Source organism: Carex rostrata, chromosome 12 (assembly GCF_964058835.1).
Source record: "Carex rostrata chromosome 12, lpCarRost1.2, whole genome shotgun sequence".
Classification (NCBI taxonomy): domain Eukaryota; kingdom Viridiplantae; phylum Streptophyta; class Magnoliopsida; order Poales; family Cyperaceae; genus Carex; species Carex rostrata.
Window position 1 is genome coordinate 1617421 of NC_135929.1, and position 71507 is coordinate 1688927.

Below are 71507 nucleotides of genomic sequence, written 5' to 3' on the forward strand. Positions count from 1 at the left end.
GTCATGCATGTTCAACGTATCAATTTTTTAAGTACAAAAGTAAAAACAAATAGTGGCTATTTGTATTCTTCCACTTGACCTCACTCACGACCTTGCTCGAGCCCTTCTTCTTCATTACTTGGAACCCACATAAAAGTGGAACGGGTGAGAGATCGAACCTTCTCTCAGTGCGGAATTTAGTTCCAACCCGGAGATTTGTAAAATCATCATTTTACTAAACTATTTTAATCATTCAACAACAATAAAAATATATATCCTACTATGCAATTCTATCATGCATGCAACCTTTATAAATTTAAAGAACTTCCTACTAATCCAACATGCATATTTGACAATCATAATGCAACTATACTATCCTCATCCAATCATATTCACAAATGCACCATTCATCATAACATAAGACCATTTCCACTTTCATTTAATAACGAATAACTCATTGACCATCACTTTGCTTGTGAAGCGTTAGTTCAACGACCATCACTTTGCTTGTGATGCGTTAATTCACTGACCACCACTTTGCTTGTTATGCGTTAATTCACTGACCACCCATCAACTGTGGATGCGTTATCTTGCACTTTTAACATGCTAGTAGTTATCACTGACCATCACTTTGTTTGTGATGCGTTAATTCACTGACCATCCATCAACCGTGGATGCATTATCTTATCTTAATTCACTGACCACCACTTTGTTTGTGATGTGTTAATTCACTGACCATCACTTTACTTGTGATGCGTTAATTCACTAACCACCACTTTGTTTGTGATGCGTTAATTCACTGATCATTCATCAACCGTAGATACGTTATCTTATCATTAATTCACTGACCATCCATCACCCATGAATGCGTTGTCTCATAATTAATCACTCAACATCAATTCACATTTACTTCATGATATGCAACAATCCCAAGGTATCTACTGTGTTCAATTAACCATATGCAAATCTTTGGTCGACAAGACAATATCATACCCATTTATGATTTCCAATGATGCCTAACTCAAAATATTTACGGAAGGTTCGATTCACAACATGCAATCAATTCACACGTATGCATCATGAAATAAAATATCAAGGAAATAAGTATTTTACAAAAAGTCCAGGAAACCCGCACCTATTAGCTTAGCGATTCCTTTATCGTTTCTCACATCTCTTAATTCTTCAAAAGTCGAACCTAAGTTTTAAACATACTTCTATTTAATAATGCCCAAGTTCATGTGTTCTAATTTCCTAAAGTACTTATTTTATTTGAATAGAATGTAATTTATTTGTTCTAAATCTTTGAGTTACCTTGAGTTTACGGATTCTCTATAATGTGAAACGAAAGAAGAATTTCAGATTTTCAATGAGGATTTTTGGATCAGCAGCTAGCAGTACGCGCAACTGTCACTGTTTTGGACGGTTCTCAGCGATGGAGACTTCGATCGGGGTGAATCCAGCGCTCACAGATCCGTATCTGCGAGCACTACAACTTTCATCTTGCAGGAGCCTTGAGATTCCTGACATACAGAGTGCAGTTCCCTGTGGAACTCGGCTGACTGGTTCAGCTCGGTTTTCTGGTTTGAGTACAGCAAACACTGTTTTGGCCAGATCTCAGTGTTGGAAACTTGGATCAAGGTGAATCCAGCGCTCAATCGTCTGTATCTTCGAGCACTACAATTCTCGTGTGGAAGTATAATTCATATTCGGAACGTACAGGTGACAGTTCTATGCGGAAGCCGACTGGTCGGTTTGGATCCAGCAGGGGATTCAGACCTTTGAGTTTTCGGGTCTAGGAGAGGGTAGGGCTCGGATTTGAGGCGGAGGCTGCTGTGATGGCTTGGGGGGTAGAGAAGAAGGGGTCTCGGTTTGGGGAAGGGGGCTGCGGTGGTGGCCGAGGAGGTGGCAGCCTAGAAGTTGAGAAAGGTGCGGGTGATTGCGGCGGCCTAGCGGCCGAAAGAGAGAAGAGGGAGTGGCGGCTAGGGCAAGGGAAAAGAGAGGGGGGGGGGGGGGTGGCGGCTATGGAGGGGGGCTTTATATAGAGTAGGGTTAGGTTTAGAAGAGGATTTGTGATTTTTGGACTTGGGTTTAGTGGGCCAACATATTGTAAATTCGGATTTGGGTTCATGACAGAATTTTGTTTTAATGTTTGTCTTCAAAGATTGAAAGAACTGAAATTATAGGTTCTGAATTTTGAAAAAGTTAAAACATAATAGTTGTAGGTTTTTCTCTTACGATTATAATGCAACTGGTTTCACCTTAATCAGAATTAATAAAATAGTCGACAGGGGACTGCAGTTCCAGAACAACATTGTTTACTAACTTTGGAAATCTATGGAGAATTTTACGTTCAGAATTTGGGGTAAGTTTCTAAAATAATGTTGTAGATCTTGAGGTTAGATTTTCAAGTATTAAATTTCATTTAGATCCGAATAAGTATGAATGATAAATAATTAAAATAATAACAGCTGTCTGTCTGAAATTTAGAAGTCTCCTAAATTTTATTCTATTGTGCTTATGAAATTTTAATTTGGCTATATAATTTTATTACCTAAATTACGTGGCGTCACAGACGGACAGGGTATTGTCAAGCGATTATTTAAGAATAATCGGTCATAATCAGAAATAATCGATTGATTAGTCAGAAAAATCTATAATGGTTTGATCACCGCCAACGGCTAATCGGCCAATTAATCAGAATAAACAAGTGTTTTTTACAACACTGCATTATAGTATGACATAGGATGTGATATGTATGTCGTGTAATGTATTTTTCTTCGATAAAAAATAACACAACATGTCACCTCATGAAAACTGGATCGCATAAATGTTAACTACATTATTTCTTTATTTAAATTTGTTTGGCAATTTTTTAAATTTTTTTACTTTTTTCTCATAAATTAAATTAGAAATCGAGAAAATATAATTAAAATGGTGTGATCACTGATCACTCATGTCGTCGTGATTACATCCGTTAATTTAACCACATTATGTCATATTATGTAAAAAAATAATTTTAGAATACAAGTTGACCAAATCATTACATGTTAATTAGTCGCGTTACGTTTTATTATTATTATTATTTTTTTTTAACGACACAATAGAAAAGTGGTTATTTATATAAGAAAGAAACTCAAAAGTTCCTCGTGCACAGAGGAGCATCTTAAAGTTTTGGATTTTAGTCTTTTCCAAATACCAACCACAGATGTGGGATATTGCCATGACGCATTAACATAAATCGTTTTCATCATATAATATTTAGTTTTGTCTGTTTGAAGCTGGGCTTAATCTAGCACCCCCAACTGAGTATATATATTATATTGTAATTCATATCAACTAAGGTAACAGAATATTTTTGTTTAGATCTGGACCATCCGATCAAAATCCTCACGGATATTAAAGAGACTCTGTACATTCCACTTCGACCAGATTGATCCGAATTTTGATTGGAAGATATGGATCAAAACAAAAATATTTTGTTACCTCAGAGAGAGTTCTCATTTTAATCGGAGCGTGATAGTTAGTAGATCTGGCCGTCGAAGCGTGGCATCAGTCGATAAAGCGGATTCGATCGAGGAGCGAAATGGAGATTAAGATATTAGAATGATTATGAGTATACGTAAGTAGGATTAGAAGAGTAAATATAGTAAAATATTAGATCTAGGAATTTAATTAGAGGGTAATTTAAGAGTGATTAGAGTAATTTTGAGTAATTTAGAAGATTTCGTGAGAATAAAATAAATGAGTAGATTTAAAATTTAGAATCACTTGACTCGTTGTAAATACATTTTTTATTAATTATATTATTAAAAAAAACACTAATCTTTAAAAAAAAAACTAAATTGAAGATTGAGGACGTAATAAGATGGAAACATCTCTTTTATGTCTACTGAGACGATTCTTTAATTTTCTTCAAAACCACAGAATTATCAGAGCTATGTTACTCCATTAGTCCATACTTCTATACAGGTGCCGTATTCATATCGGATGTAGATACGCATTTAATATGGTTCCGATACGTGTTTGATATATTAGTTGGTGTGTCGAATGAGCTGGTGTATTCTTAACCAACCACTATACGATCGGGATCGAATCCGAAAACGGGTTGCGCTCATGAGCCCGCAAACACCCCACAAATTAGGTTTTTTTTTTCGGCCATCTGCGTGATTCGAATCCTGAAAGTTTGATTGAGTATCAAAATCCTTAACCACTGTCCTAGAGAATCACATGTGATATGTTCTAACAACTCTGGTATTTAATCCATACTTAGATTCAATCTTTATTTTTTTGTGTAAATTTGATTAAAATTGTGGTTATCTAAACACAATATATAATAAATAAATAAATAATATATGTAATAGACGTATGTATTTTTTATTTTTTTTAAATTATCGAAACATTTGCTCACAATCAATAATAATTGGAAATAAATACTGCACATAAGGATGTTATTTTATTCTAAAAATTGTCACAGCTCAATCACATGTCAAATGGTCCGATTTTGATAAAATTGAAGGCACCAGGCGGTTTTGCAGCATGTTCTCTTCAGCACTGTATATATATATTTTTAAAGAATGTGTTTAAATTTTGAGATTAGAATAGAATTTTTTTTTATTTCAACGGTAAATGCCAGATAATGTTTATTCAAGTTAGTAATTTTTTTTTAAAAAAATATTAGGTCATTTTTTTTATAGATAGATAGAAAGTTGTTATAGTTATCTAACTATAGTGAATTGAGTTCAATGAGCTCTGACACTATCTCATCATTGAAAGGAGCTGGCCCTAAAAAAAAGAGTTTTCTAGAGAGAAAAAATCATAACCGTCGTCGCTTTCTTCTCCCTCACTTCTTTCCATTCCACTTGTCCCATTTTTAGTTTTCTTCTTTGGCATAGTGATATTCTTCACTCTCTCTCGTCTCTATCTCCTTAAGCGGAGAAGAGAATGAGGAAGAGGGAAGGGAGTCGAGTCAAGCGGAGATGAGAGCGCAGTATTGTCGGAGTTCGAAGTGTAAAGTCTTTACCTCCATTTTGATCGGAGCGCGACAAATTTGGGCATCGGAGTGCGGTAGTCAATTGCTAACGGGTTACCCGTGACCCGTTCCGGGTTACCCGTTACGGGTAACGGGTAGGACGGGTAAAGGGGTAGGTCGGGTACGGGTAAAACCCGTAACGGGTAGACGGGTAATTGGGCCAAAACCTATATCCGGTCCGTTTATTACCCGTACCCGTTGCGGGTTGACGGGTACGGGTATCCGGGTACCGGTCCGGTCCGCCCGTTTTTTTTTTTTTTTTTTTTTTCTGTTTTTTCCCTTTTTTTTTTTTTTTTCAAAAAAATTCAAATTTTTTTGAAGTGAAACGGGTCGGGTACGGGTATGCGGGTAGATGGGTACGGGTAACGGGTACGGGTAACGGGTACGGGTATGCGGGTAGATGGGTACGGGTAGGCGGGTACGGGTTGGCGGGTAGACGGGTACGGGTACAACGGGTTATTTTTTAAATCATGTTATCCGGTCCGTTTATTACCCGTACCCGTCTACCCGTTTGTACCCGGGCAACGGGTACGGGTACCACGGGTAACGGGTACGGGCCGAGCAAAACAGGTTCTACTCGTTCCGGGTTTAGCAAATGTCTAGAGTGCGGTGGCTATCGGACGAAAGCGGATCCGATCATAAATAGAGATGGAGAAAGAGTATATAGAGTGTTTTTTAGAGTAGATAAATATGATTAGTTGATTAGAGTACCTTACGTGATTTCATGAGAATAAATGAGTTTAGATCTAGGAAGGAGGATCATTTGATCCGTTGTAAATCCGTTTTTTATCAATGAAATTGTTAGTGTACATTTAAAGCCACTAACCTTCAAAAAAAACTATAGTGGATTGATTTTTATAAGTAGAATTAGGCGATGCCCGGTGTATCACCCGAGCAAAATCGGATCTGTCTCGTTCTCCCCTTTCCGAAAAGTGCTCATACGCGCAAATCCGACTTTCCTAGCCAAAGTTATGGATGTTTAAAGTTTTTTCTTGCGGTAGAATTTTGGAAATTCATAACTAATTGCTGAAAAATCAAAATAAATTGAAATTTGTGTCAATTATGTGTATTTTTGAATGCTCTACGTGCTAGTGTATTTTTTATAAATACATATACATATATTATAAAAAAAAAAAACCAAACCATGAATATTTTCTTTCTTCAAACTCTAAAAAAAAAAAAAAAAATTCGGGCCGCGGAAAAAATCCGTGCTTGGAATAAAAAAATTCGGGGCGCGAATTTTTTCCGCGGCCCGAATTAAAAATTCCGGAGCGCGGAAAAAATCTGCAGCCTGGGGTATTTTTAAAATTCCAGTCAGAACGTAGTTATTTTTTTTTGGGTATTTTAAAAAAAATCGGCATTGTGCGGCTTACTAAAAGAACTAAATTATTATTCGATTACTTTAATACTTCTTAAAAATATCGAATCAATAATCCACTTCATTCAATGCTATCGAAATGTTGCCGCAACCAATCGATTTCCCTTACTTTTGTTCTAATTAGTTTCTCTAAATAAAAAATTCTGGTTGTCGGCAACAAATGGGCCCCCGAAAATTATGCCACTATCTGCCACCTGACAGCATAAATCATTGAAGCCCTTTCAAATCAAAAATAGAGAGGATAATTAATAAATAATTTAATAGAAACCATAAAGGATGTTACTGTTTTATCTTATCTTGCAGATGTTACTGTTAAAGCGACCCCCGTAATCGCGCCTCCACGTCACAAGACCTACATTCCTGACTCTCCAATCCCGATAGCGACGCCTGACCTGCCGACAAGTCCGCATCCTCTGAAGTAACTCAAATTATGAGTTTAGATTCGGACGATCAGAATCCAGCAATGCACGGAGACCCTTCAATATTCCTGCTATATTGACGCTCTGGATCTAAACTCAAAATTTGAGTTAACTCAGGTGATATTAATTACCTGCCGACCCCATTTTTAATGAATTTTAAATTGAATTTAGGTCCGTACCGTTATTCTGCTCGAATATTTTTTTTTTTTTTTTTTATGCCTCAGTCATTTTTGGAAATTGAACTTATGTTACTATGAAGATAATTCGTGTCATTGTATTAAATCTGTGATTCTCTAATATAAATATTAAAAGGATCATCTGTATTTAATTTCAGAAGAATTAGTTCGGATTCTTATTGCATAATTCGGATCTAAACTCTATTTGTGTTACTTTAGAAGATTCAGACTCCTTTTTAATTGAAGAGAACCCAACTGTGCAAGTTTGAATGAAATCAGATAATGGATCCTCTCAAGTCTTAACTAAAGGAAAATATTATTCTCATGATTCAGACTTCAACTAAACGTAAATAATAATTATTGGAGGAGGGTTAAAATGCACCCTCCATTTTGTGCTCCTAAGACTGTGCTCCAGAACGCGGAGGGTAACGCTCATTAAAGGAAAGGGAGGGGAGACGCGCTCAGACCGCTGCTGCCCGCCTCGTTTACTCGCTCCAGAAACGAGGAGATCCGAGAGGAGAGGAGAGGAGAGGAGGGGAGACGGCACTGTGGCAGGGGGGAATCAAGCGTACAAAGCTGCGAAATTCGTACCCTCCGATTTGGGGTGTAGACGGAGTAACACGAGCGCGTTCCCCTTCCTTCCTCTCCCGTCCCCTTCCTCTGTGCGACAGGCTTCTGGAGCACAGCCTAAAGTGCACCCTCCTCTTATATTTTCATTTTCAAAGTTCAAATAGTCGATTGGAACATTCCAATGTGTTCTTCATATTAAAATGTGCTTAAAGACCAAATTTTACATTTTTTGGAAATTATTTACTATTTTTTTAGAATTTTTGAAAATCATCACTTTGCTGAATTTTTTTATTATTGTTTAGTTTAATAAAAAATTCTGAAAAAATAGTAAAAAATTTTCAAAAAATGTAAAATTTGGTCTCCAAGCACATTTTAATATGAAGAACACATTGGAAGGTTCAAATCGACTATTTGAACTTTGAAAATGAAGATACGAGGGAAGTGTGCATGTTAGTAGCACAAAAGAAAGGATGCATTTTAACCCTCTAATTATTATTAGTTATCTTCAAGGCTTAAAAATATTCTCTAATAGTGTATCAGCATGCAATTATGCAAATGATATTTTATATTGCGTATAATAGATTATGTATGGATGTTGAAAAACTTAATGTTTTAACAGTAATTGGCGCTAAAATGCATTTGCGATAATTAAATGATAATTTTACAAAGGAGAAATTACAATTTAAAACATCTTCAAGTCTTAACTGCACGTATTAGAATAAATCTACACATAATTCAGACCAAAGTACATACAAACCTCCATATTTGTGGTAGTTTGGTCTGGAATAGAGAAGATCCTAAGGGTCGTCACAGCTATTGAGCTGTTGCAAAATGACTTATGATTTTATGTTTTTTTTTTTTTGGCCTTAATTATATGAATAATTGTTTTGTAATAGTGTTAGGTGCAAAGGACTCTGAAGAAGAATTTGGATATGACAACACAACAGTGTATGGCATAAAGTTTGATGATGAAGACCACCTGATTGCTTTTGATTGATGTACCAGCATGACCTTAATGCATATTTGCTTTTGTATGTTGTCAGACTTGTTTTGGCATGCAATTAGTCTTGTTGTTTGGTTAATCTCTTTAGCTATGTTGCTTGAAAATAAATCTGCTCTAATTCTCGAGGAATTTCAGGACCTGTAATCTCAATCTCATCCATTGGTCTTTCTCGAGATGTGTGAATGAAAACTTATTTTTTTATAATGTTTTCAAGATCTGTGCACTGAAAAAATTGATGATTGATATTGAAATTTCAGGACCCTGTAATTCCTCCCGGTATTACAGCAAATTTGAACTTATGTTGCTTAGTTTGATGTTTTCTAAAAATTATAGCGATGATGTAAGAACTTATGAACTTATGTGGGGTACTGGTACCAGCTTGGTACCACTTTTACGGAACCTTGTAATTTTTCTTAATGAAAATTGGTGGCATGGCTACTTCTATAAAAAAAAGAAAAGAAAAAAGAATCAAGCACAATCCTTATATAAATTATTTTGTCAAGTGTGAATTATGTAAACATTTAATTGTGTGCACGATAGGCATTTTAATGGTCCGCGCTTAACATAATAAGTTTTGTGCAAGGTTCGTGGTTATTAAAGGTGAATTATGTATTTTTCACTGAAAATTTTAAAATTTGAATTTCATCTGTCACAACCTCGAGAGGTGAAATGATAGACAAACAAACTCAATTTAAACGGTACAGAACAATTGCGTGGGAGTATTGAGAACTGAGAAGTCTTGGTCCTCGACTATTTTATGAATTATAAATTTAAACTGACAGTGAAATAAATCATTTATAATAATAAGTTATATGAAAAAGTTGCATTTAATATTATCACGATCGTGCGAATTTGTTTTAGGTTGCAGTTTTATTATAAAAATAATAATATCAAAATTAGAAGTAAGGACAACTTTTTCATCAAATTTTAATATCTAACAGGGCCCTAAATTAACTAGTAACTATTGAGTACCCTCTAAATCCGATCCCTTTTTTCCATAGTATTTTTTGTACGATTGAAATAGTAGCAATTGTTAGTACAGTGACAAATGAATTATTTGTGCTCGGTTTGGTGGGTTCAAAAATTTATGATTTGGAAATAATTCAGATATAATTTGAGAATAATTCAAAATTATCTAGATATCAGTCTGGTTCATGAACAATTCACGAATTATTTGATCAAAGTTTCAATCAACCAACCGAATAATTCACGAATCTTATTAGTACAAAGTGTACTGCATAGATAATAACATGTGATGGAACTTATGCAGATTTCTAATTAACTGTTTGCGCTTAGATAAGAAAAAGCTGGTGAGGTAGGTTTTGTAGATCTCCTATATTGGGATTCAGTTTGGTAACAGGCTTATGAATAATCAACCTTTTTAAACTAAGATCCGTAAAAAAATGACTAAAATAAAAAATAAAACTATGGATTTAAAGACACTATAAAAATGCTGACATTTTTAAATATCAAATAACAAAAAAAAAAAAATTCTGTAACTTCTGTTCTTGGATTCGGAGGCACACCGTTGGTATCCGCTCCGCTGCATCAATTGCGGATCCGTTAAGTTCTACTGCCAAGTGTACTGCCGCGCTGTCTTTAGTTCCCGGCTTCCCGCGAACGCGAAGGCCGCGACGAGCTGTTTTAACTTTCAAGCGCCTAACCCTTTTCACTTAGTCTCCTAAAATATCTCAGTAATATGCATCGCGCTATGTCCTTGTTTCTGTTCCCTGGCCCCCCTTTTCCTTTTCCAATTTTCTCTTTGGCTTTGTTAAATCAATCCTTTTCTCTCAATATAAAGCACCACTCACCACTCACCAGCACAGCACAAATCCATCTTCTTTTTTCCAAATCAAACCCAGAACTTAATTTCTTCCTTTTCTCTTAATCATGGTTCTATCCAAGGCCGTACATTCTGACGACGCTTCTCTCCACTGTACCTTTGCATCTCGCTATGTGCGAGCTCCACTTTCTCGGTACTACCACAGTTGTCACCAAATATCAACAATGTTTATAATTATAAACTCTCAGTTGATGATTATTTTGCGCTATTTTATTTTCCAGATTCACGCTGCCAGTGGAATCGATACCCAAGGAGGCCGCGTACCAGGTCATCAACGACGAGTTGATGCTGGATGGGAACCCGAGGCTGAATCTGGCCTCATTTGTGACCACATGGATGGAGCCGGAGTGTGACAAGTTAATGATGTCGTCAGTGAACAAGAACTATGTTGACATGGATGAGTATCCTGTCACAACTGAGTTTCAGGTACTTCTTTTTGTATTATTTTGTCAATTAGTTATAGGTGGATATAATATGCGCAAAGTATATAGGTCAGAGCGTTTAGCTTTTGTATAAGCAAGGTTCTAGCTTCAGATATGAGGAACATCTGACTGACTTAAGAAGTAGATATTGCAAATTTAATTTCCAGTATTCCTCAGTCCTCGGAAAACAATTAAAATTAAAAGGAATAACTCTGTTTCAATGAAACGGGCTTCGGCCTTTTTAATCAAAAAAATTAAAAGGAATAATATCAACAACAAAATGTAAAATTCATAGCGTGCATTGTTTTTTTAGTAGTGTTGGTTGGAACTTTATTTCCATTTCGGATAAGATTAGTTTCTTTTGAAGTGGTACTGATGATGGGTAACTTGTTTATTTCTGAGGAATGGTGTTGATTTTGAATTGGGGTTGGGACTGAAGAGGAGTTTTTTTTTTTTTTCTATTTCTTTATTTGGTAAAATTTGTATGTAGTAATATGGAGAAAGTAGAGCTCCTTGGCCATCCATTTGTCTTGTTCATTTCCTGCTCCGTAGGAAGGGGCCAAGCTGGTTTAGTTGAAAATAACCACTTGAGATTGCTCCAAGCTAAAAAAAAAAAAAAGTTGAAGGTTTAGGATATATATTAAAGGAGCTACCTTTTGTTTTAAATTATTCAATACCTATTTATGGAAAGTGTGGTTTAGTCTTTGATGTTGTGTATCCTTTTAGCAGAAATAGCACATTATGTTTCTTTTTGCATGCTAAATAATCATATTAATATTTTCACGAGTCAAAAATTGTGTGATGGATTTTCTATTCTAGTGCTGGTGATGTGGTCGATATTGGAATGTACTTAATCCTATACTGAATCAGTCTTTATTAATCTAGTTTTTTCAATGCTTAATGGGAGCAGTATTGATTAATCTGGGTATTTGATCTTAGGCACTTAATTAGAAAAGAGAGAGACATCCAGATAGCAATTAATTGGGGCCTATTCTGTTGGTTTTATATTGATTGGGTTTGTGCTGGTTCTTGGTCCAGATAAGGTTGCAATATATGATGTATCCGTGCATATTTGCATCACTCTGTTTGTATGTTATTGAAGTGAGATGTCTAGATTTCCATGTCAACAATTTTAAAATCCATAATTTACTAGTGGAATCTATACAAAATTGGAGCTAAACTAACTCCTTGGTCGTTTTAGTTAACAGACTATGCAAGGTCACTACAATATGAGTAATGGCTCAATTAAACCACATTTTACCTTTCATCCCAGATATAAACATTTAAGGGGTCAACCAAAAGGGAAGTAATTTATGGTCATAGCTCTGGGCATTTCTTTCTAGAGAACTGAAAACATGTTTATAAAACTTGGTATGATATTTACAAAAAGCAGACTTAAGAATAAGAACTATTCTTTCATTACAAGAGGGATTAGAAGAAGAAAAGGAATTAGACTAAGAACCATAACTAGAAGAAGATATTTTATAAACCTTACTCTAGCCAAACTCATGCTAATTTCTTTTGCTGGCTCCCCTCAGAACCGATGTGTAAATATGATAGCGCACCTTTTTAATGCGCCGGTAGGGGCAGACGAGATGGCTGTGGGAGTTAGTACTGTTGGGAGTTCCGAAGCAATAATGCTGGCTGGGCTGGCATTCAAAAGGAAATGGCAGAACAAGAGAAAAGCCGAAGGAAAGCCTTATGACAAACCCAATATTGTTACTGGTGCCAATGTTCAGGTAAATTGAATTTTTTTTCTTGTTGGGATCATTCATTTGATCAGCACTCTCATGGATAATTGTACCAAGCATTTGGCAAATAGACCACGTAAACATCTGGTGCCACAGCATTTAGATGAGGATGCATTAAAAAGAAAAGGGAGAGAGAGAGAAGATAATGAAAGCCTTGATAGAACAATGGTAAAAAGTGATATTATTATTGTTTTACTTATTGTATTGGCTATTGGTATCGACATTACTCTTTGCAATCTAAAGGTTTGCTGGGAGAAGTTCGCAAGGTACTTTGAAGTGGAGCTGAAGGAGGTGAACTTGAAAGAAGGGTATTACATCATGGACCCTGAGAAGGCTGTGGAGATGGTGGATGAGAATACTATCTGTGTGGCTGCTATTTTGGGCTCAACTCTCACTGGAGAATTTGAGGATGTGGAGAAATTGAATGAACTTTTGACACAGAAAAACAAGGAAATTGGGTAATCACCAAGGATTTCAATTTGGACAAGCATACTAATACCTCTAACACACACACACACACACACATATATATATATGAGGAGAGATCAAGTTATAACAAGTTACCACAACCATTTTCTACATTTTCAAAGTCCAAATCGTCGATCCAAACCGTTAGTTGTGATCTCTACAATAAAATGTGCTTGGAGACCAAATTTTACATTTTTTGGAATTTTTTTACTATTTATTAAGATGGGTACAAAAACTAGTCAAATTCAGACCATTGAATTTTGTAACCATCTTAATAAATAGTAAAAAAATTCCAAAAAATGTAAAAATTGGTCTCCAAGCACATTTTATTGTAGAGATCACATCTAACGGTTTGGATCGACGATTTGGACTTTGAAAATGTAGAAAATGGTTGTGGTAACTTGATCCCTCCTCTATATATATATAAATATATTTATGTAGAGAGAGAAAGAGATGGGCTAACTTGCTTTGGGAATTAAAGAGGGTGTTTTACTTCCCGCTCATATCTTAATTTTTAAAGTTTAAATAGTCGATTCGAACCTTCCAACATGATCTTCATATTAAAATGTGCTTGGAGACAAAAATTCATTTTTTGAAAATTTTTTAATATTTTTTTAGAATTTTTGAAAATCAGTGTTTTTCTGAATTTTTTTATTTAATGAAAAGCTGTGATTTTCAAAAATTCCAAAAAAATAGTAAAAAATATCCAAAAAATGTAAAATTTTGTCTCCAAGCACATTTTAATATGTGAGATCATGTTGGAAGGTTCAAATCAACTATTTGAACTTTGAAAATGAAGATATGAGCGGAAAGTAAAACACTCTCTTTAATTCCCAAAGCAAGTTAGCTCATCTCCCTCTCTCTCTCTCTCTCTCTCTCTCTCTATATATATATATATATATATATATATATATAGGACTTGGCTACGGTGCTATGGGTTGCATAGAGGCCTCCCGTGCTACGGCTCAATATTCGACTTTTCAAAATCTAAACGGTCGATCCGAACTATTCATCTTGTTCTCCATATTAATATATGTTTGGAGATCAAATTTTACATTTTTTTGGAAATTTTTTACTATTTTTTTAGATTTATTGAAAATCGCTGTTTTTCAGACAAATCTGGACCATAAAAAACAGCGATATTCAATAAATCTAAAAAAATAGTAAAAAATTTCCAAAAAATGTAAAATTTGGTCTCCAAACGCATATTAATATGGAGAACAAGATGAACGGTTCGGATCGACCGTTAGGATTTTGAAAAGTCGAATATTGAGCCGTAGCACGGGAGGCCTCTATGCAACCCATAGCATATTAGCCAAATCCTATATATATATACATGTATATATATATGGAATATGCTAATATGCTATGCGTAGCATAGAGGGCCTCCGTGCTACGGCTCAATATTCGACTTTTCAAAATCCTAACGGTCGATCCGAACCGTTCATCTTGTTCTCCATATTAATATGCGTTTGGAGACCAAATTTTACATTTTTTGGAATTTTTTTACTATTTTTTTAGATTTATTGAAAACTGCTGTTTTCAGCAAATCTGGACCATAAAAAAACAGCGATTTTCAATAAATCTAAAAAGATAGTAAAAAAATTCAAAAAAATGTAAAATTTGGTCTCCAAACGCATATTAATATGGAGAACAAGATGAACGGTTCGGATCGACCGTTAGGATTTTGAAAAGTCGAATATTGAGCCGTTGCACGGAGGCCCTCTATGCTACGCGTAGCATGCTAGCAGGTTCCTATATATATATATATATATATATATATTAGTTCTGGTCAAACCACCAGAGTGAGATTGTGTGAAAAACTAGCCTAAATGCATCCTAGATCCAGATGCAGTTTATTTCAGTGTAAACTTTAGTCGGACTCATTTTAAGTGAAGGAGATCCATTTACTCAGGCTCATTCAATATTTGAAAAAAGAAGTGGTAAAGGAGTGAGCATTGGAATAGAGTAACCTAAAATCATGTAATATGTTATGCTTGCCAATTACTGCATTAAGCACAAACAAGCCATAAAATAAAAATAAAACTAAACAATAGTGAAGCAACTCAAGGTGGAAGCTGGCTAAACAGCTTTATTGTAAAGTTGCAGTTGCAGTTGCTCAAAATAACAATATAATCCAATTAAACAAATCCATTATATTGTTCTTAAGATTTACCCTTTTGGGCACTAGTTAGTTAAGCATCTTTATTGCTGTTATTTTTCTTAAAATATCCTAAAATCTTCAACTTTTTGACATAAAAGATATTAAATGTGAGTGTAGGAATGAAGTGATTAAAGCTATGTCTATCTTGTGCAAATAGGTGGGACGTGCCAATCCATGTGGATGCTGCCAGTGGGGGCTTTATAGCGCCATTCCTTTACAAAGACCTTGTATGGGACTTTAGGCTACCTCTTGTAAAGAGCATTAATGTAAGTGGTCATAAATATGGGCTTGTCTACCCGGGTGTCGGTTGGGTTGTCTGGCGGAGCAAGGAGGATTTGCCTGATGAACTCGTTTTTCATATCAACTATCTTGGGACTGACCAACCTACCTTTACTCTCAATTTCTCCAAAGGTTTCACAGTTTATTATTTCTTAGTTTAGCATGCTTTTAAGGTTGCAATCTCACTATTTTGAAAATAATAATTTAAGTTCAAGTCGTGGGTTCATTAGGGGCATTGCTATGTTAAATTGAGGATGGATTTGGCATCTAGGTTAAATGTAAACTAATGGGCTTAATTTGGCCTGGGAGCAAAGTTGCTTTACCTTCAATGTAGTTACATGAGGAGCTGCTGTCATTATTTAACAGCCAAAATGGAGATCCTCGGTTGGTACTGTAACTTGTTTCAGTCAGTTGTGCCATTATCTTGGTTCACAAAGATTTGTGTATAATTTGGAATTTTCATCTATAAGATGAAGTCATCTGCTTTTTATTTAGATTGGAAAAATTAAATCTGATTATAACTTTTTTATTTTTTACAAATAAGTCTCAAAATTATGAAAAATGTGAGCAATTCTGAGCCGGTGTTTGTATTAGGTTCTTTGGTTACTGAGAGCTAGGGTCTTGTATTTTCTCTCCAATAAGGTGGTGACAGTGCTAAAGTAAAGATGGAAGTTGAATAGACCAGTAAATAATAGGAGAAATCAATATAATTTCCACAAAAGTTGCATAACTTCAGCTCATTTAAGCTGCTCCTGCAAACATTTTACTGGATTATATCCAAATTTCATAAACTTTGCTGAAGCATGGATGTTCTTGTTCTTTGTTCATTTATTGCTTAGATGTAAGAATTCATATGTAAGTGGTCATGTTTTTTCCTTTCTTTCTTGCAGGATCCAGTCAGATTATTGCACAGTATTATCAATTCATACGCCTGGGCTTTGAGGTAGATCTCTCTCTCTCTCTTTTTGGCATCTGGTTGGTATGATTTATAAATCGAACCCTATGAAGTTAGATGCTAGTTTCTAATTCTAGTATTTCTACATCAATATCTACTATTGTATATGCAATGCTAAAACTCAAAGCTAGCCTTTATGTAAGGTAAGGATCTATTGACAATGGATTTAACTTGATAATCTTGATAATAATTCTAAATACGTTTATGTATAAATGTCATGCCCATAAGAAATGATAATAATTGATGCTAATTTACCATTCATTGAATTATCTAAAAATGATCAAATTAGATATAATTTTATTGGCCAAGGATCTGTAAGACCACCAACACTTCCCACAAACTTATTTTAGTTTTGGAAATTTTGCCTTGACTTGTAAAATAGTGTCTAGATTGACTGATTTTGATTCATCTTTTGAAATTTCATTGTACATGGTTAAGGCCAAAAATATGTGAACTTTTTGGCAGTCCAAAATTTTTCCCAACATGTGACATGTAGTTATTCTTTGAGGCAATTATTCAATGTATGTGCTAACTGGAAGATGAAACTTAGCTGATGTTATTGTTAGTTGGAAAATGAGCAAAAATGTCGACAATGTCAATTTATCTGTTCCAATAATGTCTTATACTCTGAATGGGCTATATAAAAGTCTCTATTCGACTTAAATTTATTGCCATAAGGTTTTGACATGTAATTACTATTTTCTAGTTTTTTTTCTTTTCCATCTTCTTTACTGTCAAATAGAGAGAAGACTTGAAAATGACTTGGTTTTGACTCTGAAACATGGCATTAGTTATTTTGTTCGGCTCTTATCATTCGGAATATGCTAAAATCATATTTTTATTAAATCTTAATTTATCACGGCAGGGTTACAAGGATATAATGGAGAATTGCATGGGGAATGCAAAGTTTCTACGTGAAGGAATAGAACAAACAGGATGCTTCAACGTAGTATCAAAGGAAGTAGGTGTGCCATTGGTTGCCTTTGCCCTGAAGGATAGTACAAAATACACGGTCTTTAGCATATCTGAGAATTTAAGGCGGTTCAGCTGGATTGTACCGGCCTACACCATGCCTGCTGATGCGCAGCACATTGCGGTCCTTCGTATTGTTGTCAGGTAATTCAAGCTAAGGACAAAATTGTCCTTAGATAAATGGTTAACTCTCCAAGAAACATTAATCAGATATGTTAAACGGAGAAAACATCACTTAAGAAAGGTTCAACTACGAGTATAATCAAGGCCGCTCCAAATTTTAAATACTTAATGCCTGTGATTATTTAAAATAAATAGAGAAAACATCACTTAAGTACTTCAGTTTTAAGCGAGCAATAAACAGGAAAAGCAATAAGGAACACTAAGTTTCCATTATTATCTTCTTGTAATTTTGTAAACAAAGCTATTATTTTTAATTATTAAATTAAGAGAACCAGAGAGCTTATATCAAAATACTCTTTTTAGGGAGGACTTCAGCCGCAGTATCGCAGAACGGCTTCTTTCAGACATTCAAAAGGTGCTAGGAGAATTAGAGGAACAGTTTGAACATGTGACTAAGGTTATCGCTACCCAGGTTGACATTCAAACTGGAGGTGCAGTAACTCACAAGAGTGAGCGGGAGATCAAAGAGGGGATGATAACTTCCTGGAAGAAAGTAGTTAATCGCATAAAAAGCAATGGTGTTTGTTAGCTTGATTACTAAGAAGCATGCGATTATATTTTTTTAAGTTTCAAACATCTACAGGGGGGTGTTTAGCGGTAATTTTACCTTTGTTTGGTGTGATAAACCTCATTTGCTGTAGTTAAGAGTAAAATTACTATGGTGAAGTTTAGGTATCTGTTGTTTTGTATTGGTTCGTGTTGCCTAAGAATAATTGCATGTGTAGGGGTGTACACTTTAGGTATCTGGTGTTTTGTATTGGTTCAGTGTTGCCTAAGAATAATTGCATTTATATTGACATACATGGTTCATAATTTGGGTCAATTGCTGACACCATGTCTGTGTTTGTTATTCGAGTCCGTGAGTAAATTAGAGTAAATTCTGTAACTAAATTTTTTTTTTGAAAAAGAAATGTGAGATCTAGCCTCCAGTTGTAACTAAATTTTTTTACAAGCTTGAAATGAAAAAATGATAATTCTAACTTATAACTAACTTTCGTAATATCCATTTCACATCCTGGAAAAAAATATTAAATTAAAAAAGGTAATTTGTGCATCTGTTTTCAATTATTTGGATGGAACGTATATCAAATTTGAATAAATTTTAAATTTAATTGGTCAATCATCATAGCCATTAAAAACTTGTCATTAATAATTTTCAATTTATTGATGAAAGGTTAAAAGACTTTTAAATTGATCAAAACTTGATACACATGCTATTTAAAAAATAAAGAACATTTGTAAAATAATTTTTACTTAAATAACATTTTTTAAGATATCAATGAATGTTCACGAGAGTCAGGACAAGGGGATACTGGAGTCTGGATAGTATAAATAGAGTGAGTCTATTACTATGCATAGCACGGATTTGTTCGTAATATAAATCAATATTTTCGTTTTTCAAATTCTAACGGTCGACCCAAACCGTTTAACATGATACTCATATGAATATATACTTGCAGACCGAATTTTATATTTTTAAATTTTTTTTTTACTATTATTTAAGATAGGTAGAAAATCACTTGACCTGAAAATTATGTATCATAAAAAAACAATGATTTTTTTACTTATCTTAAAAAATAGTAATATAATTCTAAAAAATATAAAACTTGTTCTTCAAGTACATATTCTTATGGAAATCTGTGCTATGTACGGATAAATCAACAGTTTTAATCAACAGTTAGAATTTTGAAAACAAAAATATTGATCGGTATTACGGATAAATCTGTGCTATGTATAGTACCATAGACTCACTCGTATAAATATATATATATAGGGGATGAGCTACGCTACTCCATGAAGTAAAACACGTTTGTACTCCACGCTGTATTTTCATTTTGAAAATTCAAACGACTGATCCGAACTGTTAGATGTGATCTTCATATTGAAATGTGCTTGGAGACCAAAATTTACATTTTTTGGAATTTTTTTACTATTTATTAAGCATTTTTTAAAATTTCTGTTTTGCTGTGAACAGTAAAATTTTCTGGACCATCGGATCAGCAATTTTCAAAAACGCTTAATAAATAGTACAAAAATTCCAAAAAATGTAAAATTTGGTCTGCAAGCACATTTCAATATGGAGATCACATCTAACGGTTCAGATCAGTCGTTTGGATTTTCAAAATAAAAATATGACGGCGTGGAGCACCAACTTATTTTACTCCATGGAGTAGCGCAGTCCATCCCTATATATAGGAAGTAAGAATAAAAATATAAAAACAAAAGGGTGTGGTATTTGTTCAAAGATCTTTGAACGAAGTCTGATTCAATCAATTCATATGAACTGTTTAGATTTACGAAACTATCTAAATTTGTTAAATTCTAAATTCATTCACACAAATCTTAACGGAAATCAGACAATATAAATCCTGTTTTCAATCAAATTTGTCCGAAGAGCACAAAACCCGTTTTGAATTGGAAAATGGTAGATAAAATGGCTAGTACACTTTGACTCCGGTTTGTGGTGCGGCCCAATTAACCAACACGGAATTAATGGAACATTTCATCACGCTTCATCCATGCAATCATCATCTCCATGTAAAAGGCTTCTACATTTGTACTGGTATATAATCCACATTCAAGAATTACTTCCCTTAGAAAACCATTCTAATTGAAAAAGAAAATAAATATGCAGAAGATTGGTGCTGCTAGATCTTGCTGTCATTTTAGCTCTCACTCTTCTTCTTGAGACCTCGTGTCGAGATCAAAGAAACGCGTATGTACCCGACACGACGTGCAGGAATTTTAATCCATGGAGGCAAAACAAGCAAGGTAATATTGCTTTGTTGCACGCCATCTCCTCTCTTAATTTCATTTTGTTCTATATTTTCTGGACCCAATTTGAATTATTTTCATTTTCTAGATTCATAGAAGGAAGATAGTGGAACTAGTAGATTATGACTATGGAGGAGCCAATGCTAAGCACGATCCGCATGGTACAAAGTTCGGGTATGACAGTTAATGAATGAAAGGAACACACTGTTGCAAGGAAGGCAAACACAACGAATAGAGGAAGATGATGCACAGTGGAAAATGGATGGCTGCTCCTGCACAATAAAGTTCTGACTACAGACAACCTGAGAGCAAGAGGTTTTCATACTGTTGGAATGTGCTATATGTGCAGAAGAAGTGATGAAACAGTCAAGCATTTATTCTCAGAATGTCTGACAAGTCAACAAGTATACAACGGGACGTTTCAGGGGTTACTGGTACGGATACCAGGGAAAGACATAACAGAAAATACCAGGGAACTCCTGTTAATTTCTCTTTTTATAATCTGGCGTGAAAGATGTAATTGCATTTTTAGAGAAGAAATCAAAAACACAGATCAGCTAATTCAAGAGATAAATACACAGTAAAGAATCAGTACACCTGACAACACGCGCGGAGGAAGCAAATGTGGAGTGAGAAGTGAAGGCCAGGAGATTTAGAAATAGGATGGAATTCCTGACATTGTACTTTCTTTTTCATTTCGTTTTTATTTTCCTTTCTTAGCTTTTGTAAACTGGGTTTCTAATCAGAAACTCAAAAAACTATTACCAATTATGGTTAATGAAAAATGAGAGCTAGATCCTCATTGTTTTTTCAAAGTTCGGGGTATACCAGCAAGTCCCTAGCTCGATTGCCGATAGACCAGGTTTTTATTTATTTATTTATTTATGACTGTATGCCATTGTGCAAAATAAAGACAATTTAACGGTTACAGTTGGTATGTCGAAAATAAGAAATTAAAAACACAGTTTTGTACCTAATAAAATTCATGTCTTCCTTTTTACAGCAGAGGGAAAGAAAAGAGAATGTAAGAGGTTCTTGGTAGCGTGTCTTAGCACGTTTATAAAGTGCCTAGTTGTTGTTGTAACTTTCTAATTGAAATATTGAATAATAACATCGATTTTAAAATGCAATTTTTACACGAGGAGTGTTCAAATGCCTTCATTTTTTGTGTCTCCGTCGTGTCCCTATTGTTTAAAATTTTAATAATTCAAAATCTATAACTTAAAAGTCAAAATAAAAACCATTGGATATGATCTACAACATTTTATCTATACATGTATAATTTTTTTTTTTGAAGGTCAGTTAGGAATTGCTTCAAAATTATGACATTCTAATTTTATTTTGATTGTTATCAAGAAATTGTAAAAAATGTACTAATGTGGATAATTTAGAGACGTTGTTTTTTCAACTTATTGATTAACATAAAAACAATATTGAAATTTGATAATTTTTTATGAGTACATATAAAAATTAACATAGATCATATTTAACGGTTTTATTTTGACTTTTAAGTTATAGATTTTGAGTTATTAAAATTTTTAAAAATAGAAGCACAATGGACACAAAATATAAAGACGTTTGAACCATCCTCTTTTATATTTAACGGTTTCTCTGTTTCTGTTAGATCATCCGTTTAATTTTTGTTCGATCTGACTTTATATTCGTAGCCCGATACCAATCTAAATCGCCTCATGAACAATCGTTCGCGTTAATTTCAAATGTAACGAATTGGCATTTCTTATAAACTCAAGGGGAAATGTTTATCCCTCAATAATTTTAAATTAAAGTCTTCTCCCTTCTAAAATTCATAATATCATATATTTACTCTTTAAAATTTTAAAAGTCAATCAATTTACTCAATTTATTATTTTTTCTATTAAAACTCATTTTAAATTTATGAAATTCTCATTTTTACTCTTAATTAGAAAAAAGTATGTAGCATGTGTAATAAATATTTAGTATTTTAATTAATTTTTATGTGAGAACAAATAATTCATTTTCATGCTTACTATTATACACATACAAGTGCATATCTTAACATCATTGTGTATGTGTTGGAAGCATATATATGAACCGTTTGCTTTCGCAAACTCGTCAATTAGATTTTTGACATACGATACATATTTTCTTATTTTTTTTAATAAAGAATAAAATGAATATTTATAAATTTAAAATGAATTCTAATAATAAAAAAAAAGTTAGGTAAAATTATAAGTATTTGAAAATTTAAAAGATAAATATGATATTATGAATTTTAGAAGAAAATTTCATATTTTTTAGGAATATACATGAAAAAAAATTACACACATAAACTTAAGATGACACATCAACATTGCGAGTAGGGGTGTCAATTGTTTGTCGCACCTAGAGGGAGGAAAATATGGGCCTTTTTAAAATTTAAATATAAGATACTTTTAACTAACGTGTGTGAGTGTTATTATTAACGAAAACAAAAATAACTATAAAATAAACAAGTGTATGAAAAGTAAATAGTAGAGTTTAGAGACTTAACACGAGAGTTGTTTACGGAGTTTGGCACTACTAATGTCTACACCTTCAGGGCCCGCGACCTTCGAGATAGAACAGGTGAGCCCTTACAAAGCTTATGAAAAATCACACAGTTCAAGTACGAAAATGACTCAAGAGCACTAAAGGCTCAAAGTAGAACAAGGCAAGCAACAAAGGCTCAAAGAAGAAGAACGGACAACAAAGGCTCTAGTGTTTGTAGTAAATAAAGATACCTCACAAATCACTCGAATTCTTGCAATAGATTGAGTGTAGTGGAGAAGATTTTCGGTTGTTAAATTAGTATTGAAGTTTCAAGGTCAAGCAACCATGGTGGTTTTCTTTTTGAGTTAATTAATAAGAAAGTGGTTGACGGCTGGAGCACACACAAGAAACTTTATATTTGCTTCTATATATAGGGAGAGAAACAAATCTAAATTTATAGACGTTGCTATATCTAAGGTCTGCCTTTGACGACCCATAGTGATTCATCCATTCATAATTTGAATAAAATTAACACATGAAAGTTGTAGCTAGATTTCGATTTCTTGAAAATTTTAAGCTTTGATTCACTCAAATCGAAGTTCGTATGACCAAACAGAGGTCAAAATATGAACAGGGTGTAATACTAGATTTAATCAGTTATAGCGGTTGTTACCATTGTATAACGGAAAAAATTCATTTCCAAGGTCCACAATTCTGCTAAAACTCCAAAGGCCAACCGTTGTGGCAGCCGTCACAACGCCTATGACCCGTTATAACAGTTACCGTTTCCTTACGTGATAATTTTAACAAAGGATAAATAAAATAAAGTTAATTCTTATCCATTAGGACATAAATAAGATCATTGGATTTGAAAATGCTTCTGCTCTGCGCCTCTGCCTCAGTATCGTAACCGTTGACGCCCCTAATTGCGAGCTCCGAAAAGTCAAAGCGAGGCAAGAACGTGCAATTTTTCAAGTTCTCCGGGCCGTCTGATCAATTGAACCGCATCAAGATCAGGAGAGAGAAAAGACTAGAGGTGTGATGACCTCTGAGGTCCCCTGTTCTCGCTCTCTGTCAGACACACATCACCCTTATCAAGTCGCTCACTCTATTACTGAAGGAATGGCGCTGCTGAGCGCGCCGCGGCTGCTCCCGCTCGGATCCGGCGGAGGATGTATTCCCTTTTCTAAGGTCAGTGTACGGTGCGCCGCGACCATAGCAGCTTCCGACGCGGCTGTTTCTGAAGTGGCGCGGATACGATGGGGGTCAACCAAGCAGCAGGGCCCACGCTCAGAGATGGAGGATGACGTCATCATCCGATCCGACGGCCTTGCTGGCTTCTCCTTCGCCGCTGTATTTGATGGCCACGCCGGTTTCTCCACCGTTCGATTCCTCAGGTCACTTTTCTGTTCTTGTTTAATTTTAAAGGTTATTTCGTAGATAAATTGGTGCTTGTTTATGCGTTGGTATGATACTTCGTCCCCTAGTTTGTAACTGAGATAAATTTCTGAGGTTTGAGGTCCCTTGTGAAATGATTTTGATATGCGAATTAATTGTTAATATTATCTAAAACTCTGTTGTATTGATTTATAACTTGATCTGTCCTTGACTTTTCATTCCATTTAACTTCATCAAGTCCCTTGGACTAGCTTGATATAATCGGATAATAAATTCAAAACTCTCGAGTAGAACTAGGGTGTTCTTAAGTTCACCAAGCTCCTTTGTGCACTCAACTCTAAAAACTATCGGATTGTCTTCAAACGACGAATCTGAACTGTTGAATCTCATCTACCTTATGAGTGATATGTCTACAAACAAAAATTTTAAAATTTGGAATTAATTTTGAAATACTCTAAAATTTTAAAAATGGTCAAAAAACGTTCAAAAATGAATGAACTAAAATTAATTTATAAATATTCTAATTTTGACCGCTTGTTTTTATAGTAAATTAATTCGAAAGTTTAAAATTTTTGCATGTAGACATATCACTCGTAACGTAGATGGATTTCAAATGTTCGGATTCGTCGTCTGAAGCCAATCCGATAGTTTTTAGAGTTGAGTTAACAAAGGAGCTTGATGAACTTAAGAACACCCTAGTTCTACTCCAAAACTCTCTGCTCTCCAAAAGATCTCAGTTTAATGGTTTTGAGGGAGATTTCACTTGGGTGCCACATTTAGCAATTAGTTCATGGTTGCTAAGATCAAAGTTGTTTCATTTACACTAAGTAGAAATATGAATTAGTAGTATGCAACTCTGTTGTTTTGCTTTCCTTGTTAATTGAAACACCATGGTCTTGATATTTGTAAAAGAAGTTATCTGTTCATGATTTGCTGACAAGTGTTTAATGTGAGGCCATGATTCATTACTCTGCTGTTATCCTTGATCCAATTGTGTTGAGAAATATACCATTTCTATGAAACATTATAATTCTAATGAATGATTATTGTACTGATGGGATGACTGATAATGCAGAGATGAACTATACAAAGAGTGTTCATTAGCATTGCAAGGTGGATCAGTGCTAAATAGTAAGAACTTTGATGCCATAAAGGATGCCATCCAGCTAGCTTTTGTGAATGCTGATTCAAGACTATTGAATTGGTTAGTGCTTACTCAACCCAAGCATTATTTTAAAATTTCCAAAAAAACACTTTATCAAGACATTATACCTAGCCTTATCAATGATCTTGTTTATCTATGTTTTGAAGGCTTCAACAATTTGAAACAGAAGATGCATCAGGTGCAACTGCCACAGTAATGTTCATCAGGAATGATCTACTAATTGTTTCCCATTTGGGAGATTCAGCTGCTGTGAGTTCACATTTCAGATCCTTTTCCATTTCCTACTAGTTTATGAGTAATTTTTCTTTGCATTATATTATTCACCTTGTTGGTGGAAACTCATCAGGCCTTCAAATTGTAGGTGATGTCTCGAGGCGGAAGAACTGAAGTTGTGACCAATCCCCATAGGCCGTATGGAAATAACAGAGTTTCACTTCAAGAAATCAAGCGAATCAGGGCTGCAGGTGGATGGGTCTGTGTTTTCCTTTCTATTTAGTGGGACTTGTAATTTTGGTCAATAATATTGCCAGGGAGTATAATTCAGTGGTATACCAAAAGGAGTTTCTTTTTTGTGACTTTCTACTTGTTAATGTTTTCTTTCACCAATTTGATAAATTCATAGATTAGCGATGGGCGTATATGTGGAGAAATCTCAGTTTCGCGTGCTTTTGGAGACATACAATTCAAGACAAAGAAGAATGAGTTTGTCCCTTGTACTTATTTATTTATTTATTTTTCTGTTTCTCTCAGCATCAATTATGTTTTTCATAATTAGAGCTACTTTTTTATTGAATTTATTTTTTGAAATTTATTGGAAGTCTATACCTTCTAGTACTAATATTGCACTTCGGTCCCATTATGAAGAATGCTTGCAAGAGGAGTTGAAGATGGAAGGTGGCCAGAAAAATTTGCTTCTAGGTAGGCAACTAGGCATATCTGACACCAATGAGTTTCTTCGGTCTTAACTGTAGTTACAGTTAGTAGACATGTTTGGATTTTGATTGTTGATAAGTTTCTCGTTTTCAGAATACAATTCAAAGGAGATCTGCTTACAGCTTCACCAGATATATACGTCACAGAGTTGGGACCTAATGCGGAGTTCATTTTGCTAGCATCTGATGGTCTTTGGGATTATATGAAAACGTTTGTTTCACTATCCTTATATATTTCCTTGTTTTTTTTTTTCATCTGATAAATCTGAAGTGATAATAACAAGAATTTGTTGAGAAACCAATCGACTAATCGAATTATATCAATTGTTTCTTTGATCCTTTTACATCAATCATCTTATGAAGCTTTAATCAATAAATGCTTCTCTCATTCACAAGATAATTTATATTTAGGGTTCATGAGCTGGTGACCTGTGTGTTGTTTCCAATGTAAAAATTGAGATTACATAATCAAAAGTACCTTTGCTTGAAATCTCCAGAGGCACAATTATTAATATGGGACTTTAAGCCCTCTCCATTTATCAAAATAGATAAATTGGTTAATTAACTAAATTGTTCATACAGCTCGGATGCTGTAGCTTTAGTTAGGAATCAGCTCCGGCAGCATGGTGACGTGCAGGTACATTTTATTTTTTCATATATTCTTCTTCTTTCTTTTAATATTCCTGTTCATACTGATTTCAAATGCTCACTTTGGTTCATCTTACCTCAGCTTGCATGTGAGGCGCTTGCTCAGACGGCTTTGGTATTACCCTTGCTCCCTTTTCCCTGCCTTTTCTTTTTCGTGTGTAGATATGTGGTACCTTCAATTTCAAACTATGGTTATTATTTTTTTTTACATGGGTTTGATTTCCTCCAGATATTGTACTTTTCTACTGGTTTCTAATGGTTTTGCTCTTGAAAAGGGCTGAATCTATGTTTAACTTATCAAGTTCTGATTTAAGTTAAAACATGAAACAGGCTAAAACCTTTTTTTTTCATATCATACCTTAATATACCAGCTTTTGCATGTACCAAGACAGCAGCAAGTAGGTTACTCCTGAGTCAAGTAACTTGTCAGGCATTAAAATGAAGTTATATGAATTTTTGGCTAAATGCAGAACCAAGGGTCACAAGACAACATCAGTGTGGTAATTGCAGATTTGGGGTATGTTATTCATAAATTAGACAAATTTAGCAATTTTGTTTGGTTCACATTTTCTTGCTAAGTTGTTATCTGTTGTAGTAGACTTCCACCATTAATTTGACAAGGATTTTGGCATGTTGGCAGGAGAACAAAGTGGGATGAGTTACCTTTGCAGGGGTCAAACTTGTTGCTTGAACTTGGTCAAGCTTTTGCAACTGTAGGTATTGTCTCTATAGGAATTTGGGTTTCTTTATTTTATGCTTCATAACTCATATGTATATAATATAATTTTTCTGTTGTTTTGGTAACTCATATGTACATAATGTAATTTTTTTTTCTTTTTTTTTTTCCATCTTTCTTTGTATACGTAGTAAATAAAGTATATGAACAAGCGTCTTTTGCAGATATTGGTCATTTATAGTTGTTTTAGAAATATTTTTTAGAATTAATTTTAACCCTTCTGTAATTTTCTGTAATTTTTGTCGCATTCAGTTTAGACCTTCCATTCCAGTAGTGCATTATCCGCTACCAGATTTTGTTTGGTCGAATTTCAAGTATATAATTCCAAAATGCAAGTAGCACGTAATTTTAATGAGTGAGGCTATCGTACTCACGGATTGGTTCATATTACTTATTAATATTTTTGTTTTCAAAATTCTAATAGTCCATCTGAACAGTTTGATATGATTTATATATGAATATGTATTTGAAAATTAAATTTTTTATTTTTTAGAATTTTTTTACTATCTAGATAGGTAGAAAATCAATAGATTTAAAACTTTCAAAGTGAAAATTTAAGCCATAGTGTGAGCCAATATGCAATATGCATGATACCATTACCATAGCCTCACTCAATTTTCTTATCTGGAAGTTTCAAAACTTAAATTTATTTAATTTTCAATGTTTAATGGATATTTCTATTCAAGAAAGGCACATTTTGGACTAGAGATTTTTCCATATTTATATCAGCATGTGGGGTCCATAATAATGGATGACAGGACGAGTCCTGACTAGGGGTGTTCATCGGTTCGGTTGAAATCGAACCGAACTAAGCAAACCAAAGTTATAATTTGGTTTTAAAAATAGAACCGAACCGATTTATCATTGCAACCGAGCCGAATTGAACCAAAGTTTTATTTAGATTTATTCAGTTCAAACTGAAATATATATATTTTTTTATTTAAAGCAATTGATTTATAATAAACCGAAGTATATAAGAAAATAAACCGGGGTATTAAGAAATAAACCAAAGTATTTAAAGCAATTAATTAAGGAATAAACCAGAATGGTTCGGATCAAATTCATGATATATAAAAGTTCGGTCAGTTCGGTTATTTCGGTTTTGAAAATTTCAAACCGAACCGAACCGAAGTTATAATTCAGTTTTAAAAAACAAACCGAACCGAATCGTTAAACCGAAAAACCAAACCGTTTGATCCAAACTAATTCGATTCGATTCAAAACCGATTAAACCGGACCCAATGAACACTCCTAGTCCTTACTCCTATAGCTGATTTTATAGGATTTTCAAATAAAAAATAAAAGATTTTATAGGATTTGTCCGCGTACTGTGGCAGCGGACCCACCACATACCTGTTCAAGAGCTTCCAGCAATCTTTTCTAGAATTTTTTTAGAAACCGTAAATAAGAAAAAAGAATTTACTAAACCTTGATTGCTTTAGTTTTTACAAAAATTATAAGAACATGTATGTCATTTTATTTTATTTAGAAGTTTTTTTTTGAATCAAATTGTTATTTCCGTTCAAGTTGTTTTCACAAATTTAGAAAAAAATAATGTTATAAAACTTGTAAAAATACTTCGGACTAAAATGACAATTTGATACGAAAAAAACAAATAATTCATACTGAAGACATTTCAGTTCTGATTTTTGTAAAAATTAAAACAATCAAGTTGGTTTGATAAAGTATTTTTGTTTATTTATGGTTTTTTTCTTTTTTAAAAATCTCGTTTTTAACCGTTACCTTCATATTGGAAAAGTCCAAGATGCTTTTGAACTTGTTTGTTGAGTTGTTTTTTACTCACTGCAGAAGAGTCTATGAAGTCACATTTGCTGATATTTTCTCGACAACCAATTTTAAAATCCGAGTCGTTCGTTTTTTCTTAATGATGAGATCCGAAGGCTGGGTATAACTAGGGGTGGCAACGAACCGAACCGAACTGAACTTATCTTAGGTTTGAGTTTGGTTTGAATTAATTTCGAACCGAACCTAGTTTGATTCGTTTCGAACCGAACCTAGTTTGATTCGTTTCGAACCGAACTCATTTCGAATTGAATTAATTGCGAACTACACATTTTTCGAATCAAACCCGACTCGAATCACGAACTAAATTATTTTTTAGCAGCCCTAGTTATACGGGTAGTTTATACATTATTTTTTTCTCGCGGGACAAAATTCAAATGGCTTCCTTTTATCGGTATGAACTATGGAATAAGTGTTTTTAAGTTGAAAAATTGTTCATAAAAAAATACATCAGAGACGGCTTTCCTGGTATGAACTATGAGAGACGACCGAAAAGAGAGAGACAGTCATCTAGGCCGGAGAGAGGAGTGACAGCCGGAGAGACAGCCAGTCGCCGAGAGTGTCGGTTAGATTTTAGAGCTAGAGGGAGAGTGAGTTAGGGAGAGGTGGAGAGAGAACTAGGTTATTGAGATTTGAGAGCGAGGGAGTATCGACTAAGTTAAATTATGACTCTCTATCTTGGATTTTAATTTCATCAGGTAAATGGATGGCCGGTGATTTTATGAGATTCGAACCACAAAAAAATCACGAACGTATTTCGATCGAACCAGGCTAGGTTTGAGTTTGGTTTAAATTAATTCCGAACCGAACCTGGTTTGGTTCGTTTCAATTCGAACCTATTTCGAATCGAATTAAACTCGAATCAAACCCGAATCGAATCACGAACCTCGAATTTTTTTGCCAGCCCTGAGTATAATAGAGCCATAAGAGTGCGCGCCAACCTTTAAAGAATAATATATAGTTTCTCTTTCTCACGAACTAAAGATAATGAGATCTAACTTGGTTATTCTAACTTAAATTGATCTAAATTATTCATGTTTGGTTGATATCTAAAGTTATACCATGACTTAAATTATTTCTTGTTTAGTAAAAATTTGATGGCTTAAGGCATGATTTGATATTATAAATTATTTTGTCCTACAAAATTTGAAATAACAATAATAAAACTATTCTTCGTATTTTTTTTCTTTTCATTTTAATTGAAAGAAATTGTACAAAAAAAATGAGTTATGTATAAATTAATTCTATATCTTAGAGAAGCACATTGTATTTAATGAATCTTATTTAATTAAAGTTATATGTGTACTAATTTATTTGTCAAAAATATGTTAGGTTGATGAACAAATTTTTTATTATTTTGTAGTACAATTTAAAAAATATTTTATTTAATTATTTTCTAGATTGCATATTTTGTTGATTTAAAAAGTTATGTCATTTAAAAAAAATATTGATTCTATAATTGATAAAGTTATAAGTTTCCTTGTATGTAAATGAAAACAAAATTAATTGCTTATTTTATATATTTTTTTAAAAATGATTAAAAATAATAAAAATAATGAAAAGTTAGGCCTCATACTCAATTAAAATTAAACCATCTAGAGAGGTGATTTAGTTTAGGCCAATTTAGTCCGGCCTAAAGATCAATTTATTCTGTCTTAGTCTGACTCAATTAAATCACGTTTGGTAGAATAAGTGAGGCCGAAAGCCCTTATTCCATAGTTTAGTCCACAACCAAACATGACCTAATTATCTAAAATCACTTAACAACACATGGATTCTGGATATGAAAATCATGATCACGATCGAGTTGTATGTACCCGATAAAATTTGAAAAATGAGACTAAAGTGTCCTTATTAGCAAAATCAGCATAATTGAGGTTTCAATAGATTTACTTGGTGCAATTATTCTGTGCTGTTATTAAGCATGATCTTCGCCTTTTATGCACTCATTTTTTCAATTATACCCTTGACTTGCATCAACTTAACAAATCAGTGAATTGCTTGATCCCTAAGGAGAAGGATGCTCATATTATTAGTAAGTTCAGACCAATTAGTCTAGTTAATTATAGTTTTAAAATTACTTCAAAAAATTTGACTAATAGGTTAAATCATATCATGAGTAGAATCATAGACATTAGTCAATTCGCTTTTATCAAACATAGATATATTTTAGATAATGTCGTCTTAGGTCACGAATTGATTCATCATAGTACTGTTAGTAATACTCATAGGGTAGTTATTAAAATCGATTTCGAGAAGGCATACGATAAGATACATTGGGACTATATCTTTGAAATTTTACAAAGTTGGGGTTTTTGGAATAAATGGTGTAGATGGATTACAGATTGGCTAACAAGTTCTCAAACTTGTCTTAACTTTAATGAGGATCTTACTCAATACTTTTACTGTAAACGAGGTGTTTGACAAGGTGACCATTTGTCACCTTTTCTTTTTATATTAGCAGCGGATACACTATGTAAAATTTTCCATAAGGATAGGCAAGCCAATAAACTTCTAGGTTTAGGACCTCCTTGTTTATTAGGAAAACCTATCACTAACTGTCACTATGCCGACGACACCATATTATTTTTTACAAGCTAATCATACTAATGTAGCATCCGCATGGTGGGGTATGATGGGATTTGAGGCATTATCTGGTATTAAAATGAACTTACAAAAGATTGATTTCCTTTACAATAGGACAATTTCAATGTAAAATATGACACCTCAGGAGTGGAATATGCACAAACTTTTCAATGTAAAATAGGACAATTTCCTTTACAATACTTAGGACTCCCTTTAAAAGATAAAAAATTAAATGTAGCTGATTGACAATTTCTTATCGATAAAGTAGAAAATAGGTTACAAAGTTGGAAATGCCAACTATTATCTTTAGGTGGAAGATTAACACTAATTAATTTGGTACTTTCAGTGATACCCTTGTATACCTTATCTCTATATAGAGCCCCTAAGACAATCATAAGAAGATTATATACAATTAGGAATCAATTTCTTTGGCAAGGTTCTGGTAAGTCTAGGAAAAAATATGCTTTAGTTAAATGGTCTAAGGCTTGTTTGGCCAAAACTCACAGTGGTTTAGGCATTCTTAATTTTCAGGAAATGAACATTTCATTACTTTTGAAATGGTGGTAGAAATTTCATAATTCTCAATATTTTGCCTTATGGAAAATTGTTATTCAATTTAAATACTATTCTCCATCACCATTACAGTTCTCTCCTTTTTGGTCAAACATTATCAAATTAGATGCGTTAGGTCAACTAAATGTTACATATACTCTTAGTTCCCAATCTGATCTTGAATTTTGGAATACACTATGGTATGGTAATTGTACCCTTGCAACTCAATACCCTCAATTGTACACTATATGCTCCCATAAATCTGTCTCGATAGTTGAAGTGATTAACTCACAAGGGTATGCAATTCACTTTAGAAGAACACTTGTTGGAATTCTACTCTCAGATTGGTATGAGATTTTACAATTAATTAGTTCATCTAGTTTTACACATAATATAGATAGAATTGCTTGGAGATGGACTACCACATGTTTGTTTCTTGTTAGATTGATCTACAAGATTTTAAACTTTCGGGGGATTAATGCCAATCAATTTGCTATCATATGGAAACTGCCGATTCCTCCCAAAATCATAATTTTTCTTTGGCTTCTATTACATAATAGAATCTTAACTAAGCAAAATTTATCTCGTAGGGGCTAGACCGGGGATAGTCAATGTCACTTTTGTCTTGATGTTGAGAATAATAACCATCTATTTCTCAATTGCCAACAAGCACAAAAAATCTGGTTCTGGCTAGGGAAAACTCAAGATTTCTTTACTACATGGACAAACTTGTTGATATTTTTCACTTTTCATCTAATTTTAGTGTTGTAGAACAAAAATGTTTTTTAGTTATTCTAAGTGCAGTAAGCTGGACATTATGGAAGTATCGAAATGAGATATGCTTCCAATCCGGTTCACCTAAAACGGTTAGATCTATCATTCTATTGATTATTTCAGTTTTTGAATATTGGGTATGGCACATAGATAAGAAGATTAAAGAAGCTGCTATCGTTTGGCTCCCAAATGACATCAACGCAATTCCTCTTCAGATGTGGGACCCTGCTGGCAACCTAACTGTGTCGTATTCTGACAATGGTCTTAATGAGACAGTCCCGTTGATGCTATTAGGTGCTGTTGAAGACCCTCCCGCTGTAGGAAGTGTCGCTGGAACTCCAGCCCCTTGAAGAAATGAATCTCAACCATCAATTTTGTAATGATCCATTGGGTTGATCTGTTAGTTTCCTTAGCCCCCACTTGAGAGGCTTAGCGTTAGATAATGACTTTACTATTACAGTATTTTGGTGGACTGTTAAGCGTCGTGCATTTGTGTTTTGTAGCGTATTAGAACCTTCTATTTCTCACTATGTTAGGTAACAAACTAGTTACCTTGTAAGTTACTTCCAGTTTCAATATATTGAAACGGGCATATGATGTGCCTTTTATAAAAAAAATAAAAAAAATTGGTGCAATTATGTTTTCAAACTAAAGATCTATTATTTAGTTTAGTAGTAAAAATAATGTCCTCCTATATTTGTGTAGGAGGTCGCAACTTCAAAATCTAAATAAAGAATTTCTAATAAATATTAAAATAGTTGAGTAATTTGATATCCAATTTTGTTAAAAAAGAATCGTCTCCAAACTGCATCGACAGTGATGTGAGCTCAACAAATTCATTTGGAAAATGTTTTAAGATCTAAAATTTGAAATTTTGATTGTCTGACATTTTCAATCGAAGAATCTTTTTTTTAGGCACATTCGGTCCAAAGATAAGCAAACATATTTATTCAAAAATAAGCAGAACAGGTCGGAAAATTCAGGCCCGGTTGTTTTACTCACGTTTTATAAAACCCGGAAATTAAAACTTGGATGATTTTTTACGTGAACCGTGAACCGATTCAAGATCAAAATTGGTTCTCTGCTTTTTATTTTGAAGTCTGAAACATCTCCTTTATTCTCTTTTACCAGTGTTGTAAACAATAGCTGTTTAGGCTAATTAATCGTTCGAAAGTACATGTCCATCCCATAAACGCATATTGTTATTTACAATTTTTTTTTATTTTTACATAAGAAGTAAAAAAAGTTAAAGCAACTAACATGTTATTTCATGGACAACTCTATGTTGTCTTATGTGTGATACATGTGCATGTGTTTTATTTTTTATTTTTAAATAATTGTATCGGACAAAGTTTCACATCATTCAGGAATCTTTTAAATGTGTTTTACATGTGTTTTTCTTTAAATAATTATGTGTTATTTATTTGATTATCTGAATCTTTTAGCATTAAAATAATGTTATGCATAGTTTTATAAAAAAAAGCTTCACATTTTGATTATCCAGTGACAATTTTATTTAATCTTAAAATTGCAACTTTTAATCATTCAGCCTTGTTGCTAGTTTTTTTTCTTAACTATTATAAAAATTAAATTTTGATTTCATGTATAAGTTCGATGATATACATTTCTACCTCTTGCACTTAGTTAAAATTAATCAAGAATTTTTTTTATTTGGAATATAATATTTCTATTATAAATTAGTTGCTATAAAAATAAGCTATTAACCGGTTCATCTACCGGTTCGACCCCAAAGCATTATAACATTGCCCCTGACTCCTGAGCGGAGCGAACAAAGCAAAACTAAACAGTTAAAACTTAAAAAAAAAAAGGAAATGCATCCCAACGATCTGGAATTCTGGATCTACGGTATCTACCGTTGTCAGATATAGCGCGCGAGTGCGAGAGCGAGACGAAATGGCCATGGCGGAGGGGGAGCATAGCACCGACACGTCACTCCTCTTGCCTCTGAGCTTTTTCAGACCTCAGCTGGTCCCTCCGGCTCCGAACCTCCGCTCCTCCGCCGTGGATTGCCTCTCCGACCTCGGCGGTGCTTCCTGGATCGCATACGGCGCTGGGCCTCTTGTCGTGATATCCCCTCTCACCTCTCCTCCCTTCTTTCGCCAGGTCATAGAGCTGCCAGAGTTGGTCAATGCTGTCTCTTGGTCCCCTACTATTCCTTCTCTAGGAGAGATTGCTATTGCTGCTGGAAGTACTATCTTCTTTTATGCTCCCATCTCTTCTCCTTCGCAATCAGGTTCAGTTGATGATTTAAAAAATTAAGTATTAATTTTTTTTTTTTTTGACAATGGCTTTCTTGTGGGTTGAATTTAAATGTACAGTGAGAAGCTCCCGTTGATATATATATATATATATATATATATATATTTAAATTTTATGAAAAGCAACAGTTGATGTACAATGAATTATAAATGAATAACATATAATTGAATAATTCAGTACTTTTGGTGCATGCAGGCTCTTTCAGTTGGAAGCAGAGAGAGACAATTGTGGAAAACTATACAGTTGAAGCAATTGCTTGGACTGGAACTGGCGATGCCCTGGTTGCAGCTGGATTTGATGTGGTTTTATGGCTCAGAAAGAAACCTTCATGGGAGGTTGGATGGAGATCAAGAGCTCAAGTGCCTCAAAATGTTGTTTCAGCTACTGGTTTTGCTCAAGGACCGGTTGCAACTGCTTCTCTTTCTAATATAGACAAGTCACCTCCTCTGCCTGGAGATGTGCAAAATAATGTGCTAGTCTATCTTACTGACGGAAAGGCCGGTCTAAGAAAACTTGAGCTGCCTCATCCTTGTGGCGTGTCGATGATTCAATGGAGACCAGCATCTGGACGGCACCTTCAAAACGATCATCCCAATTTAAGGAGGGATGTTTTGTTAACTTGCTCCATAGATGGCACGGCGAGACTTTGGAGTGACTGTGGTGGCGGCAGGTCTAAAGATTCACATAATATTAGAAATAGAATTTTCCATGTCATTGCCACTGTAGAGATAAATAGCTGTTTGAGTGGAACTCTTGGGACTGATATATCATTGATGTGGGCAGTTGAATCAAGAGGCGTCATCTCAAGAGAAAAAGCAGGGTGTTATTCTTTGTCAGAGAATGATGCTGACCTGCACCATGTGGGTGTGTGCGATTGGCTTGTGAGTACTGGTCCCGCCTTATCAGTTTCTTTTTGGGCCGTGCACTGTCTCGATGATATGTCTCCTGTGAGGTATCCACGTGTCAATTTATGGAAAAAGCAGAAACTAACAGATCAGGACTTGTCAAAAGGCAGTTCTATACTTGTTGAGGCGCGTATTTCTAGGAAGTCACTCTCTGGCCCCCCTGTCATGTGCTCTTTGGTCCAGCTGTTACCTGATTGTAAGATTGTATATTCAAAGTTCTACAGTCCAATTCCGGAATCAGGAAATGCACATCATGAAGTTAACAGCTGTGCCACTAAAGAGAGATGTTTATCTTGTATATCATCTGGGGTTCTGAATCAAGATGGTCATAAGGGAAGCATTAGGCAAGCATGTATCTATCCTTATAGCTGTAAAATTGACCTGTCTGTTTCATTGGATTCAGATGGTGTGCTTCTTTTCTGGTCTCTTGCAGCCTTGTCCACTTTCTCCTGGAATTTGCACGCAACCTCAATTCCTGTTTGGAATTTAATTGGTAGGATAGAATTGAAAAGTGGAGTTTCCTCTGACAATGAATTCTCATGTTTGACCTGGGCACCATCACTCGAAGACCAGACACATTTTCTTCTCTTAGCATCAGGGAGACAAATTGATTGTTTTGGTGTCAGAACACCAGGTGAAGGGGAAGGTTTTATTTCTCAAAACATTTTTACTGTCCCTTTTGATGAAGTCAACTATGGTGAGGGTCCACCAGATGATATTTTCACTATATCATTAGGTTTGGGCTGCGATAAATCTGTTAACCACAACTGTTTCTTAGTTTCTTGTGTATGGAAACAAAAGTTTCAGATTCTGTCATGGAAGGTTAATCTTCACTGTCTAACCCAAAGTGGAAGCATGGATGGTTGTTCTACTGACTATTTGTCAAATGAAGGGGGGTATCAGGTATCTTTTGAAGGGGATGCATACTATGTGACAGTTTCCCCATGCTCTCCAAAAGCCTTTTCTACTAGTCAGGATGACTACGAAATAACCTGTTTTTCTTATGCTTTGCCAAATCCTGTTGTGTTTCCCAACAAGGGCTCTTGTGGTTACTCCCCATGGTACCATATTATAACAGGATGCTCTGACGGCAGTGTTAAACTTTGGAAATTGGGTATTTTGGACAGCAGCTTGCAGTCTGAGAAAGAAAGCCCCAGCTGGGAATTGGTAGGTTCATTTATTGCCAATAGTGGATGCATTACTTCTGTTTCTTTTTCCAATTGTGGTACTAGAATTGCCACTCTTAGCAACACCAGTCAAACTGGTACTTCATGTATTGGTATTTGGGAACCTGTTTGTATCCCAGGTGGATCAAGTGCTGTTTTTCTTCTAGAGCACACTATAACACTGAAATCTCCTGTTGTTCAGTTGAGTTGGTTTTCTATAGGAAATGGGCAATTGCTGCTTGGGTTGAGCCTTGAAAAGGAGTTAAGAGTGTATTCTCAGAGAATGCCTGACCTTGATCTGATATGGCCAGAGAAGTCAAAAGAGACGTGTTTTTGGGATTGTATTGCAGTTTCCCCATCTTACTATGAGATTAAGAATTTTTTATGGGGCCCTAAGGCAACTCCTGTGCTTGTTCATGACAAACATCTATCAGTGTATTCCCAGGGTCTTTTTAAATCAGATTGCCAAAGTGATGCAAGTAGAATTACATGTGCCAGTAACATACAAGAAATTTGTGAGAAGACAAGTGTTAATAACTTGCTTGATTTGGCTGGGAGATTAGGTGGGCCTTTTCCATTGTACCACCCAAAATCAATTATGTGGTGCCTCTATTCAGGTAATATTGTATGAATAAAAGCCCTTGTAATTTTGCTTGCTACCATACTATCAGACAGTTGTACTGAATGATCTCATTCTATTGGCAGGTAAATGGAAACGTGCTCAGGAAATCCTACAGGACCTGCTCCAATCTGGCAAGACTGGAGAAACTCTTAGTAAGATTCCAGAGATTCATTTGTCACAGTATTTTTCTGATGTGGCTTCGACAGATGTGTCTAACAACGCAGTACTCCAATGGGGAATGAACAGTAGTATTAGCTTTGCTTCCTCTTTCCAGTTCAGTTCAAATGCCTTTGATTACAGGGGAGGCATGGGGAACAGCAATTTCACCATGCCTGCACAAAAGTCAGATATGACTGTTCTAAGAGACGTTCTTAATAAATGTTCTGAAATATCTGGCATAGAGAAAACTCAAATCCTTGTAATTTCTGATATTTTGGGTGAAATTAGTGATCCAAGCCGGTCTTCTCCGTATAAAAACCTTGACGAAGCTGGCCGCATGTAAGTAAACAATTTTGATACAGTGCTCTAGTATCATTTCGACTTAAGCTGTATCAAATCATATAATTACTAGGGAGAATTTCATATATATCCCTCAAAAGTTTCAATATTACGTATTTATCCCTCCAAAATCAGTAATTACATATTTATCCTTGAAAATTGTACAAACTCACATATTTGCCCAATCTAACACTATAACATATCAATTATCTCCAAAAATAATTAAATAATATTTTTTTAAACGTTAAAATTTATTTTACAATATTAAGTAATAATATATTGACCATTATACCCTTCAGTTTCTTTAGTCCGCCTGAGTTCTCTTCTCTGTAAGGCACCAAACCTCCCCCGCCACTCGCTTCAATTGTGCCAAATCACAAATTTATCCCTGCCTTCCCTAGTCGCCTCCCCTCTCACAGATTTCTGCCGCCCCTTGCTACTTTAATTTTCCATTTTTGTTTGGAGAGAGGCGGGAGGTTTGACGCCTTAGAGAGAAGATAACTTAGACGGACAAAAACTAAGAGCATAATAGTCAACATATTTTTTTAATTAATACTGTAAATTAAATAATTTTTTTAAGTTTTAAAAATATTATTTAATTAGTTTTGGAGATATTTGATATGTAGAGTTAGATTGGACAAATATGTGAGTTTGTATGATTTTCAAGGATAAATATGTAATTATTGATTTTGGAGGGATAAGTATGTAATATTGAAACTTTTGAGGGATATACATGAAATTGCCCCTAATTACTAATAGTCAGCTTTGCAGACTTCTAAAAGATTTTTATTTACACCCATGTGTAAATACTAACTTTGAGTAGAATACCCTTCTGTTGTTCCTAAGGTTTTGGATCTCTGTGCAATTCCAACGCCATTATTTTGCCCAGAAGTCTGGCAATTCAGTTAACGAACAAGGTTGGCATGTTAATTCAGCTTTGATAGCATGGGCATTTCAATCAGAGTGCAAAGATGATCTGCTTAGTTCCACTCTTTCGTCTGAACCGTCCTGGTTAGAGATGCAAGCTTTGGGTATTGGGTTTTGGTACAATGATGTAACGCAACTAAGGGCAAAGGTATGTTAACAGTTAAAAGGTTCTTGTTATTCTTTTCTATCCATGCAACTATATGGCAATGCCAAATTTGCTTTAGGTTTTGATTTTTATTTTCTATATTGAACCAAGGGTAATTTTGATGTTTTTGCTCCAACACAGTATGCTGTTCTACAGTGTTTTAATTTTCCAACTCAATTAGCTGATATCATGTGGTTTAAATCAAATCACAGATGGAGAAGTTGGCCAGGATGCAATATTTGAAAAAGAAAGATCCAAAGGAGTGTGCTCTTCTATATATAGCACTGAATAGGATTCAAGTCCTGGCTGGTCTTTTCAAGATTAGCAAAGATGAAAAAGACAAAGTCCTTTTTGCCTTCCTCTGCCGTAATTTCCAGGCATAACCAACTTTATTCTTTTTTCACCTTTTTCAGACAATATACTTTCTAAATAACATTCTCTAGTAAGAGGGGGCTGCCAGGGGGTGAAAAGTGTTATTTACTTACTGTTGGTGGTTTTTCATTCAGGAAGAGAAGAATAAGGCTGCTGCACTCAAGAATGCTTATGTGTTGATGGGGAGGCATCAACTGGAGCTGGCCATTGCCTTTTTCCTCTTAGGAGGGGATGTTTCCTCTGCAGTATCAATTTGTGCAAAGAATTATGGCGACGAGCAGCTGGCCCTTGTTATCTGCCAACTTCGGGAGGGGAACGCAGGCTTGCTAGAGCGTGATCTCATATCTAATGTCTTAATTCCTAGTGCAATTGAAAAGGGGGACCGTTGGCTTGCAAGCCTTTTTCAAGTATGTTTTTTCTACTCAGTATCCAAATTGTTTATTGTTTTCGCTGACAATTGGTACTATGCTGGTTTTGTTTATTAATATGCAACTTTGTTGTTCTGTCAATTACAGTGGAAATTAGGGAACTATTCTCAAGCAGTGCAGAAGATTTTTGAAAATTTTGAAAGGGGTAGACCTGACAAGAGCAGAACCCAGTTACCCCTTGCCTCTTTCTTTGACCCCCAAGTTGGCCGCTACTGTGCTATATTAGCATCAAAAAGTAGTTTTAAGAAATCAGTTGGTGAAGTCCCTGCACTAAGACTTTCAAAGGTTTTTACAGCACTGGGCACAAGTGCTTTGAACAGATATGGTCTTCCTGTAAGTTTGACAACTATGCCGGCTATCTTCTTCTTGTTTATTCTCTTTTAGTTTTTTTGAGACAAAAAAGATAATATTTATTTTTATTTTTCACCAGCTTGAAGCACTAGAATGCCTATCCCTGGCATCGAGCGTAGACTCTAGAGGAAATATGACTGCTTCAAGTAATGAAGACTTTAAGGTCTTTCAAGAGTTTGTCAACCCTTCATCTGATGCAGCTTTTAGTTGGATGTCAGGAACTGCTGCCTCTCATATCATGTCTAGCTTTAAGCTGATGATGGCATCAAAGTACTTGCCAAAGATTTTGTGCGATTATGTGCCTTTTTTGCTTTGCAATCATCCTTTTAGTGGAGAAATTGATAGTCACTCGACTATTAGTGATACTCAGATAGGAGAACTTCGCAGTGAATTAAGGACAGCTTTGTCAGTGTTTGAGAAGAAATTCATTATGCAACCTGGTGATCTAATAGACATGGTAATTTTCTCTCTTTTTAACTCCTTGCTATCTGTCTTTTTTGTTTTCAAGCCCCATGAGTGGATCTATTGGAGTACTGTTGACTATTGGTCAAGTGTCCCCTCAAATATTTGAAACGATAAAATGGTTATGCATGTATGACCCGTAAACTCTCTTGGGAATAACTAACAAATATAAGATGTATTTAGAGAAAAGAGCAAGGAGGTGTCTTCGTTAATTAGTATGTCTGAAACAAAAATTTATTCGTTCTTTTATATTTCTTTTTACAGGTTTCTCTCTTTCTTTGCAATAAAGAAATGTTATTTGTTGCATACTTATTATTTGGAGCTAATAGCTTGTCAGGAGATAGACTAAGCACAGTTCATCCCCTTCTTCTAAAGACCAATAAGGAGATTTGTTGTTTCCTTAGTCGGTACGTGGTGTCGTGTAGTTTTACCAACTCAATTATGGGCATGGCCTCTTACAGAGGAGGCACTTCCATAAATGATTACATGGGAAAATACTATCTGACATATCTAAAGAGGTTATTGGGGCTCAGCAGATCGCTTTTGAAGAGTTGCCATTTGGGGACTGGTGGAGCAACCGATTGTCCGAAAATCTTTTCTATATTAGACCTACTGGAATACACAGTTGAATTTTCTCTCAGCTGGTTGGTTGAAGATGTGAGGGGGTTGGTGATTCTGTTTAAACCTATCCTAGACATGGTTTCTCAGGGGCAATCTGATCTTACAACTACTGTAGATAGGCTAATAGAAACATTGCAAAGAAAAATCAGTGATAAATCAGAAGAGATATCTGAACATGTTCATAGTGAACAGAATGTGGGATCAACTCCAACGCTGTCAAATGATGAGAAATGGCTCTTTATCTGTACTTGTTTGTGGATACACCTATCCACCATTATAAAGAACCCTATTATGGAGCTGACCGGTACAGAAAAGCAGTTTTTACAGTTATTGATAAACTCTGTAGACTTTATTCGTTCCTTGTTTATAAAACAATTAGCGTTCTACTTAACACGACAATTATTAGATGGTTTAGATTCCAATGCTCTCATGTGGTTAGATCAGAGTTGCGGTGAGCCTGCAAACCTGAAACATAACGGTAACCAGCAAGTAGACAGCCAGAGATTGCCCAACAATGGTGAGAGAGGATCTCTCATCAATCTGCTGTGGGAAATGTCAGTGAGGCCTCAGGATATATGCACTGGGTTGGCAGATGAAAAAGTTAGTTGCTTTCAGCACAATGGGAAAAACCTATCTGCCTTCTGGAAAGATGCGGATAGGATTTTAGAAACAAAAGGGCATCATTCAGGTGCTGATAAGGATATCGATTCTTGTTTTGAAAATCCAAGAGAGCTAATTAAGCGAACTGGAGAGCTTCTAGAGGTACTTTTCATGACATTGTAATCTTTCAAGTGTCAATTGTTAGGATATATAATACAAGTAGAACTAGGGTGTTCTTAAGCTCACCAAAGTGTTTGGTGAGCTTAACTCCAAAACCCATCAAATCGGTTTCAAATTACGAATCCGAACCGTTGAAATCCGCCTACCTTACAAGTGATGTGTCTACATCTGAAAATTTTAAACATTCGAATTAATTTAATATAAAGTCAAGCGGTCAAAAAATGTTCAAAAAATAAATGCACTAAAATTAATTTATTAACCTTCTAATTTTGACCGATTGACTTTATATTCAATTAATTCGAATGTTTAAAATTTTCACATGTAGACGTATCACTCATAAGGTAGGCGGATTCCAACAGTTCGGATTCATCATTTGATACCGATTTGATGGGTTTTGGAGTTAAGCTCATCAAACACTTTGGTGAGCTTAAGAACACCCTAGTTCTACTCTATATAATACAGCCCCTAATTTATTTGTATTCTATTGTAGGCAACTTGTTTCAACTCCACTAATGAGCAGCAAGTGGCAACTGCAAGCAATAAGAAGGTAACTCTTGCTTGTAATATGAATTAAAATTCTTGATGGAGTTCTGGCATGCACAGCTCAAATGTTCAAACCAAAGCCATGTCTATTATTACAGTTTGAGCACCTAGCTAGGGGAGAGCCTGCTCGATGATATAGGGAATTTTTTTTTTTGTGGGTTAAAGTTCGTATCAGATATTTTGTTCACAAAGGAGAAGAATTACCTTAAAGAAAAAACTTACTCCTTAGGGCTGTGATTGCTATAAAATCTGACACCTGGTATGAGTAGATACCTGTAAATTTTCCATAAAAAAGTTGTAGCCATGTTTACTTAAAAGAAAAGAAAAAGGAAAAAACTGTATGTCATGTGTGATCACTAATTACTAATAATAATCCATTTGGTTTTTTAAATAGGGACTTTTATTTTTCAATTGGACCAATGGGCAAAGCTGCAATGAGGAAGCAGATTACATCTGGTCAGAATCTGAATGGCCGATTAACGGGTGGGCTGGACATGAGTCATCACCAGTGCCCACATGCATTTCCCCAGGCATTGGTCAGAGCAGCAAGAGAGATGCACACCTAGGGTTAGGTGGAGCGGCAACTGGCTTAGGCGCTTTGGCTAAGCCTGGAAGAGAAATGACTGGAGGTGGTGCTTTTGGGATACCAGGTTATGCTGGCATTGGTGTGGCTAGCATGGTTTGGGGCCAGCATGATGAGTTTGATGTACTTACTGATCTGCCAGCAACTGTTGAGACTGTTCAGTCATGTGCTCTGTCACATCACCCTTTACGACCTCTTTTGTTGGTTGGATCTAGCAATACACATGTATACTTATGGGAGGTAAGTACTGCCTACATCCTTTTACAAAAAGTAGATAAAAGTTTTTGTTTCTTTCAATTAACCAACAAGTGCTGCAGTTTGGTAAGGAGAGAGCACTGGCTACTTACGGTGTTTTACCAGCTGTGAATGTACCACCACCATATCCACTCGCATCGATCTCAGCTGTCCGTTTCGACACATATGGTCATAGATTTGCCACTGCAGCATCGGATGGGACGGTGTGCACGTGGCAGCTGGAGGTTGGAGGTAGAAGCAATGTCCACCCGGTTGACTCTTCCCTTTGTTTTAACAACCATGCATCGTATGTCACAACTAAAAGCAAAATATTTAGAAAATTTATTAACAAAATTTAAAACTGTACAATCTTTCAACTATTTATTGGTGTGCTGGGTAAACAGGGATGTGTCGTACATATCAGCAAGTGGATCGATTGTGGCAGCAGCTGGATATAGCTCCAATAATGTAAACGTTGTAGTATGGGATACATTGGCGCCACCTGCCACATGTCAAGCTTCTGTAATTTGTCATGAAGGTACCTAACACATGAACTTTTTTCTTTGAAATTGTAATAGGTGGAGAAACCTCTCATGGTTTTGATAAAGCTTAATTTCTGCAGGTGGAGCCCACTCTCTTGCTGTGTTTGATAATGATATTGGAAGTGGTTCTATATCACCATATATTGTTACAGGCGGCAAAAGTGGTGATATTGGGTTGCATGATTTCCGCTTCATCACAACTGGAAAGACTAAGAGCCAGAGGCATAAATCATCGGCCATGTATGATCCTAAACTTGGGACCCACCATAGTGTTGACAATACCAGTGGAATGGTTTGGTATATGCCAAAGGCTCACCTAGGTAACTACTGCATGTCTACACCTCAATTCTGATTTTAGTTGTGCTCTATCCTAATTTTCTCATCTTACTGCTGCTTTCTTTTTGTTGAATAAAGGAAGCATAACAAGGATAGCAACTATCCCAAATACAAGTATGTTCCTAACCGGTAGTAAGGATGGAGATGTGAAATTATGGGATGCTAAAAAATCAGTGCTTGTTTACCAATGGCCAAAGTTGCATGAGCGGCATACCTTCTTCCAATCCAACTCCAGAGTCTTTGGTGGAGTTGTTAGGGTATATCTTTCTTTCTTTTTACATTCCTTTTTGTTACATAAATACCTATTGAAAAGCTGGAAATCCATGTACCTTCTCTAATGTAAAGCCTTTCGAATAAACTCCATGGGGAGACCTACTTAAGTTGAAAAACATATTTAATTAAAACACCCTCACTTTCAAAATGTCTTTCATCCCCTAACTCTGGATCCAGTTCAACTAAACCAGTCACATATAATTCTCTGAACAAAAGAATTGATTTTTAAATATGTGCAAGGTGATTGATGTTAAATTCATCCTTTTGGTCTGTTTTTTTATTTATTTAACGAGAAAGATAAAGTAAAGCTTGGCAGGTTTTACATTTTTTAAGTGTTAACATGATGTGAACATTTGAAGGATAATTTTCTGAATAAAGCTAGTATGAGTTTTAAGGTCACTACAAAGTGAGCTGAACTTAAAATACCATCAGATCAACTTCAAACAGTAAATCTTAACTGTTGATCTTAGTCCACTTCTCAAGATAAGTGTTACATACGAAATTTTCATTCTTTTTAGTTCATTTTTTTTAAGATCAAGTCCAAAAAAATATTGAAGAATGCATGCACCAAATAAGTCATTATTTTATATCGTCATCGTATGCAAATTTACTCTGAAAATGAAGAATTTGGATCATAAATGCTTGGCTTGTTAAGTAGATGGAGATGAAGTATTTAAATTTGACGGTTGAAACCGAGCTGACTATTTTTTATGTTAACCTTACAAATCACATCGATGACCACTCATACTAACTTTACTCTAATTTTGGAGCTTTGGAATGTTTCTTGCAATTTATTTGGGGAATGAATATATTGACTACCAAACTCATTTGACATTGGCTGCAACCAACACTAAAATTTTTCAGTTCCAAAAATTAAAGTTGTTTGAAAACTACATGGTCACTGATCAATTGACAATAAAATTAATCTGTTAATTTTTCGAATCACTTGATGGACGACCTATCAGTTTTCTTTTTTGAAATCTTCGCAAAGGCTCCAAAGTCATGAGCGGGGCTCGAACTCTCGAACTTTGGGTAGCCACAGTCCTAGGACTTTTTTCCTAGCCAACTGTGCTTCCGCCCCCATCTCGACCTATCGGTTTTCAAATCTATGAAATTTGATATACAGCCTATCTAAATTGTAGATAATAGATCTATTATTTTAATAAGAGCTGTAACGGTTGTCATAGTTAATTTGTTCTCAACATCACCTATCTTCTACATGAAATTGTGGCACATTTTCAGTTTGACAATTCTGATTGGTATAATGTGCAGGCTGCAGTAACAGACATTCAGGTGATGTCTCATGGTTTCCTTACTTGTGGTGGAGATGGTTCAGTGAAACTTATCCAGCTCAAATGATGGTGATATGATGCTCAAAATAATTTGCAATATATGTGACATTTGGTTGTTTAGTGCTTCCAAAAACATGCTGGGGAACGCTGCAAATGTTCTCAAAGAGTCATAGTGGCAGAGGTACGAATCATCTGATAGTTTAGAAGCTTGGTCTTCATTTTATATTTTTTATTTGTTTTATTGGTTTTGTCCCTTTTTTTTGAAGGTTGATTTTGTCCCTTTTTATAGTAACAACGTGGTTTTTGAGTTTGTATATGTATATATATATATATATTATTTTCATTTCTGTTTCTCGGTTTCCCTCCACCGAGTTCATGTCAGTTGCCTGATCATGAACTCATCTCATATGTAACTTGTATGTAAAAATTTTGGGCTTTTGGAAGCTAGTATAGTTTTTTCTTTTGGATTGGGAATTTGGGATGGTTACCGGAAGAAAAATAGAAAGTTATTTTGTTCATTTGTTTTTCTTTGGACGTGTGATTCTGGCCTCACTTTTCTTGAAACATGTGCATTCCAACAATTGCAAAAAAATGGTTTGTTATGTTCACATGGAGTAATGGACAGCCTCAATAATTATCCCTCAAAAAATATCAAGCTATATTTATTTTTGAAATTCAACCCAAATTTTAATTTGTAAGAATCATTTTAATATTTAATATATTTTATTTTACGTCCATGTAATATGTCTTACGGACAAATTCCAACCGCTGATTTGTAACCTAAAATAAAGATTGTTGTTTATTAAGTAAACTTGTTAAGAGTAACAATTGCTTTATATTCCTACGAAAGATCGTTGCAATTACCTTCTATCAATACATGTAGATTGGTTTTGTGATGAAAATGCAGATGCTCTTTTTTTGTGCATTTGCGAGAATTTTTTTCATCTAACGTGTTTTTAAATTTTTTGACATCAGTATTCATATTCTAATATTAACAACTATTATGTCTACTTTCTGAATGCATGTGTTTACAAATTATATTGGACTTGTGCAGTTAGATGGCTAAAAATGATATGAATCAATCAAAACTACTGAGCACATATATTTAGAAATCGGTATATTCTTCTCAAGTTTTAAAGTTCCATGTTAATCAATTAAAAATTTGGGATAGAAAAAAAAGAGTAGGATTTGCGAATTAATTTTTCTTTTTGGTTCAGCTAGTGGATAAATTTTGGAAAGGAAATATGAAACGATGAGAAAACATGACGGAGGTAGTGCATATTGGAAGGATTTATTTACACTTGAATTTTCTAAAATTTAATCGAATAATAAAAGTTTGGGGTTTATATTCGAATTGAAAATTTAAAGTATTATCTATGAATAATGTTAATCATCCGTTCTAAATAAAACACCTTAAATCCATGTCGGGCCGTTTAAAACAACTGGAACTTTTAACAACCAATTGAAGATAGAGCCTAACCTCTGCTGAGATATGATAGATTGTGAAAGGGGAGGTAACACAATTGGTTAGGAAAATATCTTAGAGTTATTATACCTAAAAGTCGAAAGTTTGATTCCCCCTCATAAACCTTAGTAGCTACTACCAAGTTTTCAAAAAAAGATATGATAGATTGTAATTATACTAATAGCGTCGTTTCAGTGGATGATCGATATTGATTCTTGTCCCAATGAGCACCACGCGACAGGAATTCGTATCCTCTGCATTAACTCGAAAGGGAATCTTTTGAGATAATGCATCTCGACCATCCGATCTGTTTTAAGATCCATGCAAACTAGATCTGCACTAATTTTGAAGGATTCCTATGTTATAAACAGAAATCAGATTGGTTCCATTTAAAATCAAGCAGTTGAGATTCATTAACTCAAAAGATTCCCTTTTAAATTGCTGCAGAGGATACGCATTCACGCGACAGTATCTCATTGTTTAATTTTATACATTTTTTGTCGGGGCGGTTGATTCTGAATCAGATCCGACTGTGATTTCAATATTAAAAAAAAAAAAAAAAAATTGTTTGCAAGAGGTTGGGAATAATCCAGATAATTTGGACAATATTAGGTTTCACACTGTTTCAGTAGAGTTGACTGGCTGACTTCAGTGCCCACAAATAAATCATCAAGGATACAATATTAAGTGAATATAAATCTGCTAAATTACTATGGATCTGCATATCCAATTGAAAGTTCTCATTTTCTTTAGATATTCCGAGACAAAGTGAGGAAATACACATGTTTCTTTTTCTCGTCTGGTGAGTTACGTTACAAGAGAGGCACGTTGGAACATTGCAGGTATTGTCATCTTCCACGTTGGAAAGAATCTATTATTATTTTGTCTTAAGTGGAAAAGGCTACAGTGTACTATGTTTATTAAGTCTTTTTGACGAGCATAATTTTAAAATTTATTGAATTTGTTTTAAATAACGAAACTAAATCGTTGAATCCATCTACTTCATGAAAGTTTCATGTATATACATGAATTTTTTTTTTCAACCTTTTAAATTTATTTAGTATAAAGTTAAAGGGTAAAGAAAAAGATGAAAAATTAAAGCATTAAAATAACTTACAAACTTTTATTTTTTTACCGTTCGATTTTGTAATAAATGAATTCGAAAAATTAAACATTTTACATGTACATGCATCTCTTGTGAAGTAGATCGGTTTCAACAGTTTAAATTTATCATTTGAAACTAATTCGGTATACTTTAAAATTATACTTAATAGAACTTAATAAGCATAGTGCACACCAGCTCTATTTATAATGCCTTTTCTCTTTTTGCGACCTATATATTACTGAGACAAATGAGAAGTTCTCATTTAACGACAATTTTGTTCTCATTTTTCCTTGCCACTGACCAAAAGGTTTTTGGCCGTTTAGCATTTTTTTTTTTTTTATTGGTATCCTTTTGGATTTGGTGAGCTTATTTGAACTGTGTGATTACTTCATTTTTTTTAATTTTTTTTTTTATGAAAAGCCCTTGGCCCATTGCGCATTGTTGGATTATTTTGAGCTCTGTGTTTTACCGGTCCCGCAGTTCAAATCAGGTCAGTTACTTCCCAGAAATTTCAAGCAGCACACATTTACATGTCTTGCGTGAAACGAGACATAACAACTTTGCACCACGTGATGGGTCCCGCAGGTGCGCACCACGCCGATTTTTTTTATTCTACTCTTCTTTGCCAGTAAGTCCGCTAACCCGTTATGCATGGGACCTTTCCACCTTGACACAACTGAACAGTGGTGATATATAGTCTAAAGATTCTCCAGATTTCAAAGATTTCCACCAGGGCCCTCCAGTCAGATTCCATCAGGCACTGATTATCCGTATGGAAAATACACTCCTGTATTCCCATTGATTGTACCAGAGCAATTGCCTCAACCTGCAGAGAGCAACAGGCTCCGACCTCCTCTGATATGTATGCCACAAGTAAACAGCACCACTCCCACCCCTCCTTGCCATTGTTAGTTGATAAGTTGATAACGGTATATTAATTTGTACTATCACATTTTTAGTTAAAAAGTATTATTTCAATAAAAGTACATCTCTTCAAATTGACCAAAGAACACGACTTTCTCTAATTTTATCTGTACTGGAGATTAAAATTTTCATTTCAAACTTGTGTGCCTAGATTTCGTTACTATTACTAAAAGTCAAAACAAAAGAAAATGAGAAAACTCTCCTGCAACCGCAAGTCCCACATGCTGACTTGCATTTACAAATACCCAAAATTCATGACCGTGATCAAACCTTTGATCGACTTCTGGATTGGACGGGACGGTTGACATTCTCTAGCCTTTTTTTTTCTAATTAGATTTGCAGAATTAAGTTTTCGATTAGAAAAACGGGATTGATTATTCCGTCCTTTGAACAGGATAAACTAACTTGTTTTTCCTACAAATTGAAATTCTATAAAAAACGACACTCTTTTGCAATATTTTTTTTTTATATTTTATATTAATAAAATAATCGGTCGCACCACGTGAATAACGTGGCCACGTGGCAAGAGAAATCAATAGATGAACAAATCCAATCTGAGCCGTTGGTCCGTCATAATTAAAGGGAAGTTACGTCGCACATTTCTCTGTCTGAAACGTTTCTACTTCATTAATCGTGTGTCTAAACTGTGTGGAAAATACTTTAAACGAGGCGCTCCGAAATTTTGCCAGTAGTTAAGTACACCCTCAAAATAAAAGTAATGAAGTACGCAAAATTAGTTTAAATAAAATTTTGATAACAACAAAGTAAATAGATGATGTAATCAGTGACGGATTGAAGAAATGGAAAATGGAGATCAATTAACCTCTATTTTTTTATTTTATTTTTGTATGATTTCTTATATAATTTAGAGTAAAATATTTTGATATAGTAAAATTGATCTTCATTCTTCGAGAATTTATTTTATGATTAATCTCTATAATTTAAAAGTCTTGACTCTGCTTCTGAATTTAATGTAATAAAATAATTAAATTGTCTTCATAACTAATGTGTAAAGTGAAGTGACAAGAATAAAATAAGAGTAGGTCTATGGTACTATGCATATTACGATTTGTTACCGTGCTACGGCTCTATATTTGAGTTTTCAAATCTTAACGGTCGATCCGAACCGTTCATCTTGTTCTCCATATTAATATGTATTTGGAGACCAAATTTTACATTTTTTGAAATTTTTTTACTATTTTTTTAGATTTATTGAAAATCACTATTTTTGGATGGTCCAGAATTTTCAGATCAAGTGATTTTCTAAATATCTAAAAAAATAGTAAAAAATTTTCAAAAAAAATGTAAATTTGGTCTCCAAACACATATTAATATGGAGAACAAGATGAACGGTTCGGATCGACCGTTAGGATTTGAAAACTCGAATGTAGAGCCGTAGCACGGTAACAACCCGTGATATGCATAGTACCATAGACTCACTCATAAAATAATGTCAAATGTTTTTATTTTGAAATCTTTGTAGAGGTTGCAAAGTCGTGAGCGGGATTTGAACTCTTGATCTTAGGTAGCTACATTCTTAGAACCTTTTTTTCTAGCCAACTGTGCTTTCGCCCCAATTCAACAAAAAATAATAATGTCAAATGTTATCAGTGTTGTTGTAAGTAATCTTTTGCGTTGTTTGACTAATGTGCAAAACATATAAACATTGAATTTTACAGTTTCTTTGTTTGAGATGCATGTAGGTTTAGTTGTTATGTTCGAAGGTTAAAGAAAGTCAAAGATACATATCATGATAAATTGACGTGACAAGTTGTGCAATATAATCGGATACATGATCTACACGAGCTATTAAGGAATGATTTGATACAAGATAATTTGACATATGATTCACAAGAGCTACTTAGAATGGTCGGATATTGATTAGATGATGGATCATGAAGATTAGAAAGATTATGAAGATCATGCTTTACAATTTTTATTTTATTAATTTTAATTTATGTCCAAAAATATGGCAAAGTACATCTAAAGTTGTGACTACCTGAGTCTAGCCATTGTAAGGCAGAAAATCATATTCAAAATTCAAATTAACCAGGCAAGTCAATAGTGAAAACTAAGCACAAGCAAAACTGTCAAACGCTAATACGCTAATTTTGAGGGTTCATTCATTCCCTCAAATCACACAACATAATAGTCTTTATGCCTCCATTTTAGAAATCTTTTGAGAGGTTTAACTAGTCCATTGTTGCTTGTGCTTAAACCATCTATATCCTTGAAACAACCTCAAATACACTTCCTCTAAATTGATCATTTTGATATTAAAGTGAAAAGTCAAGGAGTGTTTGTTGGACTTAAGAGTTATTATGCTCGCCTATTTCGAGCTGTTGTGCTCCTTCTCTGTATGAGATGTTTATGCTCTCTTTTCTTTGGACCGTATGAGTGTTGTCTCGCTAGTTCCAACTTGTATTTCTTTATTCTTGGATAATAGAAAGACGTGCCCAATTTAGGTCGTGGTACCCCGGAGATGTAGGTCATTTAGTTGGCCGAACTCCATTAACAACTCCTGTGTCACTTTTTCTAACTCAATCTATTTATTTTATTGTACTTTAAAAGTTCTTGATTCCGTCAAGAACTACGCATTAAGACACACTTGCACATAGGATTAATTTTATACGTCAATACTGAACTGAATATGGTTTAAATTTTAAAAAGACCCCATACTCATTCTCTCTAGGTGTCGTTAGAGACAATAATTAGGGGTAAAGTTAGACTTTCAAACTATGAGGGTCAAATATGAATGAAAATCAATTATATAAAATTTCTGTGTTGATATTGACATCAATTTTTTGTATCCATATTATTTTACACTAAATTATATAGAAAATCATACATAAATAAATATAAAATATATATTAATTGCCCCCACCCCATTCATTGTACATACCTCCTACATTACAAAATTCCTGACTCTAAATTTAAATTATATTTAGAAAATAATTTAACTTTCATCTGTTGGGTTTTGACGGTTCAAATCCATTGATTAAGTCTGTTGGGATTTTGACTGTTCAAACCCATTTATTTGCTTAAGATGCGAAAAGAACGTAAAACAAAAAATTTACTTCTAACTTAAGCCAATGATTAAACGAGGTATGTCAGGAAACTTTCCAAGACAGTCCACCTTCAGTATTCTTTCAGCATCAAAACCTCATTTAATCCTTTTACAGATCTACTCCATGATTAATTTCTAAAACTTTAATCTACTTACTAATTAAATAGATTAATATAACATATTATACCTTGTCTCCAAATTCTAATTGGAATGCAGCTGAGCGAGAAGAGCGACATCTGGGAATGACTCGTCTCGGAGTATCAGACGTCTGATACCTTTATCGGTTATCCACCAGGACTAACCGGAGAGCGGTTTATTTCTTTTGTCAAAAATACCGTAAATCGCAGAATACTGCAAAAAACACTATTCACCAAGAAAAGGACAGAATAATAATAATTACGACCCATAGTTATTTTGATTCACTAATAAGCAAAAACAAAAATACCGCGACTTTCGCAAATATATTATTTCTGAATCCCGTAACAACTGTAACCGAGAAAGAGAGAAAATATAATTAACGAACTGATCAGACAATCCGATAACACGTGAATTAGTGATCTTTCTCTCTACCCCACCCCTCTATTTATAGGCATTTTGAGGAGGTTCGTCAATAATCGAAATACCCCCAAAGTTCCCAAAATTACCAAAATGTCATTGAACGAATAAGAATGATGGCATGTCATGCGGATAGGGATGATGACATATCATGCGGATAAGGATGACATGTAAAAAGACCAAAATGACCTCGGCCCAAATTCAATTAATATTCATATAATTATTCTGAACAATTATATTTCTTGCAGTTTGTTGTTTCGGTAACTTTTATACAACGTACCGTGTACGTTTATAAATTAACCTTTTGTTTTTGCTTTGCCATTTTTATATGACATTTATAATTTAATTATAACACGTATAATTAATTATAGCCATCTTATTATTAATCATAATCAATTTATAATTAATCAATAAGATTCTCCGAGTATCTCCTATATGGTGTGACCCAATATGATCTGTGTTATATTGGTAAATAGAATTAAAATTATTTTAACTTCTATAATCATAGGAGGCATCTGACATCTGCACTATGACTATTCAATTACACAGATGATGCTGTACTGTACAATACCACGATCCAGTAAACTATTTTACTCGTGTTAATTCTTTTGTCTCATAGCTATCAGATCAGTTTCAAAGTAGGTGTGTGTCATCCTTGCAAGCTTAATCTTTTCTTGATCTTGAGCAGATTATCAAATATAATTACTCTTGTAATTATACCGCTAGTAGATAATCTTACTCTACCAAGGGGCCCAGTGATACTATAACTCGTATAGAGATACGAGGGACAATAGTGCTTTTGATAAACCATCACTACCTCAGCTAAGCTATGTATACCGAAGAGCTACCGTTATAACTGCGTTTTACCGACAGCGTTAGATAACAATCACACATACACATCTCTTAGTAGGAAAGATGTATACCTCATACTTTAGAACTTAACACTGAATGAAAATATTAATGACACATACACAATTCTATTTAATGTTTCATTCTGGGTCTGTCAAATACCATGTTCCTAGAACATGTATTTATGTGATTAAAATGACATCTCTTGTCAGTGGTATGTAAAACTTCATCATCTTTTAATTCACATACTAACCTTGTAACGGTAAATTAGTGTTCCTGCTAATTACCTCGGTTAGAGACTTTTAAGAATATATATCATCTATATTATGAAGTTGATGAGGGTTCAAATGCCTCCATTTTTTGTGCCTCTATCATGCCTCCATTTTTAAAAACTTAAATAACTCAAAGTTTACAACTTAAACGTCAAAATAAAACCGTTAGATGTGATCTATGTTATTTTCTCTATGTGTCCATAAAAAATCATCACATTTTGATTTTGCTTTTATATAAATCAATAAGTTGAAAAATCAACGTCTAGAAATTATCCACATTTGTATACATTTTTACAAGCTCAAGATGACAATCAAAACAAAGTTAAAATGCCATAATTTTTTACATGTGCATAGATAAAATGATATAGTTCATATCCAACGATTTTTTTTTAATTTTAAGATTTAAATTTTGAGTTATTAAAGTTTTTAAAAATGGAGGCATGATGGAGGCACAAAAAATGGAGGCATTTGAACCCTCCTCTATGAAGTTTCACAATTCCAGTTATTGACTCTAGTCAGATAAATGAATAATCCATAAATGCAATAATACTCAAGGCAACAGAATGACAGTTTATTAATCACTCAATTCATGAACAAAGCTTTATGATAATTTATCGTATTATTGACTTCTAAATTATTACAAACTAACATCATCCACTTAAAATATTTTAAAGTGGGTGAAACAATTTTGAGGTTTTAAAACCTTAGTTGCCGACTACCTTCATCTCTATCTCCACCGCCACTCAACCCACTCCCCTCCCTCCACTACTGTTCCCTGCGTCTTCTCGCCGTCTTCCACCCCGTCGGGAGAACCAGAGAGAGTTGACGACAATAGCCCTAGTCGTAAACTCTCTCCTCTCCCAACGGCCCACCACCCCACTCCACCATATATAGCTCCACCGCCATTGTCCCCCAATCCTCCTAAACCTTTGTCGGGACAGAGAGAGTTGGCAATGATAGCCCTAGCCGCCTACCATCTTATCTCCCGGCACGCCCCACCCCGTCACACCCTCGTATCTCTCCACTTTATTTCACCGATGTCCATCTTCTTCGTTGCACCACATATGCTCTCTCTACTCACTGCACCTGTCCTCACCAAAAAAATTCAGATCTATATTTCCTCCTACCCATTGCCCTCGCTATTCCTCTCTTACCTCACCTCTAAACCCTAGACCGCTTCCTTCCTCACTTAGTCACCCTTCCTTACCACTAAAACCGCTACACAAAACCTTAGATAGGGCAGGGGAGGTCGAGATCCGCACCGGCCTCCCTTGCCTGCAAACCAAACCCCCCCGTCCACCCCCCCCCCCCCCCCCCCCCAAAAAAAAAGCTGCATTTCTCTCGGTCACTGGTCAGTCGATGTTGAAGGTCATATGTGTCTACTTTCGATGGAAAGTGTTTGTTATTTTTTATGATGTTTGTATTGTTAGATGTTTAGGTTTAGAAGTCGATGTTTTTAGATGTATTGTTGATATTTAGATGATGTGTTGTGATGTAGATGTTGTTTTGGGTATAAAACAATAGATATAATCAAGGTTCTAAATAGCGCGCGATAGCGATTTCGGACCATAAAAGCTATGGCGCTATCAGCACTATAGCGTGCTATTTCGCGCTATATAGCCATAGCGCCATTTTTTTAACTATGCCACTATGACACGATAAATACTATTTAAATTTTTGGATGTAATTTTATGTTTAATTAATGAAAATATACTTGACAGCTATTGTCAAGATTTAAAGTAACACTGTGATGCTTGAAAGTCCATTAGAAATCTTACAATTAATAATTACCACTAAAACACATCCAAGTGTACGCTACTCATTTTGCCAACTCGAAACCATATATGACTAGGATACATCACAAAACTCTCGGTCAAAGTTTATGCAGAGAAATCAATTAAAGAATTTACGGTTCTCTTCTAATTACCACAATTGAGCTCAACTCCGAAGTCTCTTTCAAAGAGATTAATTCCGGATTTATTAAAATTTAAAAATAAAATAAGGAAGCTTCTGTTGTCGTTTCAGTCACGAAAGGCCTCGACAGCGTTTGTTGCATGACAAGGAAAAAAAGCGCGGACTTTCCGCCGTCTGCTTCTGCATGTGGGCCCATCACTGATTTTAAAAATGTCAGACGTGCAGTGCGAGCTCTGAATTAGTATCCTCGGAGTTTAACTCAAATGTTTAGTCTAGATCTGGACCGTCCGATTTCAAATCGCAAGAATATTAAGGGTATACCGTATACGTGAAATTCCCCCGAATATTAAAGAATCAATGTATCACAGGTGACCCAGATTAATCCGAATTCTGATCGGACGGTCCAGAGATAACCCCAAAATTTGAATTAACTCAGAGGATCTGGACCCGTGCAAACCGACGTATATAGTACGGCTTAAAGATTATAGTTGCCTTATTTTACCCTTTTGGGCGGTTTCTCTCTTCTTCTTTTTTTTTTTTTTTTTTTTTAAGTGTACGTTAAATAAAAATAAGGAGGACCAATTAAGAACTCAAATTATCACCGTCTCACCGACGGTCCACTGAAAAAAAAATGTGATCAATTTTTATTCAGGGACCACCACATGTAGCTAACCTCTTTGTACTATTCTTGTAACCTCTTTGTACTATTCTTGCCGGAAATATGCAGGATGGGAATTAACGACTCATTTTTTTTTTTCTTTTGAAGGTCAGTGAAAACTGACATTTTTTTATTGTTTATGAAAAAAATTATTTATGAAAGCTTTAACTAATTATTTAGAAGGTATATCTAATAAAGAGCTCAGCTAACCTCTTTGTACTACAAATGAGGATCAATTCCACACTATCTATAATATTTTTCTTTAAAATTTATTAAAATAAGATATAATATAACAAAAAAATTGAAATTGAATGACAAGCAATGTAGATTCACCGTTGTGTGGAAGTCCAGTGTGAAGCATAGTAACAGCATTCGCGTTTTATTTGTGAATAATTCGCGAATAATTCGCAAATAAAACATTTTCTTGATACTACCGATTACCGAATCAAACAACGTATAATTCGCTTGACCGAACTTTTAGGGCGTGTTCGGCCGAATCACTGTTCACGTGAGAAAAAAAAAATTCAGTTCAACTGAATTTTTTTTTTCCCACGAGAACAGTGTTTTTCAGTTCAATTCCCGTGCTCGTGCCCATTCTCATTCGTCGGCCAAGCAGGCCCTTACCGTGTAATTCACGAATAATTCGTGAGATTTACGAATTTTACAAATTATTCGCGTTTTATTCAAAGTATTCGCATTCTCTGCTGGTCCCAATTCTCCTTTACAAAAAGGCTAGCTGTGAGCTATTTCTCCTCTACTTTGTATAGCAGTGGGGCCCACCACGTGAGGTGAGGCATGCTTTTTGAAAAAAAAGTTAGCAGATGTATATATAGTTTTAATTTTGAATGAGACACGTTGAAATGGTAGGAATAAAAGTTAAATTTTGGTGAATTGCTATAGTTATTGTCTTATAATTTGATTCTATTTCTATTTTTTTTTTAAACGGAAATATGTTTTATTAATATAAATTGCAAAATTTATAAGTCATTCCAAATTATATCCAAATTATACTAATTTGGTGTTTACAAAAATGAATTATACCCGAATTATTTCCGAATTATATCCGAATCACGAATTTTTGACTCTGCCGAACCTTTTCCGAACTATTAAGTTCTCACTATGGTGTGAAGTCATGCCTGAAAAGCAATATACTTCATAATCCTATATATTGAGTAGGCGCATAAGTATAGAATATGATTAATTTGTCGTCACCATATGTCCATTTTAGGGACTGAATCCTTATCATTTTAAAATGTCACAATATGTCCATTTTTTAAATTCATCAAAAATGTTGGAAAAATTATAATTGTATTTGTTGTACATATATATATCAATTGTTCATATATGAAATTTAGATTACTTTTGATCGAGTAGTTTTATGTCCAAATTTTTATCCTAGAAAACTACTTTTAATTGTTCATATATATATATATATATCAATTGTACATAGTAGGTATGAATCTTTTAGAAAACTACTCGCAGGTGATATAAAAATTTGCTTTTATTTATGTCCAAATACTTATGTGAATAATAATTATATACCGTGAGACACAAATAGAAATCTGACCAGAAAAATTACGTAACAACACATTTTAGTTCTTTAAATCAAACACTATCGAAGAGTCAATTACATGACATTTTAAATAAGATAGTCATGATCAAATAATTTTGTCTGGGAAAAAAATCCAAGTCAAAAGTTGAGGTTTTATATTTAAACTAGCTAAATATTTTTTTTATAGAAAATAATACATTTCTTCTTTGAAAATAAAAGAACATCTATCAATTTCCAACTCTTATACAGTACATTAATAATTATCTAGAAAATTTCTAAAATGATAAATATAGATAGTGGAAATTTGGAATTTTATGATAAAGAACAGAGTAAAACGATAGCAAAAGATGTTTGCTAAAAGAAGTGAGGAAGGACAGGTAAGTGTGTTTGATAAAATGAAAAATAATAACAGGATAAATAAAGGCAAAAAAAAAAAATATTATTGCGTGGGAACTAACTTGGATTCGATAGGCATCGGACTCAAATTTGAGTCCCATATATAGGTTCTTCGTTCATTCAATCCGCTTTAATATTCATGCACACAAATATTAAAGTCGATGCACATATTTATTGAAGCATTGTGCATGGATCTTAAAATAAATCGGATGGAATTCCTCCAATTCAAATTGAGTCTGATGTCAATAGGATTCAAATTGGTTCCGTCATAACGTGTGGTGAATGAATTCGGAAGACAACAGGAGAGAGATATAGATATAGATATATATATATATATATAGAGTACGGCTAACGCGCTTCCTCTAGCATATGGGCCGAAATGCTTCCGGTGAAAATTTGAAATTTCAAAATCCAAAAAGTCGATCTGAACCGTTCATCTTCTTCTCCATATTAATATCTGCTTGGAGACCAAATTTTACATTTTTATGAAATTTTTTACTATTTATTAAGCCACTTTGAAAATTGCTGATCCAACGGTGGCTTACCAAACAGTAAAAATCAGAAGCTACCGTTGGATCAGCGATTTTCAAAATGGCTTAATAAATAGTAAAAAAATTCAGAAAAATGTAAAATTTGGTCTCCAAGCAGATATTAATATGGAGAAGAAGATGAACGGTTCAGATCGACTTTTTGGATTTTGAAATTTCAAATTTCTACCGGAAGCATTTCGGCCCATATGCTAGAGGAAGCGCGTTAGCCGTACTCTATATATATATATATATTTATTTTGCAGATTTTATTGTAAACAAAAGAAAATAATATGAAAAATGCAACATATACATGCAATTAGTATATTTTTTTTCATTTGCCAAAAAAAAAAATGAATGTTTTTGCTAGTTAATTCTGTGACGATTCATAATCTAATATAATGGACTACACTTCTGACTTAACAGGATTACATGCAAAATAAAATATACTAGCAATAAATTCTCACTACAGTGATATTACTAAATACACAAAAATAAACTTAAATAAAAAACATTATAAACAATAAACAAATAGTTTAAGATTGGATGGAAATTCTTATTAATAAAATTATTTAACAATCTTAATATTTATTTTCAAATTGATTAAATGAACTACAGTCTTGACAGTCATCTTCGAGACGATGCGGATTCCCGTCCGCTCAAATCCCTCCACGTGTTTCACCGACCGCACTTATCTTCTCTTTCCTAAGTCGGTGTTTTACCCTCTGATTTACACCAGTCGTACTAGGGCGGCTCCTGTTATCCCTTGGTTCATAATAAATATTCATACAACATGTGCATATTGTCACCTACCACGTACTTGAAGTCTATTTTAAATTATTAAATCGTAGCAGCTAGACCACGCCTTGTCTCCTTCAGCTCTTTATTTCTCCACAGAGCCTCTGCCCCTGCAAATTTCTATTAAAATATTCTGATTCTTTCTATTTGCAACTAAGAAATAATTTCGAATCAAAGAGAATAACACTTGATATAAGAGATCGACTACTCAAATTTTTGGTAAGCAAAGTGATAAAGAAAAGAAACTTAGGGATTGTGCCTGGAAAAGAAAATGCCGTACTGCGAATTAAGCTCGTGCGAGGAAGAGAGCAAAGGAGTGAGACTGTTTTACAGGAGATATGGCCATGGAAAAACCAAGGTCCTTCTCATAATTGGTAAACACATCTCTCTTTCTTCCTTTCCTTAACTATTTATATACTTATTTTTCAAATTTCTCGTTTTATTTTTAAGCAAGAAGGGATAAACAGAGCTAATACTCTGATTGATGTGCAGGATTTGCGGATACACACGAGTCATGGGGACCACAGATAAAGGGGCTAACAGGTGGGGCTGTGGCGAGAGACGAGGATGTGGCAGAGTCGTCGAGACGAGATGAAGAGCAAGAGGAAGAGGAAGGAATAGAGGTGTGCTGTTTCGATAATCGCGGCATTGGTCGTAGCTCTGTTCCCACTAACAAGCACCATTACTCGTGAGTTTTATGAATCTTCTTTCTTTGGCATCTGTTTTCTTTTCTGATTTTAGTTTCCTTAATTGTTCGGTTTATATATTTGGTTTTAATTGAATTGCAATTATGCTTTTGGTTCCCAAAAGAGTCTAACAGAGGCTTTTTTTATGGCTATAAATTGCGGATTCCAATCTGCTGCTATTCTAATGAGAATAGCAGCATCTGCTATTCATTTTCTCTCTATCTCTTATCTCTCTCTTCAAAGAAGAGAAGGGAAAGAAGATCACGTGAGAGAGAGAGAGTAAGAGGAGAGAGATAGAGAGAAGAGGGGAAGTCCATAAATTGCGGAGTTGGACTGTTGGGTGCCACAAAAAAGATATTTGTTAATTAGAGAACAAAAAGAAAGAAGTGGGTTCCATTTGCATCCCTTTATCATTATCAATAACCCACTTCATTATTTTTTTATTTACCATATTTTACTAACTTAAATTTGATTAGATGGAGAAGGACGAAAGTCACATCACATCTAGAAACCGTGTCATTGGCATTAAGATAACACATATTCCTCAAAATTTAATCAGTGTATTTACAAAGATTACATTTAATAACAACTCGTGCTTATATCTTACCAATTACCATATAATGCAGAACAATCATCATGGCAAGAGATGCTCTGAGCTTAATGGATCATTTAGGTTGGAGAAAGGCTCATGTTGTTGGTCATTCCATGGGTACGCCTACTATTTCTCCTTTTTAGACCGTGTGAAAGTGATTGATTTGATGGCTCACTAAAGAAAACCAAATTAAGCTTCTGTGCTGTACAACATTTTTTAAAAACAATACATTTAGGCGAAAATCTTGACCATTGTTGGGATGAATTTTTGACTGTACAAACTTCTTCTTTTGAATTTTAAATTTGACTTTCTATTGCATATTCTTTTCAAATTAATTGTAGGAGGGATGATAGCTTGCAAGCTAGCATCAATTGCGCCAGATAGGTTCTGTTCCTTGGGTTTGCTCAATGTTACTGGAGGTGGATATCAGTGTTTTCCAAGGGTTGGTAATCAGATCTTTTTTAACCTCCTAGATATTGTAATATTGAAATTTTGAAGTCCCTAGTTTGAACTTTTGCATGCAATTTTTTTTTTTTAAATATCGTTACAAGTAAAATCTCAATTGGGAAGTTAGGAACTTGGAAGCCTATCTACAAAGATGTTGACACGATGCTATATTCAAAGTTGAAACGAACATGATCACGACACAATGATGGCATCTTTTTAACAACTATCAACAACATAATTTCTCGAGAGAAAAATAGTCAACCACATATTGATTTATATTTAATTTAGAAAAGGTATAAATATCCAAAAATAATTACTGGTTGACAATGAACCAATTCCAAACGTTGGAGGAACTCTTGCGTTAACACCCTTTGAAAATTTGAAATTACAGTGCTTAAGAAAATTAATAATAGAATTAAGCATGGATAACAAAAATTTGAATTTGTTAAAGATAAAACATATGATTATTCTATTTTTTAATTTGAAAGTTCTCCTCAAATTTATTTTGTGTAGGTTGATCGCCAAATAATGTCTTTAGCATTTCGCTTTCTAAGAGCTAAAACTCCTGAAGAAAGAGCTAATGTTGACCTGGAAGTCCACTATACAAAGGTTGATTGATTTTGTGTTGCTATTACTCAAATTATAAAACAAATCACTCAAACACTGATGAAATGTATGACATGCAGGAATACCTTGATGAACCTATTGGCTCAACTACAAGAAGAAAAATCCTTTTTCAAGTGAGTCATTCTCAGTATCTGTAGTTGATATTTCATTGAAAAAAATTGTAGCATCCCAATTTTACATGTGATGGCACAACGGGTTCTTTCTTCAGTTATTTTTATTTTTTGTGAAACCTGCCAATACAATATTTATAAGCTGCTGAAAATAGTATAGATGCTAATTGGAATTTTGATTGCTTTAGGAGTATGTTAAATCCATGACCTCGGGAGGGATGCAACCAAAGCACGGCCATGAAGGCCAGATGCATGCATGTTGGAACCACTATATGACTCAGAAGGAATTTGACACCATCCGTTTGTCAGGATTTCCGATTGCCGTCATACATGGGAGGTTGCCCTCTCTGTCTCTCTCTGTCTTTATTTGTGTGTGTGTGGTCCAAGTGAGCAGAAAATGCTAACTTCATCCTTTATTTTTATTTTTTATTTTTTTTATTTATTTACGATAGGGATGATTTGTTGGCTCAAGTATACCATGGAAGGAAAGTTGCAGAGAAACTACGTCCAGCTTCAAGAATGGTGGAACTTCATGGTGCTCATCTAGTCAGCCATGAGAGACCTGTCGAGGTACTTTATTTTTCAATTTATTTTATATTAAATAAGACTTGCTATTGGATACGAGCTTACAAATAAATTTTTTTTTTGTATAATAATTGACATTGACTAGGAAGAATGGATTTTTGTTTCTGTTGGAAAAAAAGAGTTGATCCCAGTCAAAAATACATGTCTTTAGACACAAAAGAACAAAACATGAACAGGTGCTAAATCAATAGGAAGTAATCTCAATTGAACAACAAACGCATTTTAGAAATGTTAATGTATAGAAAACAAATTTCTTTTTGTTCAGCCAGAAATACCACCTTTTTTAATCTTTCTTAGGTAAATAAAGATTGTAGATTTTTCCAGTTAAATGCAGGCAGTTCTCTTTTCATAATTGCTAACCAAATGCTAAATTGTTCCTTCATTATTTGAGAAGAAAATAGAAAAAGCAATTCCAGTACTTTTTTTTGCAAATTTTCACGTCCTTGGGCTTTTCATTACCACATATTAATCAGTTACATCCATTACATAGATTTCATAGATAACTTTTTCATCATAACGACATAATTGAAAATTAAAAGCTGGGTATGAATATCCAGTATAGCCTTCATCAAGTGTACTGCCGTCCTTTGCTAAATAGTCAGCCAACCCATTGTGGCTTCGACCAATATGCAAACACTCGAAATCGTTCTCCTTTATTAAACCCCATATTTCCTGAATCTCTTTATAAGCTCTCCAATCCGCATCTAAAGGAGGTTGTTGCGCCATGCTTGTTTGAGCTAAAATTGGATTGTCTGTGAAAAAGGTACATGATTGAAAACCCAACCCTTTTACAAACAGTATAGATTCGTTTAATGCTACAGCCTCGGCTTGCAATGGACAGCAAACTGTACACGGTGCAGTCCTATAGCCTTTGAGCACACCATCCTCCATGCCAGTTTCCATGAGCCATCGACCATACACCTATACACCTTTAGTGAGCTGCTCCCTTGTGCACCTTCCTCTTCCCCCCGAGCCCCCTTCTTCAAACGAGCCGCAGCAGCAATTCTAGCCTCCTCGCTAATCAGATTTAAAATTTGTTGAAATCTTTCAAACGTCGGAACTTTGCCCCCATATACCTTCTCATTACGGCATCTCCAAACAGCCCATGCCGTGTTCGCCATGTAATGTGTATCCAAATTGTATACAAAGAGAGGATCATGTAGTGACATCATAATGTGCGTTCGTTATGGGACCATTTAAGTTGAATACTTTTGACTGCCACTAACATTGAATACTTCTGACATGTCAAGTTTTCATTAATTCTCAATTACTCGAGGAAAATAACATCTTATGTTTTGTTTCATACGATGGAACATCAAATTTGAATGGTAATTACTTCATAAATGGACCCCACATCAAATTTGGATAATTTCTTGGATATGGAATTTTAATAGTACCTTTATTTAGTAAAAGGGGTGGACCAAAGAACAGAACAAAACAAAGGATTTATTGTTTCGATTCTATTTTGGACACCCAATAAATTTTCCAAGTGATAACAAATTTAATTTACAGTGTGTTGTGCAGTCGATAGGCATTTAAAAATGATGTACCACTAATGAAAGATAATCCGCATTTCTTGAAAAAAGATAGACATGATCTTGACCATTTTATCCTTTTACATTAACTTAATCATTTCTTTTTCTTTGTTGCACTGTCACCTCACCTCATCTTTTGAATAAAATCTTATATATTAAACCTACATGCAAGTTACTTGATTATAATTTCTTTTCACCTCTTAACAATTGTTCTTATCCTTAAGGACCTTAATAGCAGTAATATTACCACAAAGTTTTAGGCAATATCCGTGAAAGAAAATTTGCAACTGTTCATGAGTTATGTGCCCTATTCTGTAATGCAACTGTAACAAGGCCATTTCCTTGTTCAAAAATGTGTTGCAACTTGTGTGTCTTATGATGAAGTACACACCAAGAAATTTTTTCTGAGTTCTTACCCTAATTATAACCAGTTAAAATAAGTAATTGAATCTTTTTTCTTTTCTGATAGCTAGGTAAAGCGCTATTATATTGTATTAAAAGCAAAAAACAGTGCAGGAATTTTTCAAATTAACTAATCTTGCAAATTTGGAAATGAAATTAACAGGTGAACATGGCACTTCTTGATTTAATATGGGCTTCAGAGTCAAAGCTTGAGCTGCAACAGTGGTCTGACCTCCCTGAGAAGGAATCTGGTAAGAAAAACAGTAAAACTTTCTTCAGCTCAGTACTTCTTGAACTTGTAAACAATTCACTATTTGTCTCACCTCTTTGTTTTTTTGGGTTTGTAGAGAGACCGATGCCTCTTAGTAATAGAAATAACGATGAAGAGGTGGTGCTAGTTACGCTTTATAGTTTACTGGCAAAGATACAGCTCAGCTTTTTCTTTTTCATGGGATTTTTCTTGATGTTTTTCGGCCACATGCGCAACATTGTTAAAATCTTAAAGCCTGTCAGAGTTTTATCTGTTGAATCATAAGGTAAATTTGTTCAACAGTTGTCAAAATATGGATGAAATTAAAAAGGTAAATGAATTAGAATGAGAATGACTGGAGTTGCATCTTGTACTTGCAGGAAAATAATCTGTTATCTGCATATCGGAGTAAATATATGAGATAGAAAAGAAAAGGCCTAATTGTATATGGATAAAAATATTTTCCGGAGAGATAAAATTTTCTTCCGGCTACAATAATCGTACTACGGGCACGAGGACCTCTGCCAACTTTTTGATTGGTAGATTCTTTGTTATTGCAATATTTCTCAAAATGTTTTTATTTTGTTATGTTATATTATAAACATTGAGACTATAAAGGGCAGGCTATTGGTTCTGTTGCCCTCATTAAAAAATAAAAAAGGGTTGTGTACTGTGTTGTACTTCAGTCTTCACCCGTGTTGAATGAACTACTATAGAGTAGCACAAAAGGAGGTGATTGGCACTTCACACAAAATGGCTATTTGAGGGTTTTCACACTTTTACATGGACTACTATATATAGAGCACCCAGCCAATTTCTTGTTTATTATATATATATATATATATATATATATATATAGATATAGAGATGGGCTATGGTGCATTGCAATGCATGAACCCCCTTATGCATTGCACTATAATCACGGATTTAAAGTCCAAATGACCGATCCGAACCGTTAGATGTTTAATCCATATTGAAATGTGCTTTGAGACCAAATTTTATATTTTTTTGAATTTTTTTACTATTTATTAAGCATTTTTGAAAATTGCTGTTTTGCTGTGAACAGTAAAAAACAGTAAAATTTTCTGGATCATCAGATCAGCGACTTTCAAAATTGCTTAATAAATAGTAAAAAAATTCTAAAAAATGTAAAATTTGGTCCCCAAGCACATATTAATATGAAGAACAAGATGAACGATTCGGATTGGTCGTTTGGACTTTAAATCCATTATTTATATTGCAATGCATAAGAGGGTTCATGCATTGTAATGCACCATAGTCCATCTCTCTCTCTCTCTCTCTATATATATATATATAGAGAGAGAGAGAGAGTGTGTGTGTGACTAATGTGCATTCGTATGCATATGGTCCGATATGCATACGGTTCAAATTTGAAATTTCAAAATCCAAAACGTCGATTCGAACCGTTCGTCTTGTTCTCCATATTAATATGTGCTTGGAGACCAAATTTTACATTTTTCTAATTTTTTTTACTATTTATTAAGTCACTTTGAAAATTGTTGATCCAACGATGGTTGCTGATTTTACTGTTTTGTTAAGCTGCCGTTAGATAAATAATTTTCAAAGTGGCTTAATAAATAGTAAAAAAATTTAGAAAAATGTAAAATTTGATCTCCAAGCACATATTAATATGGAGAACAAGATGAACGGTTCGGATCAACGTTTTGGATTTTGAAATTTCAAATTTGAACCGTATGCATATCGGGCCATATGTATACGAATGCACATTAGTCACTCTCTATATATATGAGATGGGCTACGGTGAGCCATGGAGTAAAATGAGTTGATGCTCTATGGCACTATATTTTTATTTTGAAAATTCAAATGACCGATCCGAACCGCTCAACATGATCTCCATATTGCAATGTACTTGGAGACCAAATTTTATATTTTTTTGGAATTTTTTTACTATTTATTAAGCAATTTTGAAAATTGCTGATCCGATGGTCTAGAAATTTTTACTTTTTTTACTGTTCACAGCAAAACAGCAATTTTCAAAATTGCTTAATAAATAGTAAAATTTTTTCAAAAAATAAGCACATTTCAATATGGAGATCACATTTAACGATTTGGATCGGTCGTTTGAACTTTCAAAATGAAAATACGGCGTGGAGTACAAACACGTTTTACTCCATGGTTCACCGTAGCTCATCTCTATATATATATATATATATATCTGTAAATATATATTTGTTTATGTTATGAAAAAAGTAGTGTGAGGTTTTTTTCCTAAATAAATATGGGGGTCAAAATTTTAAATATTCCGAAGAATATTTTTAATTGAATTTCGATTTAAGAATTATTAGATCAAATAGTGGTTCTCAAGCAATATGTATATGACTTACAAGACAAGCAGTGATTGCAGAAGGAAATAATTTTGAAAAACTTAACTGTTGTATTTTCTGCTACAAAAAAAAATAATTCTAGTTTGTTGGAAACATCGTGGAAGGGCTAATATTTTTTTTAAAACATCCAAGTAGGTCAAGAAAAATCATCCCACGAGTAGTGGAGAGATCAACGTCAAAGAGTCGGATTCATAATTTTCGTCGGGAGAATTAAACAACAAATCGAATTTAAATAAATAATCAGGTTCAAATAACTAATCGAGAGAGAGGAGAGGCGACAAGCCCCCTGCCTCTTACTGGGTCCATCCATGTTCGTCATATGTTATCATAAACTCAAGTTTTCACAATCACAAAATAGAATTCAAACATTAGTTATTTTATAAAAGAACTATACTATATACATTAAAAAAAATTAATTAAATTTCAATATATATAATTAAAATTTTAAAATTATAAGGTTGATTTTGCACCTCTATTAATACATGTAAATCTGTCAACAACATTCTTTTCTATAAGTGTAATTAATATGCTAATCGAGTTCAGGTGAAAAACACCGAGTTAACCGTTCTAAAATAAATGATGTATTAATCCATCTTAATTTTCTAATCTCGATCTTTTAATATATCAATGAACTTAATTAAAAGAGCTCACATCCACGGCAAGCAGTGAGCATTGCTTTGTAACTTCAATTCAATTACTTAAAACTAAAAATTCAGTATATATAATTAAACTCTAGATCTAGTTATTGCTAACCCCCATCAAACGTTAAATGATTAGCTAAAAACAAAAAAATATTAAGATCTTGGCTTTGGTCTAGTGGCAAAAGACAACGCCATCTGTGTGGAAGATCGCTAGTTTGAAATCCAAATAGAGGTTCTTTATGATTATTGAAATTTGTAAAACTAAACGAATCGTTTGACAGAGAAGACATGATGATAAGCAACCTAAAGCCTTGTTTATGAGGTAAACCCGACACAGAGCAAAAAAAAAGAAAAACAAAAGACCCAACGAATGAATCTCTGTCAAGCAGCATGCCAGATTTTAGGAAAAAGTAAGATAAGTAAAAGAAAGAGATAAAACCGAAAACTAACCAAAAACAGAGACTCGAACTAGAGCATGAGATGAGAGGATGTTTCTGCCTTGCCAACTAGCACTCCAAAAATATTTAGATAGAGAGCGAGCCGAGCGAGAGAGATTCCAAGGCTGAAGCGTAATATGCTGGGTCAGAGGAATATTCTTCGTACAATTGTCTGATGCTAACTCAACTTCAAAAGTATTCTGTGTAATATTCTTTATTCCTGGGCCTGGTTTTAATGCAATCTAATACTTGTTAGAGCCTATTACTAGGATCGGCCCATATATATCATAATCAGCTTTGATTTGAGTGTATTTTTTTTTTTTCAAATTTCTGGAAACAGCTAGTCTTTTTTTCTTTCTTTACAAATGTATACTTGTATACAGCTAGTCTTTTAAATTGAATGTAATGGCCTGTGTATTTCCTACCTTTATATCAAAGTTATTTTTGAAAAATGTTTTTAGGTTCTGAAACAGTTTCCATTTCTGTCAGACGAGTTAGTAATACTGCATGTCTGCTTATTATTGGGATTTAAATTCACATTTTGTTTTCAAATGTACAAAGACTTAATATAACTTAATAATGAAAAAGATATGTAGAACCTATTTATGTTGGCAGTTCATGTCTTTCTTTCATACCATTCAAGTATATGATCAGGTGCTAAACTTTGCCCATGGGCTGGCACCACTTACAAGTTACAACTATGAATCTCTCTCCTGTAGAAAAAAAGAGTTAATCCAAGAAGTACAAATAACTCACACGAAAATAAACATCCTCCTGAGCAAGTTCGAAATTCAAATATTCAAAATTGACAATCCATTTTTTTTTATTAAGTCAATCCATGACACATGGTCTTAAATCCTGATACAACATACAAAGCATGCACACCTAGTTAGGATTGTGTATTAAACAGTCAATTCAATCTATTTATACATATGGGGATCTTAAAAAACCCATAAATCAAGAGAAAACTTTTATTGCTTTCGTATAATAACATTTTCCTTAATTTTTTCGTTGCTGAATTGTCTGTATCTCAGTACTCATCCAAATAACTGTTCAGTCTTTCATCTTTTCTGGACTTGCGTCTACTGAGCAATGTCTTCAGAAATTTCTTGTTCTTCTTTGGCGTATGCTCTGACTCTTTATCATCTCTCTCTGAATGTAACATCAATGATGCCAATTTTTGGGGATCCGAAGGATATTGCTAACAAAAATGATGGAGAATGTTAGTTTAAGAAAGAAGATAAAATGATCGAAAACCATGATTACTGATATGACTACCAAAATTTAATGTAACAAAGCAGTTCTTTTAAAAAAAAAAATCTTTTAAGGTGGTGAATTTATATCCTTTGAAAGAGGCCCCAGTTCATGGTTGTGATGCATGACTAATAATTTACTCTTTTTAACAATTTAATAGATCAAAACTGTCATTACCTGTGACCTAACACTTGATGATTTGAGTAATGATGGATTTCTTGCAACTGACGCTGACCGGTTAAATGAATCCCTGGTAGGAAGGGGTGACACTGATCTCACATCTGTATCAAAAGAGAGAGAAATTGTTCTTAACAAATGCTTGTTACAAATTTTATGTCAGCTTTTGCTTTAAAAAACAACATGATGAAGTTAAAAAACTGTATATATACACCTGCAATTGGAGCAGGCTTTGCTCTTTTTGGAGAGGATGGATTGGCTTTTGAATGCGGAGAAGTAGACCATGTCTTTTGTGATTGAATACGCCGAATCGACCGCAGTTTACTGAATAAAGAGTAAATAACAAATTAGAATGTTTCTCAACCTCTTTTGTCTATATAAAGCAAGGAATAATGTCCATCATTTCAGGATGAAGCTGATTAAACTCAGAATGGATGTATGCTAGTTTGGTACAAACATGATTTCAACTTTGTTAATTGTGCTTACATTGCAATTATAAATTGAGA

The 71507-nt window shown here is 34.4% G+C and overlaps 5 protein-coding genes and 1 long non-coding RNA gene across 11 annotated transcripts in view; 5 read left to right on the plus strand and 1 right to left on the minus strand.

Moving 5' to 3' along the window:
* The first annotated feature begins 10258 nt into the window (after positions 1 to 10258).
* Positions 10259 to 18387, plus strand: LOC144562815 (glutamate decarboxylase-like). Of its 2 annotated transcripts, XR_013514215.1 has the most exons (9): positions 10279 to 10530; positions 10619 to 10823; positions 12358 to 12558; positions 12814 to 13028; positions 15360 to 15613; positions 16372 to 16424; positions 17302 to 17552; positions 17895 to 18263; positions 18332 to 18387. XR_013514215.1 is itself a non-coding variant. In XM_078312111.1 (8 exons), the coding sequence occupies exons 1-8, from the start codon at positions 10445 to 10447 to the stop codon at positions 18118 to 18120; spliced, it is 1491 nt and encodes a 496-aa protein (XP_078168237.1). In that variant the 5' UTR covers positions 10259 to 10444; the 3' UTR covers positions 18121 to 18387. The 2 variants fall into 2 exon arrangements, 1 of the variants encoding a protein (XP_078168237.1); XM_078312111.1 differs by having other exon boundaries at positions 10259 to 10530; positions 17895 to 18387.
* A 5408-nt stretch (positions 18388 to 23795) lies between these two features.
* On the plus strand, positions 23796 to 27944 carry TAP38 (thylakoid-associated phosphatase 38). 2 transcript variants are annotated; one of them, XM_078312116.1, is made up of 11 exons: positions 23796 to 24253; positions 25330 to 25458; positions 25566 to 25668; positions 25781 to 25891; positions 26042 to 26121; positions 26284 to 26337; positions 26446 to 26562; positions 26934 to 26988; positions 27082 to 27114; positions 27470 to 27516; positions 27640 to 27944. In XM_078312116.1, exons 1-11 carry the CDS (start codon positions 23898 to 23900, stop codon positions 27761 to 27763), a joined length of 1209 nt encoding a protein of 402 aa, XP_078168242.1. In that variant the 5' UTR covers positions 23796 to 23897; the 3' UTR covers positions 27764 to 27944. The 2 variants fall into 2 exon arrangements, with proteins under 2 accessions (XP_078168242.1, XP_078168243.1); XM_078312117.1 differs by lacking the exon at positions 27640 to 27944 and having other exon boundaries at positions 27371 to 27517.
* Positions 27945 to 35218: 7274 nt separating this feature from the next.
* LOC144562817 (transducin family protein / WD-40 repeat family protein) lies at positions 35219 to 47274 on the plus strand. Its single transcript, XM_078312112.1, has 16 exons — positions 35219 to 35704; positions 35926 to 38418; positions 38507 to 38921; positions 39768 to 39996; positions 40206 to 40370; positions 40500 to 40772; positions 40881 to 41126; positions 41224 to 41601; positions 41871 to 42989; positions 43498 to 43554; positions 43945 to 44373; positions 44451 to 44674; positions 44772 to 44905; positions 44990 to 45229; positions 45324 to 45502; positions 46791 to 47274. Exons 1-16 carry the CDS (start codon positions 35365 to 35367, stop codon positions 46875 to 46877), a joined length of 7008 nt encoding a protein of 2335 aa, XP_078168238.1. The 5' UTR covers positions 35219 to 35364; the 3' UTR covers positions 46878 to 47274.
* A 13699-nt stretch (positions 47275 to 60973) lies between these two features.
* Positions 60974 to 66721, plus strand: LOC144562822 (uncharacterized). Of its 3 annotated transcripts, XM_078312118.1 has the most exons (11): positions 60974 to 61266; positions 61385 to 61580; positions 62205 to 62287; positions 62512 to 62612; positions 63131 to 63226; positions 63304 to 63357; positions 63543 to 63691; positions 63807 to 63924; positions 66040 to 66127; positions 66224 to 66412; positions 66507 to 66721. In XM_078312118.1, the coding sequence occupies exons 1-10, from the start codon at positions 61164 to 61166 to the stop codon at positions 66409 to 66411; spliced, it is 1176 nt and encodes a 391-aa protein (XP_078168244.1). In that variant the 5' UTR covers positions 60974 to 61163; the 3' UTR covers position 66412; positions 66507 to 66721. The 3 variants fall into 3 exon arrangements, with proteins under 3 accessions (XP_078168244.1, XP_078168245.1, XP_078168246.1); XM_078312119.1 differs by lacking the exon at positions 66507 to 66721 and having other exon boundaries at positions 66224 to 66456; XM_078312120.1 differs by lacking the exons at positions 66040 to 66127; positions 66224 to 66412; positions 66507 to 66721 and adding an exon at positions 64237 to 64368.
* On the plus strand, positions 62796 to 63093 carry LOC144562826 (uncharacterized). Its single transcript, XR_013514217.1, has 2 exons — positions 62796 to 62936; positions 62968 to 63093. It is a non-coding gene; the product is annotated as an uncharacterized LOC144562826 (long non-coding RNA).
* Positions 66722 to 70368: 3647 nt separating the features above from the next.
* The window catches only part of LOC144562823 (putative protein ABIL2), a 3158-nt gene continuing 2019 nt past the window's right edge, over positions 70369 to 71507 (minus strand). For both annotated transcript variants that reach the window (XM_078312122.1, XM_078312121.1), the window contains exons 8-10: positions 71216 to 71325; positions 71002 to 71105; positions 70369 to 70771 (exon numbers count right to left, since the gene is read on the minus strand). In XM_078312122.1, the coding sequence (XP_078168248.1) occupies positions 70601 to 70771; positions 71002 to 71105; positions 71216 to 71325 (385 nt within the window). In that variant the 3' untranslated portion in view covers positions 70369 to 70600. The remainder of the gene's footprint in view (positions 70772 to 71001; positions 71106 to 71215; positions 71326 to 71507) is intronic.

Coding starts and splice junctions, on each gene's coding strand:
- LOC144562815 (XM_078312111.1), top strand. CDS start 10,445: ATGGTTCTATCCAAGGCCGTACATTCTGACGACGCTTCTCTCCACTGT. Junction 10,824..12,357: donor CTGTCACAACTGAGTTTCAG/GTACTTCTTTTT, acceptor GGCTCCCCTCAG/AACCGATGTGTAAATATGAT. Junction 15,614..16,371: donor TACTCTCAATTTCTCCAAAG/GTTTCACAGTTT, acceptor TCTTTCTTGCAG/GATCCAGTCAGATTATTGCA.
- TAP38 (XM_078312116.1), top strand. CDS start 23,898: ATGACCTCTGAGGTCCCCTGTTCTCGCTCTCTGTCAGACACACATCAC. Junction 26,122..26,283: donor TTCAAGACAAAGAAGAATGA/GTTTGTCCCTTG, acceptor CCCATTATGAAG/AATGCTTGCAAGAGGAGTTG. Junction 27,517..27,639: donor GTGGTAATTGCAGATTTGGG/GTATGTTATTCA, acceptor GCATGTTGGCAG/GAGAACAAAGTGGGATGAGT.
- LOC144562817 (XM_078312112.1), top strand. CDS start 35,365: ATGGCCATGGCGGAGGGGGAGCATAGCACCGACACGTCACTCCTCTTG. Junction 38,419..38,506: donor TATGTGGTGCCTCTATTCAG/GTAATATTGTAT, acceptor TTCTATTGGCAG/GTAAATGGAAACGTGCTCAG. Junction 42,990..43,497: donor GAACTGGAGAGCTTCTAGAG/GTACTTTTCATG, acceptor ATTCTATTGTAG/GCAACTTGTTTCAACTCCAC.
- LOC144562822 (XM_078312118.1), top strand. CDS start 61,164: ATGCCGTACTGCGAATTAAGCTCGTGCGAGGAAGAGAGCAAAGGAGTG. Junction 63,227..63,303: donor TGGAAGTCCACTATACAAAG/GTTGATTGATTT, acceptor TATGACATGCAG/GAATACCTTGATGAACCTAT. Junction 66,128..66,223: donor CCTCCCTGAGAAGGAATCTG/GTAAGAAAAACA, acceptor TTGGGTTTGTAG/AGAGACCGATGCCTCTTAGT.